This window comes from Malania oleifera, chromosome 2, assembly GCF_029873635.1.
Source record: "Malania oleifera isolate guangnan ecotype guangnan chromosome 2, ASM2987363v1, whole genome shotgun sequence".
NCBI classification, from domain to species: domain Eukaryota; kingdom Viridiplantae; phylum Streptophyta; class Magnoliopsida; order Santalales; family Ximeniaceae; genus Malania; species Malania oleifera.
The window spans coordinates 45066074-45138162 of NC_080418.1; the positions used below are offsets into that span (position 1 = coordinate 45066074).

Below are 72089 nucleotides of genomic sequence, written 5' to 3' on the forward strand. Positions count from 1 at the left end.
TATGTTAAAGCTCAGCTCAACTCAACTTGATTGCAACTTCCAACCCCATTTAGAGGTTATAGACTTGGCTATATACATAGCGTGTGCGTGTGTGTGTGTTTGTGTGTGCTTTTGCCTATTTCTTGTCATTTTGTAAGATATCCACAATTAGTTAGTGGCATCGTTTGAACTAAAGGTATGTAAATTGTACCTCACATGTTGTATTTAAGGCACAAAATATCTATTCTTAAAAAATGATTACAATATCTTATTTGATAGCTTTAAGAATGTATTTTCATCATAAAATAATTGACAATGCAATATTTTTTATTAATTCACAACATAGAATAGATAAAGTATGACTATCCCTAAATTTAATCATGAAAATAACTACTCCTATCCTATTTCATGAATGAAAGGTTTTGACAACATCAGGGATTGAATTGCCCAAATTTGAGATCAAAACCATCAAATACTTTTAAGTTCCTAGTTAGTCTATTTAAGTCCAATCTGGTCTTTGATCATTCAAATCCCACTTTAGGGGCTTTGCTCAAAAGTCATCAAACATCAATAGGGCTATTGGTAGGTTAGGCTTCATTCAAATTTCCAACTGAAAAAATTAGGTCGGTTTAGAAAAAAATAAAAAATAAAAACTGAAGTCAAATTGTATTAGATAAGGTTTGAATCAACTTGGTATATGGAGGATTGGATTAGGTTGATGGTTTAACTCTTTTTTTTTTTTAAGAAACAAATAACATGGGAGAATATTGGTAAACTGGCATTCCAAAGCATATGCAAGATCAATGAAAAATAAAAACTAAAATTCAACCTATAAATATGATTCAAACTAAAGAAGCATTAGGGTAATCATCAAAATTAATGGTGGAAGGAGTACAATCCGTATTATTTTCTAACCAATCCCATCCAACTTAACAAACTATTATGACAAACAGAAGGTCTATTTTGTTAGAATTGCAAACAAACCAAATCGCTTATGAGCAATTTGGGAGCTCAACTTGATAAGAGCTCGTTCAAGCTCAGAATCATGCATTATATAAATGATTGATTCTTAAGTTTAATTTTTAGGCTTATTTAATAAACAAGTTGAATCCAACATGAATGTACTTGACTCATTTCAACTCATGAGTGGCCCAGTTATAATAAGCTTGGTTGGGTTTGTTTTATATACTCGAATTAGTCTTATTTAAAGGGCTCATTTAATAAGGTCAAATTAGGATTGATGAATTACAGTGCATTCGAAAATTAGGAGTGTCTGGGCATACTAAAGCTCCATAACCTTTAAGTAATCAATCCCCCAAGACCATTCATAAGGATCTTAGTATTTTGATTCAATAAGGGCTCACCAACTTTGTTCATTTGCATAAATGAACAAGCTTGAATCAAAATTCCAAGATGCTCATGAATGGTTGAGTAAGTATGTTCAAGCTTGGTTTGATTTCAACTTGAACTTGAGTACATGTTGACCTTATAAGTCAGACCCTGTTTTGATTATGACAAATACTAAGGGATTTAATGTCTATCAGGTTTGTGTGCAGGTTCATATCAGTAAGATCACTTGATGGCATATGAAGACTTAAAGACTAAAGACCCAGAAGATTCATTTTTATTGTAATTTATATTATGCTTTATTCGGGTCTGTAATAGTAATATAGGAAAAAGTCTGTAATAATTACTGCATATCATCCATATAGAAGTAATAAACTAAAAAGACCTTAGAAAGACTTTAGGTCCTTGCACTTACACGTAAGATTGTCCCCAATATCACATATAATATCAGGGGAATCAACTGAATTAAATCAGGATTTAAAGGGCTAAATCACAAGGGTTTCGAGCGACCAAACTAGGCAAGTTAAATTGCCTCAGGCGACCAAACCGTTGAAAAATCAAACAGTTGACCAGACTTCGGGCGACCTAACTGAAAAGGGCACCACCGCCCTCGGTCAACCAAGCATCCATTCTTACTTTTTCCACCAACTCGGCAGCCCGAACTCTCACGTTCAAAACTGCCTCGGGCTACCTAATGTTCAAGTTCGATAAATCGAACTTGATACCGGGTGAACGAACCGCGATCTTTTGGGAAATCACCTCGGTTTAGCAGACCGTCTTTTTATTCAGGCACCTGAACCTTGAAAAGACACTTTCCTCTTGTGTCTGTTTGGGCGATTGAACCACAAGTTAGGCACCCAAAACTCTTAGGTTATTTTAATTTTTACCGTGGTTATTTTAAGTTAAACAGGATTAATTTTCTTAAATGTTGTTAAAACAAATGTAATAATACCCTACATATCCCTAATGGTTATAATTTTAACCTAGTCTATATATAGGGGCTCATTTGCTCTAATTAGCAGATAATTAGCAAATAGATTAAGCAAAAATCCTCTGAAATTTCCTAAGCCCTATTTCCTTTCACAAACCCCAAACACTCATATACTACCATTCTTTTGAGAAATCAAAGCTTTGTGAGTGTTCTTGCTCTATTGAACTAAGAACCCTCGTTTGTGTATCGCATAATTGATTTTCAGTCGAGGGTAAAGCAAGAATTTTTTCCCTTAATTTCATCTAATAAATCTTTGGTTGGGAAAAATCTTATAGCTAAGTCTTTGCATTATTATTGCAAGACTCATTGGGCTTGTATTTTTGTGTGTGCAAAAATATTTTTACAAGCTCATATTTGAATATCTCCTTGTGCTTTGATATTGAGAATTTTCTTTTTTTTTAGATATTCTAAATTTCTATTGATACAAATCTTTGAATCCCTAAATTGTGATTGAGATTTTATCTTTACATAATTTCAAAGATAAGCTCGATTAATACACTCTTGTGTTTGATTTGAGATAATCATTATTCTGAGTGTTGATTGCACATATACACCATTGAGCTTATTGTTCTTACATTATTGGTGTGTGCTAATTATTATTGGTGCAAATCTGTTAGATTAAGAGGCATTATATTTGTACACATCATGTATTGAAATACTATTGTATTCCAGGCGTAATCTGAGGGGCGGTAATCCAGCCTAGAAGGATTAGTTGTAAAAGTTGAGGTCAACCCTATGCTAATTGACCTAATTGTATTTAGGTGCTGCTCCACCCGTGAAGTGAGCCTTAGTGTAATCCTTTTGCTTGTGAGTCAAGGCGGGGACGTAGGCAGTTTGTCGAACCTCGATAACATATTTGGTGTCGCCTCTCTTTACTGCTTTATTGTGCATGCTTATCTAGATTACTTGTGCAATTTAATTTTTGCGGAATATATATTGATTTATTTTATCAGTACTAGATTGACCTTAGGTTTGTGTAATATTGCTTCTAGTTTAGTGACATAGGGAAGAAATTTTTTAAAATACCAATTCAAACCCCTTCCCCTCTTGGGATTACAGAAAAACTAACAATTTGTATTAGAGCCTAGTTGCTTAGACTTAATAGTTATTTTGCAAAAGATCTAGATGGCTCCTAGTACTGTAACCCCTTTCCTTGAGGGACCCTCTTCCACACGTCCTCCGATTTTCAATGGTGTCAATTACACCCTTTGGAAACATAGGATGTGCATCTATCTTCAGAATATTGACTGGAAGGTGTGGAGAGTTGTCTCTAAGGGAAACTATGTTCCTATGAAAACTGAAGATACAACTAGAGTTCCTAAGACTGAAGAGGAATATACTGATGATGATATGAAAGTTATTAGTTTAAATGCTACATCCATGAATAATCTTTACTGTGGACTTGATGTAAATAAATTTAATAGAGTTATGGCATGTTCTTCTGCTAAAGAAATATGGGATAAGTTAGAGGTCACCTATGAGGGTACTAGAGATGTTAAAGACAGTAGGATTGATATGTTGACCAGTGAGTATGAAGTATTTAGGATGAACACTGGTGAGTTCATACAGAGCATATCATTAATTCACTGCATGCATTAGGTAAGACCTATCCTACATATGAGATGATTAGGAAAGTCTTTAGGGTTTGCCTCCTGTTGGATAGACAAGAAAACAACGATTCAGATTCAGATTGCAGTGACTCTGAGATAGCAAACTTGTGCCTGATGGCACGGGATGATGAGGTGTGCTTCAGATCGTCCTCCTCCAAGGACAAGTGGTACCTAGATAGAGGGTGCTCACGGCATATGACTGGCGACAAGGCTAAGTTCGCATCCATCACTCCCAAGGATGGAAGATACGTGACATTCGGCAACAATGCAAAAGGGCAAATCATCGACGTAGGTAAGGTTGGTAAGGAACCTTCCTTGGTTATTGATAATGTACTGCTTGTTGATGATTTGAAACATAATTTGTTGAGTATTAGCCAATTATGTGATAAAGGGTATAGTATCTTTTGAAAATGATAAATACATTGTTGAGAGCAAATTTGATAACAAAGTACTTTTTAGCGCTGAACGTCATGAAAATGTATATACAACTAGCTTTGATAACTTAGCATCTCGACAGGTTACGTGTCTTTCTACAATAAATGAAGCTAGCTGGTTATAGCATAAATGTTTAGGACATACTATTATGGATTTGTTATCAAAACTTGTGAAAAATGATTTGGTTAAAGGGTTACCTAAAACACGTTTTGTAAAAGATAAAATTTGTGATGCATGTCAAATAGGTGAGCAAACAAAATCAAGCTTTAAGAAAAAGAAATTCATATCTACCACTAGACCACTGAAATGTTACACCTAGATTTATTTGGTCCTAATCAAGTTCAAAGTCTAGGTGGAAAATTGTATGCTTTTGTTATCGTGGATGATTATTCTAGGTTCACATGGGTGCTATTTCTTTCTTATAAGGATGAATCATGTGAACAATTCACTAAATTATGTAGAAGAATTCAGAATGAAAAAGGCTATAAAATCACACACATAAGAAGTGATAGGGGAACTGAATTCAAAAATGATAGCATAGAAAACTATTATGACTTAGAGGGCATTTCATATAATTTTTCTGCACCTAGGACCCCACAACAAAACGGAGTTGTAGAAAGAAAGAATAGAGCCTTGCAAGAAATGGTAGGACAATGCTAAATGAACATAAATTACTCAAATATTTTTGGGTAGAAGCTGTGAATACTGCATGTTATGTCATGAATAGGGTGTTAATCAGGCCTTCACTTAATAAGACTCCATATGAATTGTGGAACAACCATAGACCTAATATTTCTTATTTTTATGTTCTTGGTTGTAAGTGATTTGTACTCAGAGATAATAAGCACCTAGGAAAATTTGACTCTAAATCTAATGATGGTATTTTCCTAGGTTATTCACTTAACAGTAAAGCATATAGAGTTTTTAATAAAAGAACATTAACCGTTATTGAATCTATTCACCTTGTGTTTGATGAATCTAATCTATTTTCTAAAAGAGATGATGAAGATGATATTGATATAAAAAAAAAAAAAGGATTAGATAAGCTATCTATTGAAAATAATGTGGATATCAACTCAGAAGCAAATGATAAATAAATTGAAAATGATAAAGTTGAAAGTGAGGTTCAAGAACTGCGTAGGGATTGGAAATTCATTAGGAACCATCCTTTAGATCAGATTATAGGTGAACCTTCATGTGGTGTAGCCACCCAGTCTTCCTTAAGAAACCTAGTTAGTCATTTTGCTTTCTTATCTCAGGAAGAGCCCAAAAATATTAAGGAAGCCATTGAAGATGAGTCTTGGGTAATGTCTATGCAGGAAGAGTTCAACCAATTTGAAAGAATCAAAGTATGGACCCTAGTTCCTAGGCCAAATGATCATACTATTATTTGAACTAAATGGGTGTATAGAAACAAGAAGGATGAGAATGGGGTAGTAACCAGAAATAAAGTTAGACTAATTGCCCAGGGAGTATCTTACTTGCCTATGCCGCTTCTAAGAACTTTAAATTGTATCAAATGGATGTTAAAAGTGTCTTCTTAAATAGCTATATAAATGAAGAGGTATATGTAGAACAACCACCCGATTTTGAAAATTATAAATATCCTGATCATGTATACTGGTTGTCCAAAGCCTTGTATGGATTCAAACAAGCTCCTAGAGCTTGGTATGAGAGGCTTAGTGATTTTCTGCTCGAGAATAGGTTTAGCCGTGGCAAAATTGATACTACACTTTTCATCAAATCTAAAATTGATGATATGCTCCTTGTTCGATTTATATTGATATTATTTTTGGAGCAACTATTGATGACTTGTGTAATGAGTTTTTCAAATGCATGCAAAGTAAATTTGAAATGAGCATGATGGGTGAACTGAGTTTCTTCCTAGGTCTTCAAATCAAACAAGTTAAGCATGTAACCTTTATATGCCAATCTAAATATGTTAGGGATTTGCTCAAAAAATTTAATATGGAAGGTGGTAAATTTCTTGGTACCCCTATGAGTTCTTCCACAAAACTTGATAAATATGAGCAAGGCATCCCTGTTGATGTGAAGTTATATCGTAGCATGATAGGCAGCCTCCTATACCTCACTACTAGTCGGCCTGATATCTTGTTTAGCAAGTGCATGTGTGTTAGGTTTAAAGTTGCTCCTAAGGAATCTCATCTATTAGCAGTCAAATGAATTTTTAGGTACCTTGTTGGAACTGTTGAATTAGGCTTACGATACCTTAAGCATACCACATTTGAGATTGTTAATTATACTAATGCGGACTTTGCCGATAGTAAGATTAATAGGAAGAGTATTAGCGGCACTTGTCATTGTTTAGGACAATCTCTGTTTCTCCAAGAAACAAAACTCTATTGCCTTATCCACAGCCGAAGCAGAATATATTGTAGCTGGGAGTTGCTATGCTCAAACGCTCTATATGAAACAACAACTTGTGAATTTGGATTGCACTATGATATGGTTCCAATTAAATGTGATAATACTAGTGCAATTAATATATCTAAAAATCCTATCTCACATTCATGAACCAAACATATTAAGATTAGACATCATTTCATTCGTGATAATGTACAGAAAGGGGATGTGGCACTTGAGTTTGTGTGTACAAATGAGCAGTGGGCCGATATCTTCACCAAACCACTTCAGGAAGATAGGTTCATACAGATTAAACGTCAGCTTGGTCTAATACATAGTAGAGATGCCTCCTAGATTTTTGATAGAGTGCACAAACTTAAGGGGAGCTTCTTAACATAGAAAACATACAGTTCTAAACTTTAATTATATCATTGCTTTATACTTTATGAGTTTGTATGTGTTTTTGGAAAATCTTGCATGCTGATGGTTATATTAATGTTTTCTGTCCTGATCATACTGAACTATTTAAGTTGGTAGTTGTGGATAAATTGTTAATTTAAAACTCAATCGGATCCTTTCTATACAGGTATTTTTGGAAAAATTCCTATTTTCAAACGGCATGCAACCAAAATTTCTAAAAACCTTTCCCAACCATATCTTATATTCAAATGATTCATACTCAATGTCTATGTCTATGCACTTTATGTTTATCATAGCCCTTTTTGTTGTTACCAAAAGGGGGAGAAGAGGCACAAAATTGGGTACTGTTGAAAAATATTTGATCTTATAAATCTTTAAAAATTCTCATTGTGCATATTGTCAGGGGGAGCCTTTCTAGGTTATACCCACTTTTGCATGATATATTTGTCATCATCAAAAAGGGCAAGAATGTTGACCTTAGAGATCATACCATGTTTTGATTATGACAAATACTCAGGCATTTAATATCTATCAAGTTTGTGTGCACGTTCATATCAACAAGATCACTTGATGGCATATGAAGACTTAAAGACTAAAGACCCGGAAGATTCATTTTTGTTGCAATTTATATTATGTCTTATTCAGGTCTGTAGTAGTAATATAAGAAAAGGTCTGTAATAATTACTGCATATCATCCATGTAGAAGCAATAAGCTCAAAAGACCATAGAAAGACCTTAGGTCCTTGCACTTACACGTAAAATTTTCCCCAACATCACATATAATATCAGGGGAATCAACTAAATTAAATCAGAACTTAAAGGACTAAATCACAAGGGTTTCGGGCGACCAATCTAGGCAAATTAAATTGCCTCAGGCAACAGAATCGTTGAAAGGTCAAACAATTAACCAGACTTCGAGCGACCGAACCGAAAAGGGCATCACCGTTCTCGGTCAACCGAACATTCATATTCTTACTTTTTCCACCAACTCGGCAGCCCGAACTCTAACGTTCAAAACTACCTCAAGCTACCGAACTTGATAGCGAGCGACCGAACTTCGGTCTCTTGGAAAATTGCCTCGGTTCAGTAGATCATCTTTTTATTCAGGCACCCGAACCTTGAAAAGTCACTTTTCCTATTGTGTCTGTTCGAGCAACCGAACCACAAGTCAAGCGCCCGAAGCTCTCGGGTTGTTTTAATTTTTACCATGGTTATTTTAAGTTAAACAAGGTTAATTTTCTTAAATGGTTTTAAAACAAATTTAATAATACCCTAAATATCCTCATCAGTTATAGTTTTAACCTAGTCTATATATAGGGGCTCATTTGCTCTAATTAGTAGGTAATTAGCAAATAGATTAGGCAAAAATCCTCTAAAATTTTCTAAGCCCTATTTCCTTATACAAACCCCGTACACTCATATACTATCATTCTTTTGAGAAATCAAAGTTATGTGAGTGTTTATTCATTGCTCTATTGTACTAAGAACCCTTGTTTGTGTATCACATAATTGATTTTTGATCGAGGGTTAAGCAAAGATTTTTCCCCTTGATTTCATCTAATAAATCTTTAGTTAGGAAAAATCTTATAGTTAAGTGATTCTTTGCATTATTATTGCAAGACTCATTGGGCTTGTATTTTTGTGTGTGCAAAAATATTTTTACAAGCTCATATTTGAATATCTCCTTGTGCTTTGAAATTGAGAAAATTATTCTTTTTGAGATATTCTAAATTTCTATTTGTACCAATCTTTGAAATCCTAAACTATGATTGAGATTTTATCTTTACATAGTTTCAAAGATAAGCTTGATTGATATACTCTTGTGCTTGATTTGAGATAATCATTATTCTGAGTGTTGATTGCACACATGCGCCATTAAGTTTATTGTTCTTACATTATTGGTGTGTGCTGATTATTACTGGTGCAAATCTGCTTTTGATTAAGAAGTATTATATTTGTACGCATCTTGTATTGAAATACTACTGTATTTCAGGCGTGACCTAAGGGGGCGGTAATCCAACCCGGAAGGATTGGTTGTAAAGGTTAAGGTCATCCCTGTGCTAATTGGCCTGGTTGTATTTAGGTGCCGCTCCACCCGTGAAGTGAGCCTTAGTGTAATCCTTATGCTTGTGAGTTAAGGCCCACATAGGCAATTTGTCGAACCTCGATAACATTTATAGCGTCGTCTCTCTTTACTACTTTATTGTACATGCTTAATTAGATTATTTATGCAGTTTAATTTCTACTAAATATATAATGATTTATTTTGTCCGCACTAGATTGACCCTAAGTTTGTGCAATACTGCTACTAGTTTAGTGACCTAGGGAAGAAATTTTTTTAAATACCAATTCACCCCCTCCCCCTCTTGGGATTACAACAAAACTAACAGTACACTAAAAAATTTAATTATATAAACTTGAGCATAGTAAAACTCAACTCATTTGCAGCCTATGTTTGGTATCATTTGTCATTCTATTTTTATTTTTATATAATAAAAAAATAAACTATGACAATATATTTGTTTACATTTACCAATTTCTATTTCTATCGCCAGATTCCAGTTGTTCTCAAACAAACTAAAAAACCATATTCTGTTGTTTCGGTTGTTTTGGCATTTTACTAGAATACTTTAATATGCAAAATTACCTTTTGTGCATTAAATCATTCATTTTATACATATTTTTTAATTAAAATTTATTACTTTAAATTTAAAAAATAATTAAAATAAAAATTTTCATGAATTATTTTAAAATTTGGAAAGAAAAAATAAAAGTCACTTAATAAATATTTCTGAATTTTTGCCCTTTTATAATTTAAATCGTATTTTTATTTGATAATTGATTCCATTGAAATACCTTGTATGCTTGCCAGTTTGTTTTTATGATTTCCAACACACTAGTTTTAATATTAAATTATCTTGAGAGCCTTTGTTATTCAAATGATTTTTAGTTGAGTTTGCTTGAAAAGATCATTCTATCTTTTGAATATATTTAGGAATTGAGTCTATATCTTTTAGTTGCATCATTTGTTTAAGAAATTAAATTTGCATAAAAGTATTTTGAGAAGCATTTGTAAGTAGTTTCATGAGAAGCGGCGTTAGAAATTTCATAAGTAATGTCTATAGAAGCATTCTCACCCGACTTCTTTTGTATTTACTGCAGGAAAACTTAGAAAATAAATTAATTTTTGTTTATATTCAAATTACTATAGTTTATTTACTAAAAAATGATTTTTAAAGATTATGTGTTGAATTTTATGATTGAATGATTTTTAAATTATGTTGACTTTGTATTTCTTTGTATTTAATGCTTTTTTGTAACTAATCTTCTTTGAATAATTTCTCTTTTATGTTCCCATAGGCTGCAAGTTCAAATATAAATTGTATTTTGCATCAAATATGGTTTTAGCTCTTAGAAATAATTTTTCTCGTATTGTCCGGATGCATTTGTACTGGCAAAAGTTTTCAATACTTAAAATTTAAATTTAAAGTTGTCTAATGTTTTAATCAAGTTGAAAGCAAATATGACTTGGTTTTATTATACTAAATTTATATTTGTCATTATATTGAATTGATTCTAATTGTTGGAAGCTAAACATTAACTCTTGGTTATTGGAAGCAACCTTTGTGTTGTCTATAAATAAGTTACGTTTCGCGATCCACCAGCAAAAACAAAACCAGGAGAGAATGAAGCAATGCTGAAGAATGAACTTGGGAACGTAAATCCAGCAGTCAACGCAAAATACTAATAATCACAAGAATCTACATATCAGATGTGTTACAATGTGAGCTTTGGACAGACAGTCCTATGCACAAAAAGACAATGTGCCAAAAAAACAAGTGTAACAAAATCCGAACCTAAAATCTTTGACATGATAATTTTGGGGAGAAAAGCTAGCTCACATTGATCAACAGAAGTCATACTAGACATTGTACAAGAAACAAGACCCACCATCTTGATTAGACTCCTAAAATCAATATTTGCTGCTGATTGAGAAGGGAATTACTGTAAGATGTCCTGGAGATTTTCTGGGAAAGGCAATAAGAGAGAAGAATTCCTTAAAATGCAAACTTTTTACTTGCAAGCATTCCAGGAGGAAGAATTTTCTGAGAAGACCATTAAGACAGCAAATGAAGTATAGAACAAGGTACATTCCTGCGTCCATGTCAGCAACTTTATGTGCAGGTATGCTTTACATCCAGCATTATCTCTAAAGAGGTGCAAATTTCAAGAACATGTGTCTTTTGCAGGAGGGATTACATTTACTGGATCCACTGCCCGTGAATCTGAATTTTCTAGATCTGTTGCCAAATCTATTCGATCTCTTGCCAATGAGGGGCCATCTGCCTGATCTTCCACTGGCAGGCTGGAGTCCTTTTGATCTGTTGCTGGTAGGTTAGAGTCCATTTGATCCGTTGCAGGTCGGGATGACGGTGGTGGGTCAGTTTTGTTATCTAGATTAGTTTCTATGCACTCATATTCAGACAGGAGATCCATGAACTCATTGAGCAGCCGCTGGACTTTCCTATTTGATGCCATGGCTGGAAGAATATCTTCACGCAGGAGTTTGTGCTTCTTCATTCCCTGCAGAGTGCAGACCCCATTAGGGTTTTAAAAATTATAGAACGAAAAGCAAATAAGAAAACCTGAAACACAAAAAGATCAAGACTTTGTCCCAACTATAGAGGTGATTCTGGCCTCAGAATCACAAGTCGGCATGCTATTCTCTCATGCCTCTCCTTGCCTATGGTTCCATCTTTTGGTGTCCTTGTCAAGAGTCAGCACCATAAATGGCTTCTAAAGTTCATGCCCATGCACCTAGGTTTGAGGGTGTTATTTTTATTAAATTACATTTTATTTGTTCTTGCTTATTTTTCACTACCTATACCCTCCCTCCCAGCCACTTCATTTCAGCAACATTCATCCACTGAAAATGCATTTTCTTAATGGCCAAAGTCACAGACCCACATGCTTGCACATAAAAAAGTATGTCTTGAGTTTTCCTCTCAACTCATTAGGTATTCTACAACTGTGTTACAAATCAAAAGCACTTATCCATTTTATCTTATGTGCAGTATCACCCATAAATAGTGACATTTTATATATCTCCTATCCACAAGAACCAACTATTACCCACTTATAATTACTAATTTTACATTCCATACACTATATATTCCATCCAATGAAGCATGGACACGGACAAGGGAAGCATGACATAAATATGAGTACATGGAAAATCTTAGATGACACAGCAAGTTCGTAATTAAGGAACATAGAATAATACAAGTAAATAAATAATTTATGACAAGCATTAAGTTTGTAACATTTACAAAACACTACATATTAAAAAAAAATCCCAATATAGAGGCATATGTTTATTCCTTTTTGTACATAAAATGGAAATTCTATATTCCATAGTAGATGCTGACAAAGTCTTCATATTTTTGTTAACATTGTGATTATTGTTTCTCTAGAATTATAATTTTTCAAGAATAGAATAAAAGTACTATTGCTGTGTCTAAAGCATGCTGAAGATAATAAGGAACACAAAAAGTCTCCAAAATCAAAAATATATTTATAACCATGTACATGTTTTTGGTGTCGGATACATGCATGACAACTCTTATCAAAGTGGGTGTGATATATGGATTTGACCAATTCAAAAGCCTTTTCTAAGTCAAGATCACATAAAAGTCTTTATTTATACCTTTCCATTAATCACCCAAATTAATAAACCTTCATCGTAGACCACTAGGAATAAGCAAAATTTATTATTATTATTGAAAAAGGTAAACTATATCAAATAGCAGAGGGAGAAAAAGATACAGAAAAGAAAGAATAGTCCTCTTCCACAAGAAAACAGAAAATAAAACATCATCTTAATAAAGCACTCCAATCTCTGGCGGTATCCTGAAAACAGCAACCCTTAAAACATCAAGCACTTAAGACCAATGAGAAACCTACTGAAAAACTCTTCCCTGAAAAACTTCTAGCATCTCTTTCCAACCAAATTCCCCACAACACAGTACATAGAACAAATCTCCACAACCTCATAGCATCCTTCCCTTCCCCAAAACCAGCGAAGAAATAACCAACAGATCTTCCACAGATTTTGGAGACACCCACATTTCTCCAAGCACCCAAAAAAAGAGAATTCCACAAAATCCAAGATAAAGAAGAATGAATAAACAAGCGAGACACATCCTCTGAACTGTTTCCACACATGAGACACATATCCAGCGACGGAGGTAGAGGGCCTCATACTCTGCAGCAGATTGTTGGTGTCAAACCTATTAAGGACCACCAACCAAACAAAATCCTTGATCTCGGGAGGAACTTTGACATACCAAAGACCCTGCTATAGAGGAAAGGTTTTATCAGTCCTAGCAAAACGAGAAAAAGAATCATTTACAAGAATAGTCCCCCGAACAGTCCAAAGACCAGAAGATCAGACCTACTGGAGAAATGACAGACCTCCACTAAAACAAGTAAAGAAGACAGCTCCTCCACCACTCTATAATTCAAAGCCCTTCTAAAATGAAGGTCTCAAGAAAAAGCATCCCTCACAACAGCAAGAAATGAGGATATCACATCATTATGAAAAGATGATATCAGCAAAGCAAAGAAGATAACCACTACCACACGCCCTTGCACCCTCCACCCCCCAAAACAAAAAAAAACACCACCCAAACATCTTCCCAAAACCCAACACGACTACCTCTCTGTAATTGAATTTTTGTTGAAGAAAAAGAAGATACTTGAGAATGCCACCAAGGACTTTCAAAAGCACTTCAGATGTAGGACAGTAAAGAAACACAGAGGAGGAGAGAATTGAAAGAGAGAAGCAAAAAGGAGGAGGGGGAGGAGGAGGAGGAGAAAGAAACGGGAGAAGAAAAAAGGACTGCAACTAGCAAAAGAGACAGAGGGACAGAACTTAGAGCAGAACTTAGATAAGAAAGGCGAGAGAGAGAGAGAGAGAGCAGCAGCAGCAGCAGCAAATCAAAACAGAACAGAAGGGAGGAGGTAGAAGGAAGGAGGGGAGAGGCTGCATGAGAGAGAGGGGGAGGGGGGGAACCAGGCTTGAAATCTGAATTCAAATTGATAACTGACCACTAAAATACAAAAGACATTATTTGTACACCCAACATTACAAATAACACCAAATAACTCCAAAGTACTTAAAATACACAAAATAACCCTAAATTAACTAAAATTCTAAATAGCCAAAATTTTACCAAATTAAAATAAAAACTCTAGCTTCTAAATCTATAGCAATATAAGCATCTATAGTTCTCCACTGGTGGTCCTCCATCAGCTTCTAACACCCCAATTAGCAACCCACCCATAATTTTGCAAGCCAAATTTATTTTTTATTGCTACATGCCAAAGATAATTCACCTCCAAGAGAAACCTCCACAACCAATTAACCAGCAAGAAGTGTTTTTCGACACCAAATTACCAAGACCCAATCCAATTTCTTCCTCGGACCTACACAACCACCTTCCACCTAACCAAATGATCTCTCCTCTAATCTATACCTGATCAAAGAAATCCCTCATAATACTCTCCATCTTTTGATGTACATCTCCGGGATCCTTAAAAAAGGAGAGAAATAATACAGTAGAATGGTAGAAAAGGTGCTTTCAATGAGAGCAATTCTACCACCTATAGAAAACAAAGCTCCTTACAAACCACTGAACCACTTTGCAACCTTAGACATCACTGGATCCCAAAAGGCTAATAAGTGAGGCTTAGCACCAAAAGAAACTCCTAAGTAGATCATAGGGCACTCTAAAACACCATGCACAGCTATGGAAGTCAGCTCCAAAATCCTTTCAGGACTAACATTAGTACACCACTCTTCCCCAGATTAATTCCAAGACCCAAGACTTCAACAATCAGCATAATAATGATAACATTCACAATAGAATCAACATGATCATCTAAGAAACTAATGGTATCATCTGCAAGCTGAAACTGACACTACAACCTCATCAGTCCTTACCCACCTTAATACCTATTGCAACCCCACTATTTACAGCCAGAGGGATAACGTATCCCCTTGCCTAACTCCCCTAGAAGACTAGAACCAATTTCTAGGCTGCCCAGTTATAATAACCGAAAAATAAACATTATACAGGCATCTCTTAACCAAACTTTGCCATCTAACTCCAAAACATTTACACCTAAGCACCCTATCCAGGAAATCCCAACTAACCCTATCATAAGCCTTCTCGAAGTCAATTTAAACACAATGCCACTCTTTATCCTATAATGAACATCTTCTGCTACGTCTTAGGAACCAAGATAGCGTTCACAATCTGCCTCCCTCACACAAAAGCACTTTGAGCAAGAGAGATAGTATCACTAAAGATAGAAAACCTATTAGCAAGCACCTTAGCAATCATCTTATACACACTAGATACTAAACTAATTGGCCTAAAATCAGAAACATCAATTGACCTATTCCTTTGACACTAAATACACAAAAGTATAATTCACACTCCCAATTTACACATATAAAAACCTTCATTAAGTCCCCACCACCCCTCCGCCCAAAAAATAAATAAATAAATAAAATCACATCCCAACACCTCAAAAAAAAAATTATATTAAATACATCAGGCCTAGGAGCCATTCCCCCTCAAGAATAGAAACTACAGTCTTAACGTCCTCAAAACGGCCTCCCCAACCAAGACTTTCAAATGTCCGAAACAGGATTGCACTCCAACCCCTCAATTATAGATCTTTCTAAATCTTCCTCAGTAAACAAATTTCCAAAAGGTTCTGCTATTATCCTCTCATCAAAGACTATTAACCCATTCCTTAACTCCTTTTCACTTATAGAATTATGCCTGATTTGCCATTTTCCACCTAATGACAAAAATTTAGAATTTCATTCTTCCTCCCTAACCCATTTAAATTTAGTGTTTTGCCTCCAACTCTTTAGCTCCTCTAAAAAACACTCTCTAACTCATTCTTCAAACGATCCTCAATCTCTCCTCTTCAAAAAGCCCATCAATCTCTCCCCTCTCAAAACACACTTAGCTCACTCAAAATGCTCCCTTCTAAAACTTTAACATCTCCAATCACACCTTTAGATTCCACTTTTTTAGCTCCTCTTTCATCCCTTTTAGCTTCTTCATAAATTTAAATCCTTCCCAACCAAAATCACAACTACTCCATAACCTCAACATTTTCTCAAAATAAAATGTAGGGCCCCATCCTTTCAAAACTCCAACCAAACAGGAAAATGATCCTAATCAGACCTAGATAGAATCTATCGAGTGAGATCAAGAAATTCATCATCCCACTCCTCAGTAAGTAGAAATCAATCTAACCTACTAGCTGTCACTCTTACTGACCACGTAAATGAAGCATTTTGAAATTGAATCTCTCTTAAACCACACTCTTTAACAAAGCTATCAGAAGACTGCATGCTAGCTGAAAACTGCCCCCCCAGCCTTCTTCTCCCGACAAGAATCCCTCACAACATTAAAGTAACCTCCAATTGCCCCTTTCGGATAACCACACACAACACCCAATTCCTCCCAAGTTGAGATATAAAAGTAGTTCTTGAACGTCCATAAACCAAAGTAATCCATACTACCCCCTATCCTCCACTTTTAACAAAATTAACAAGGACCAAAAGAAAAAACCTCAATGCAGCCCACAAATTTAGCCACCGGAGTGCCCCAAATGAGCATGAATACCATCAAAACAATAGCCCAAGTTTTACCTCTATCTGGTCAAATTTCCTTAATATTACCCCCCATCTACACATCCTAGCTTTGTTTCCTATAACATTAGGACCTCAAGAGAATATCTAGCCCATGCTTCCTCAACCAAGCCCCTTCTCTTAAAATCTCCTAACCCTCTTAATGTCCCTTCTTCTAAGTTTTTCAAGATTTTCTCAACTCTCTTCATTCTATCACAGATCTTTGGCAAAACAGCCAAACAAAGCTCCTTACCTAAAGGACTCATTAATTTAAAACCCTAACAATGCCCCCATCTACACATGCTAACTTTGTTTCCTATAACATTAGGACCTCAGGAGAATAACTATACCCATTTTCTTAAAAATTCCTAAACCTCTAAAATTCCAACTCATTAAAATCGTATTTTAACAATCGTACTCCCTCTAACAAACCATCTCCCCCCACCCCCCTCCAAAAAAAAAAAACACCCCATAATCGGTTGAAGATTCTAAATTTTTCAAAACTTTCTCAACTCTGTTCTTCTTCTCTCATGGGGTCTTTGGTAAACAACCACTTTAAGCTCCTTAATTAAAGGACTCATCAATTTAAAACCCATCTCCTCTGAAGGGCCTTGTGAATCTCAAATGTTTCACACCTTGAAGGGGGCAAATGATAATATTCTTTTCCCCTTTAGTTACCTTTCTTTGGCACATAGATAAAATCAATAAATTAAGCCCACTACATGAAATGGGAAGAATAACTTTCACAATGCTAGAATCCCCTTGAGCGGTTATAAGAGACATCACTAGCAACATATCCAAACACCTCCCCACTCTACCCTTAGTAACATCAAGAGTTGAATGTGAATTCAAAAGAACAATGACCAGAGAACCTTCCTCAACCACAACATTTTGATGGTCAGCAGCTTCCCTCAACTAGCGAACACCATCCTATCCATTCTCATATATTCCCCCTGAGAGTCCACTGTCAACCCCTCTCACTTTAAGAAAATCACATTATCCTACAATTCCAAAACATCAGAGCTTGACGCCTCATTAATTTTAAAAGCTTCCTTATTCCCAAATTCATCTCCAAAACCATGGTTTTCAATTAAATGATCCAGTAACAAACCTTTTTCTGATCCCCTCATGATGTCAAACCCATCATCGTCCTCCTCACTAAACTCTCAAGGCGATGTAGAATTAAAACCATCATCCCTCATACTCACCTCCTTCCCCTTTGCTTTCACAGCCTCCCTCTCTTTCAACTCAAATGCTCGTCTTCACTTCTTTTAGTTTGACAATATTATGACATAGTAGTTTCTCATCAAGAAGAAATCTTGCTTTACTCCCACCAACCCTATTCAAATCACCTTTGAAATCTGGGCACTCCTCCTCATAACTCTTCAACCTACCCATGAACCACTTCAAAGACCCTTCCATATACCACTACTTCTTCAATTAGAGTTTTTTTTTTTTTTTCCCAAAAATTCGACAAGTTCTATACCAAAATGGCATTATTTGGAATTTAAACTACTAAAATAAGGGTGATTTGAAACTATTTACAAATTTTGGCCAATATGCATCTTGAAGATGAGGACAGGCTCAGGACAACACACGCCATTCACCTCCACAACCTTCAAGAATGAAATGCAGCACCCACCGAATAGCATCCCATTGTGGAGGACTGCTCTATCCTCCACACCATGCTCCAGTTTTCCAAAGAACACGACATCTCGGTCTGCAGCCACAACATTTTTTGGGACAACCCTTGATGAAATGTCTCTCACCTGCGCATCTCACCCTCAATCTCCATCTCCTACAATCACTCTCTTATAACAACTCCCTCCTAAAAAGTATTTAACTAAACTCGTCTTCTGCATGCTTCAATTTCCATGCACAATCGTCTATCACCAACTCTTAAAAGTCCAGAGCTGCCATTCTCAAAAAGCCCATCACATCGTCACTTAACCAGCCATGCCAAGCAAGCTCAGGAACTCAATCAGCACTGTGAAAGAACAAACTAGCATCAGCCTAGCCAAGGTCTCTTCCATCAACACAACTCCTCCATCTCAGGTGTCATCATCCTCAAGCCACCACCCTCGACAAAGTCCTCAACTCCCCACTGACAACTGCTACGTTTACGAAGTCCTTGACCTTGTTCCCTCCACCAAGATCAATGCCACCACCTGCACCCAGATAATTGGCAATCACATCAGCCGCACAAAATGCCATATCAAGATCTTCAACCTCTCCAACTTCCACAATGGCTCCAGCTCCAGCCTCTGGGACTACACTTCTTCCATTCGCACCTTCACTCTTTAACAAGTGTTTGGATTGCCTCCTCATGGGCAAAGCTTGAGTGCCAGTTTGACCACCCTTAAAACATTTTAATGTAGATTTCACCCACTCTTGACTTGCACCAAGAGTTGCCCCAAAAGATATTGTGGCCGCAGACCAAGACATTTTCTGGCAACCCCAAGTATGGCGTCAAGGACAGAGTAGTCCTCCAAGCGTTTGTGGGTGGGCTCTTCATTTTGTTATCAAAAATCATGAACTAGAAAGTGAACCAGTTCTAGGACAGGTAGGTCTGGAGCTGTTAGCATTTCACACTGCATATTGCCCAAATTTTGTAGTTGTTTCAAATCAACCCTATTTTAATAATTTAAATTCCAAATAACGCTATTTTGGTGTATATATATACTCCAATCGCCAAAATGGGTTCTGAATCTTTGGTCTGTGGCTTCTATTTAACAGCCCAATCATACTTCTGTTTGACTCCAACCCAATTCCTCATATCCATTTGCGCTAGCCTTACAATCCTACTAACGGGCCCAAGAATGACCAGTCCAAAAACCCTCATCGCTATAAAACCGTGGGCCAACTTCTTTAGCACTGACAGGCCCAATACGAGAAGGCCCATCAGTATGATTTTGCAGCCCCAGAAACACTTAAATCATTATCCCTTATTTCCAGCAAAACTCGGGATAATTTAAAATTGGAATTCCTCCAAGACAACAAATCTCTCCTTCCAACTGACTTCTCCGCCAACATTCTCATCCACCATCATCAGACTGCAGCCAAAGCTCCCAGCTAAGGCTCCTTCCATATCCAATTGATTCCCAACATTGAAGGTATCCACAAATGATAGTTTATTTTCTAGTCTCTGGAACACTACTGATTTTGAACTCCATGGTATCAAATGAACCACATTTCCTACACTTCAATTGCGCCCCTGGCAGATTATTCCTTGACCTTTTGAGATTTCAAGCAATTTGCTGAAGAATTTCCATCATCCGGACACCTCACATCCATCTGGAACTCTCAGCAAAAATATTTTGCTCTCAAAAAACTTTTCAATAGCAATTAATTTTCCCAAATTATTTTCTGAACCTCATCAAAATAACTTTCTTCCACTTGAAATCTCAATTTCTTAACCCATAGGTAAACAGATTTTTAAGACCAGAATTCCCAAAGCTGACCCTAACCCAACGAAGCTCTTTCACCCCTAGCTAAAACCAAAAGAAATTATTTACCCCCAGATTTTTCCAAAATAATCTCTGCATCAGACCCAAATGCATCTCTCGAAATGGAATATCATCCTATCTGCCTTGATGAATTGCGAGGACCTGAAAAAAAAAGTCTACCATCAGAATCAATGGGGATTTAGATTTCCAGTTAACTTGATGGCAAATTGCTCCATGGAGAACACCAGCTCAGCCCTGTAATATCAGACTAACCACAGAAATGAATATCGGAAAAACAAAACCGTATCAACTCAATGGCAAGTTGCTCACCAGAGGACCTTCACCAGTTTACAAAATTTTGATTACACCCCTTGTTGTTGATGCTGTTTTTGTTGTTGTTGTCATTGTTATATGGATAAAATCTCAAATTAATTTCAATATTCTCATTTTACATCATGCCCTTCAAGAAATCAATTTTTCAAATTTTCATTCTACTCAGGTTTGGTTCCACAAGAATATATACAACTATGAATGTCATTTGTCCATGCAAGTACGAAATGATTTTTCCTTAAACCACCAGACATCAGTCATTTTCTAATCATCGTTTTTCCTTTTATGGTAAAATAGTGTTTCAAGATTTTTTAAATAACTTACTAACCCCAACATCTTAATATATAAACACTTTGAGAGAAATGTCATTAGTTCCTACAGTCTTCAAATTTTCATTATATCTTCACATGCTCATATTTTTTGGCGATACATCAAACTACTCCAAAAGTAAGTTACTAAAATAGTTCTTCAGCTTTTCTTTAATCTCATCTTACTTTACCAAAACTATTTGATCTTCATTCCACTGCATCAAATATTACCACCATCCCTATTTTCTTTCCCTTCCTGAAAGCTTATATATCTCTCACCATCATTCATACGTAAGTTGCTATGCAAATTGTCATTTGCCTTAAATATTGCTTCATTGACCATTATTTTTTATTTATTTCTGACGATTTTTTTCAAAGTTCACATTCTTACATTTTTACAAAGCTCAATATACTATTACACTTATATTTCGACCTTCAGGAAAAAAAATAAAAAAATAAGCCACGCCCTGCGCAGATTTCCATGCCACATTGGTGAGGCTCTTTCCAAGACTTGAACCAGTGACATTCAGGTTTTGTTACAATACAGTTTCCATTGGGTCCACACCTGCTCTAAGTCTAAAAGGAGTGAAAAAAAGGTTAACAAAAACACAAAATCGAGTTTTAAATAGTTTCAGGTTTAAACAGCATTCCATCCTCTAAACTCATTAAAAGAACATCATGAGTAATAGAAATAAACTAACCAAACCTTAGGGCAAATTTTAATGATTTTTCTGTGTTTTATAGTCATTGTGGACAGCTACGGTGTTTATCATATCCCATGTTTGATAATCTATAAGGGATAGGATAAGGACATGAGTGCCATTTTCATTTTTCTTTTTCTTTTTTCCGTTGCTTTTTATGCCTTTGTCTGCCTTAGCCTAAGCTGTCCAGTGGGTGGGGGGAACCAAACCAGCTAGCTCTAGTCCACATGCATGGGCTAAGAGGCCCTATCAGCTAAGAAGCCTCCTGTAGCCTATCATTACTTTTGCTGCATTAAACATGGGCAAAAGCCAAGCCACACTTTAGCACATAAAACAATCACAACTTTATAGGATTCTTAATGAAGAAATATCTCTTTTATATCCAGGAAATAAATATAGGTAAGAATAGCCTTACAAGAACACAAGGTTCCCATGCTGGGTTCTTTGGATCTGAAGATGGGGATTCTGCCATCCCAGTCGGAGGTCCAAGAAAGCTCTCACAAACTTCTCTTAATCGTGACTCATCCGCTTCTCTGCAATCAAATAAGAAAGAATAAGAAAGATTATAGTTTGTTGGATATTCCTCAAAAAATAATTCACTATTTATTCTGCACTGAAATATAGAGTTCCTCAAGTTAGAGAAGATTATAATCAAGCTCTTAAATTTCGATTTCAACTCAAATTTCGAAGCTCCAAAAGTACAGAAATTTCGGCAGAAATTTCGATTTTGATGTCAATTTCGATTTTGATTTGAAAAAATAACAGAAATTAGTAGTAAAGCATGGAATTCTTTGTGAAACTTCAGAAATGGTTAACAAACATAATAATATGAGTTTTAGGACTAATATATCACAAATTAAATACATCTATATTTTGTATGAGTGGAAAAGTTGTAAAATAGTATGTGTATCAAACATATTTGTAAGATAATGCACATTAAACATATTCAGTTAATACAAATGAAATTCATAAATCATTTAAATATTATTTATTATACAAATAATGATAATGTAGACATGAATGGTTAAATAAAATGTTACTGTAAGTTTTCTTTTCATATAATTTCAAAAGCACTTATAATAATCTTTTGTTTTGATAAAAATAAATAAAATAAACTAAAAGAGAAATTTCACTTCACTCCAAAATCTCCCGTTTGAATTCCGACAACATTTCATTGTATAGTTAAAATTTCAACAAGTTTCGCTAAAATTTCGATATTTTGATAAATTTCAGATGATTCTTTGAGATTTTGACTGAAATTATGCAAGACAAAAATCGACTGCCATTTCGATTTCGAGGGTGATCGAAATCGGAAATTTCAACAATTTTTTGGGAATTTAAGACCATGATTATAACCACAACATGTTCATATATTGGCAAAATAGCTACTACAAAAAATTCAGCACCAGTCTTTTGACAAGGATTGAAAAACAGAGATTATCACCAAACGAAGCAGGTCTACCCATTGCACAACGTTCTACAACCTCAAAAGCTAATGACAAAATCCATAGGAGTTTTGTTGAAGCCATTTACACTACTTTAATGGCTGTGCTTGTGCCTATGTATGTACTATGAAGGACATACATTGACAGAACTTGATACATGGATCCAAAATATTTGAAGCAACAATGAATGAGGAAAGAGAATGAAAAGGAAAAATAAAGAGAATGCATTGGGTAATTTCTGCAGGATGCAACAGACAGAACAGTTCACAAATATTTATCCCTTCACAAAATTGGAAAACTCCTTTTCCCCTTCCAACAATAACAACTAAACGTTTCTGTTTCAGAAAATCAATTAACAACAGGAAAGCCGAAGTACACTGCCAGAAATGGCAATGGATAACCCCAAAAATCAACTGGAAAAAAATAACTGAAAAGGGGGGCCTCTTAAGTCAATTGACAAAAAGAAAATTAAAATTTAACTAACACATTTCCAAAAGGACAATGTGCCAAACAGCAGTATGGTGAAGTCCATCACTTGGGTATATTGCTAGTACAAGCTAAAGACAGTTCACATCTAAACACAGGAATCATACAATTGATCCAACTCAAGAGGTTAAGCAGAATCCCAATATAATTAAAATTGACACTTCCATAATGCATGGGAGCAGGAATTAGCTGTCTGATACAGGTAACCACCATGATGGGCAGCTACACAATTTATTAAAATTCCTGCTTACTTTTGGCTCTGCCTGACATGGTGCAAAAGAGGAGTTGCAAGAAAGAAATCACACCTACCTTGCTAGAAAGCGTATGTAGGACAGGAGGCATTGGCGATATTCACTGGCAGACTCCAATGCCAGTGAGGATGCCAACTGAGCCTCCAAATGAGCACGTGTCTGCACTCCATCATCAGTCACCCTGTAACAAGCATAAGTTGAACTTCATAAACACTCTTAAATATCAGAGATTTCCAAATATATTGATAGGACAAGACATTAAAAGATGCATACATTTGGCAATTTTGGAATACGAACCAAAAAAAACAAAGGAATTGATCAAGAAAAGTACATCATAAATCGTGAAATCAAAGAGAAAAATTAAGATAATTGCATTCCAGGCAGGCATTTAAAATAATTACTAACAATCACATATTCAATAAGTATCCTAGCCCTTTGGCAACACAAGTTAGCACTTGACATGCAGAACCTCACTCTAACCGTGATTGAAGCTCACTACCATCACATTAAAACCTCACACCCACAAGCCTCATCCTCAGCACTACTTTCATCCCCAACTTAGCTTCTGCCTCTTAAGACCCAAACACCAGACTCTTCTAAAGAGCAAGCACAAAGGTGGCCTTTCAAGTGCACAAACAGAAAGTAAAAAAAGTGCTAATATTTGGTAATGAGAAGAACCTTTTCAAATTAGGTATGAAGTTCAATTGTATCTTACAATATGAGAATCTGAACGCACTTTATTTTGATATTGACTTTGGCTATTGAGTATTGATGGAATTAAAGCTTTTATTGATGTTAGGCATCATAACGTTTGAAGTTTTAGCTTCTTTGAATGGGGAATGATTTCATTTTTAAATGTTAATTACTCTTTGGATTCTACTGAAATGTAGTGAAATTTCTAAGATGCCCTGAGCCTTGAACTTTTTAACTAAAATACCAGCTGGATCCACCCCCACCTCCCATCCCTACTCTTGCTTTATGCTTAACTACAACACAGTGCCCACAAAACATTTTTCCCATCAAAAGAATTTTATGTTTGAAATCTGGTTATGACAAGCTTAGCAAACTTTTCAAGTACATATGACTATTTTTAAACACAAAATTTGTGCAACAAATACAGACCTGCTCCAACCTGGCTTTCTGGCCAAAAATTTTCTTACATCCACCTGTAATGCTGCAAGCTCGCCACTCTGCATGGATCCCAAATTCCAGGAGCTTGCAAAATTTGATGCCGGAAAACAGTCATCAGCAACCCTCAGCCAACACATGAGGCTCATATCAAAGAGGAAGGCATGACGAGTGGCAAGGACCACAAGAGGAGAACCCGATTTTGATAACTTTGCAGATATAACTTTGATTGTGCCTGAAAATAAAGTGATGAAAAAATCCATAATTAGCCCGTATAAAGTCCAATTGCAAGGAAAGTCCAAACCCAAATGCACAGGAGAAATCAAGAATGATGACCAATATCTGCAGATACCAAGTTCAATTTCTGTAAAATACCTGCATCTTTGGCAGATGGGTTCAGATCCAGAGTAACAAGAGAAGCCACAGAGTCATGCAGGAGACAGTTCCTGTTGAATAAATCCCACACATACAACGATCCCTTTCTTGTGACGAGCAATAACTTCCAGCACTCATCGCAGTCTATGAATATTGCTGCAGATCCCATCATCATTGTTGGCACGGCACGCCTCCCACACTTCGTGTAAATCTTCTCAAGTGCAAGCAGAAAAAAGAATATGGCATAATTAATTTTGTCAATTAGTCAGCTTTTAAAAACCAGTGTTTATGCATAAAATGCTCCAACTGAAATTTATATTGAACTTTGATATTTTGAGAAAACATTATCTGAATAAATATTGAAATTTCAACACCAGCCTAGACTGGTTATTTCAGATGTATAAATAACTTTTCATTGTGTGGCAACAAATTAGGTGTCTTGGCAAGGCAAAATAATGCTCTCCTTTTGCATAAATTTTGTGGATTACTTTCATTTCCATAGCGTGTAAAACATTTCCCATACCTCCTTTTTTCTGGGACGAAATTAAATTGGTCATAGATGTAGGACAAGATTCAGTGTATGGCTTCTTTATGGTGTGTCCTTTGGAATTTTTAAGGAAGCTAGTTTTCAGGAGGAACTAGTTGGCTTGATTTTTGAAGTTTCAGTGCCTTTTTTTTTTTTTACTGTGGTTTGAACCAGATTTTATTCAGGAGATATCTTATTCTCCCTCCTTGTAAATTCTTTCCGTAATAATGAAAATTTTCTTTTGCTAGCAAAAAGAAAAGACATTTAGACATTTCTCATACCTCCTTTCATTGGCATTGAACCACTGCCCACCAAAAAAAAAAAAAAAAACACACATACGCACACGTGCGTGCACAGAGAGAAAGTTATTCCTTTGCTGATTTAAGAGAGAGAGAAAGAATGCTGCCCTTAGCTCTAAATATGGTCTTAAATCTCCATGAAATGGGCAAAATTTGCTTTAAAATCTCCACTTTCCACCACTCAAAATTGAAATGGCAGTAAATTCCTGTCTTAGAAAAATTCCATCAAAATTTTCACGAATCATCCAAAATTTATTGAAATCTCAAAATCTCTGAAAATTTTGGTGAAATTTTAACTATAACATAATTTCTGTCTTAATTAAAATTCCCTCAAAATTAAAATTCGAAGAAACCCAAATAGAAATTTCTATCTTAATTTTTTGTTTCTATTGAAACTAACGATTCCAGCAAGAAGGTACATTAGATTGAGAAAGAGAAGTTACAACCTAAGGGGACAAGTTCACCCAAACAAAACTAAAAGAAAAGTTAAAATTAAAAATTTAAAAAAAAAAAAAAACAACAACAAAAATGTACAATCAACGAAGAAAAACCCTTTTCATTCCCTTTCCACTGTAACTCACCGAGCAGGCGAGCACTTTGTACTTACCCCCATCAAAGTGCACTTCAATTCCTCCAGCATCACACATATTTAATCCAGTTTATCCATTATATCTTGAATTTCTAAATCCTTCCAAGGAATCGCCTCCGCTGGGGTATGTAAATTTCTATCCTTGCACTGCAGTTTATTATCCAACTCATTGTTCTCAAAATAGAAACCCCCTCCAATCCTTTAACAAGGCTGGATGTGCATCTGATAAGTCCCAAGAACATCACAGGAGTCAAAAACAGTTCCAAAATCTCATCCAACAGCATACCCCCATCACAATCAAACTCACTAATGTCATCATTATCATTATCTAAAAGATCTCCCCATTTCTTAGCCTCCTTCCCTTTGCTAATTCCATCACTTGCCGTATCCTTCATCTTAGCAAGCGTATCTTCCATGATACTCAACTCTCCTTCAGAATCTCTCCTTAAAATATTTGGCCCTATCTCAACGGGATACCCTTTATTCGCTTCGTATAGTTTCCTCATTTCTCCACCCATCAAAGCAGCCTTCCAATTAGATTTTTCAGATTTAAAACCTAAAACATCAGGTTTCCTACCCAAACCAGCTGCTTCTTTTTTATTATTCTTGGAGACACCAGCCTCAACTCCCTCTGCAAAACCAGAATCAGCAACCAATCTGACACTTTCATTATTATCATCATTTTTGTCACAAACTGTTCTCGAAACCAAGCTAAAATTACCTCATTACGCTTTGAATGTTTATCCACTCTATGCTTGTCCTGGAGAACTGGAGAAAAGGGTTTGGATTTCGTTAGCAAATGACTGAATACCCATCTTCCCTGTATCTTGCTTATGTGAATTTTGACTAGAATATCGGACTTGCTCTGTAATAGAGTCGAACAAGGAATGGGCCTGATCGCCCATATCCTTGCAATGGGCCTATTTAGAAACGAAGCCCATATTTGAGAGCCCCAGCAGAGAAGAGCCTCGTGAAAGTTCGGCTATACAACATAGAGTCTTAGTATTAAATATACATATTAAAAAATGGAAGAAAAGGAGTAGCATAAATCAATGCAACAGAACTAGATAGTGGAACTTGATCGGAGATAATATAGTAAAATTTAAAGATAAAGTGATCAAAGAGTGTGATTGGACAATAGGGGATAAGGTTGATGTATATATACTGTTTGGAATAGAATAGCAAATTTTATCGTAAGGATAGCAAAAGAGGTTTTAGGTGAGTCCAAAGGAAGATACTTAAGTAGTAAAGAAAGTTTGTGGTGGGATCAAGAAGTCCAAAAAATCGTTAAGACTGAGAGAAATTGGTATAAAATATAGAAAAATTTTAGAAATATAGAAAATCTTGAAAATTATAAAGTGAGAAAAAATGCAAAAAAGACTATCAATGAAGCTAAAAATATAACTTATGATACTTTATATACTAAACTAGATACAAAAGAAGGAGAAAAAGACATTAATAAACTGCTAGAGCTAGAGAAAGAAAATGCAAAGATTTAGGTGACATAAAATGTATAAAGGATGAGAATGATAATGTCTTAATTGGAGAAGAAGACATAAAGAGAGGTGGCAAAGATACTTTGATAAGTTGTTTAATGAAAATCAAAATGAAATATTGAACTTGGAAGTAACAAATGAAGAGAAGGTTAAAAATAGAAGATTCATTTGCAGAATTAGAGTCCTTGAAGTAAAGATGGCATTAAAAAAGATGAACAGTGGGGAATCTATAGGACCAAATAAAATACCAATTGAAGTTTGGAAATGTTTAGCAGATAAAGGAATTATTTGGTTAACTACTCTATTCAATAATATTATAAAAACCAAGAAAATGCCAAAAGAATGGAGGAAAAGTACGTAAGTACCTTTGTATAAAAACAAAGGCGATATTCAAACTGTAATAACTATCGTTGAATTAAGATTATAAATCGTACTATAAAATTATGGGAGAGGGTAATTGAACATAGAATAAGATTAGAAACAAAGATTTCAGAAAATCAATTTGGTTTTACGCCTGGGAGATCAACAATATAAGCTATTTATTTTTTAAGAAGTTTAATGGAAAAGTTTAGGGTAAAGAAGAAGGACTTGTATATGGTTTTTATTGACCTAGAGAAAGCTTATGATGGACTACCTAAGGAAGTGCTTTGGTGGGTATTAGAAAAGAAGGGAGTTTGTAGTAGATATACGAAGGTCAACAAGGATATATATGATAAAGTAGTGACTAACGTTAGGACTATAGGAGAATATTATAGAGAATTTCCAATCACAATAGGTGTACATCAAGGTTCTACTTTGAGTTCTTATCTTTTTACTTTAGTAACTGATTAAATTACAAGGAATATCCAAAATGAGATCCCTTGGTGTATGTTGTTTGTAGACGATATCATGTTTATTGATGATAATAGGAGCGGAGTGAAATCTAAGCTAGAACTCTGGAGAGCCACATTAGAGTCTAAAGGGTTTAGGATAAGTAAGAATATGACAGAATATATGGAATGTAATTTCAGTAATGTAAGGAGTAGCAACACTGCAACAGAGAGAACGTTAAACTGGATAATCAAGAGATTAATACCACTGCTAGATTTAGATATCTTGGATCTATTATGCAAGGTGAATAGGAAATTGAAGAAGATGTAGCACATAAAATTAAGATAGGTTAGGTAAAATGGAGGAGTGTGTTAGGTGTGTTGTGTGATCATAGAATACCCTTAAAATTAAAAGGAAAATTTTACAAGACAGCTATAAGGTCAGTTATGCTTTATGGTTCAAAATGTTGACCAACTAAGAAACAACATGTACAAAAAATGAAAGTTGTTGAGATGTGTATGTTGCGGTGGATGAGTGGTTTGACATTAAAAGATAAGTAAAAAATGAACATATACGCAATAATTTAGGCATAGAACCGGTTGAAAACAAGATAAGGGAGGGGCAACTTAGATGGTTTGGGCATTTAAAACACAGACCGAATAGAGCACATGAGAGGAGGAGTGAGCTAGTAATAGTTTATGGCATGAAAAGGGGTAGGGGTAGGCCTAAAATAACTTAGAATGTGGTAGTGAGGAAGGATTTAATAACCTTTAATCTAACAGAAGAAAATGTTCTAGATCGGGTGAATTGGCGGAAAAGGATTCATGTAGTCAACCCCACCTAGTGGGACATGAGGCTTTTTGTTGTTGTTTTGGAAAATGCTTTCCACAACTAAACAAGCCCTAACATTTTCCATGATCAACATGTCTATTGTTACTACTTACTGTAGTTACTTAGTGTTACCGCTATGTGTTATTGCTGTGTTAGCATAGCATGAGTTAGCAAGAGTGATACGGTCACAATTATGTGCTTGCCATTTATTATAAAAAGAGGGAGAGACTTATCATTGTGATTAAGTATTCCAATTTACCCAATTCTTCAACATGGTATCAAAGCATGTTCTGAGACCTAAACCCTAATTGCCACAACTACCATCAAATCCAAGCCAAAAAACCACGTCTACCATCATAGGAGAATTGCCAGCAGCAACATAGGCCTGAAAAGCAGCCAGCAGCCGCCAGAAGCCACAGAAGTCGCCAAAAATTCCCTGGACGCTGCCAGTTCAAGAACACAAAGACCCCTTTAGATTTTGCAAAATCAATACCATAGCCACCCACGCCCCTTGCCGATCTGCCCACCACTGAAATCATATTTTCCAAAGCTGCTCCCACACGCCCTCACATGTTATCGAAGGCAGGCAGAGCCAACCTCACGCACCAGCACGCGAAGCTTCATGCAAGCATGTTACTATTCAAATGCCTGTATAAAAATTTTATTGAGTTTTTTATCATGGCTTTTTGTCCAAAGATCTCATCTTTTTAGTTGTTCATGTGCAGCTTCCTGGGAACAATAGTTTGGTACTGTCTGCCTGCCAATGTCTACTAAGCTCATTGGACCCTGAAGTAGTGGTATTTGCTGTGTTTTTTACTCATTCAGTTGTTTATCTGGTTTTTCATGTGTTTTGATTTGCTCTGATTGTCAACAGTTGTGTGTTGGGCTGGAGTCCATCCACGAATCACATTAAGTATATTGTTCGCTGTACCAATAGTTTGGTACTGTCTGTCAATGTCTACTGAGTTCATTGGACCCTGAAGTAGTAGTATTTGCTGTGTTTGCGATTTGTTCAGTTGTTTACCTTGTTCTTTGTGTGTTTTGATTTTCTCCAATTGTCAAAGGTTCCGGATTGGGATGGAGTCTGTCCACGAATCAGTAAGTACATTGTTGGCCATATATTTTTTATTTGCAGCCACACCCCCCCCCCCCCCCCCCAAAAAAAAAGTCACTTGTTACTATAATTGTCTAAGAGGAGGAGCATTCAACTTTCCTGCAACATCAGGCATCCAAACAAGAATCTCATCACTTTACATTTTTTGCTCAGAATGGTTAAGGGAATAGAAATGATAAATCCTACTTCCTAAAATCTCTCTTTCTTCTATTTTGTACATTACTAAATCCTCCTGATTCTATTGTTATTCAGGATCTGAAGACAAGGAAGATGATTGGCAATTGGGAAAGCATCATAATGATCCCTTTACTTCCAAAACCAATAAACAGACGGTCAACCCTTTCAAGTTAGTCCATTCCGAAGTTTGGGGTCCTAGTCATGTCACGTCAAAATCGGCGCTCCAATACTTTGTTACATTTGTCAATGACCACTCTAGGATGACTTGTTTGTAGTTAATAAAAGATCAATTAATATCCTTCACATGTTATTCAAATCACAATTTGGATCGTAAAATCATAGGATTCTACAATCCAGATTCGCCCAAACAATCAAAGTCGCAACAAAAATTGGAATCAAGTAGAATTGTGGTAGAATCTTAAAAGAATCAGTAGAATCATAGAATCGAAATTGTAGAATCATATGGATCCTACCTTATTACCTGGATTAGTTTTACTTTTCCCCTTTTTGGGCTTAATAATATAGCCTAATACATGTTTTTGATGGCCCAAAGGCCCCAAAAGGTTTATGTGGAGTCCAAAATCTTCAAAAACTGGGGCAACATAGCTCCCAACCTTCCATTGATGAACAGATTCAGCAGAATCTGCACCTGACTGCCATGGAATTTGACGCTTCAGCCCTCTACACCTCTTTGAAGTTCAGCAAACCAGCACCTGAATTTCTCTCCAGTTTGACGACCAGAGAGTCATCCATCTGGTCACTGGTGCTTGATCAGCAGCAGCCAGCAGTCTTTCTATTTGATCAGCAGTTCTTTGGTATTCGACAACCATAGTTCTTGGTGTTTGACAAGAACTCAGTTCTCAGTCTTCTTCCTTCTCTGGTGTTCGACAAGAACACCTCAGAGCTCTTCAACACAGGGTTCTTGTTGTTTGATCAGCAGCAGCCAAGAAAAGAGCCAAGCCAGCAGGCCCAGTGAGCACTACTTTCCTCCTTCTTCTCCTTCTTTTCCTGCTCTTCTTCTTTTTCTTCTTTTTTATTGTTTGAACTTTTTTATTGTATTTCTAATTTCTTATACTTACTAAGTTACTAACCAAGATTTTATTCTTAAGACTTGTCATAAAGTTCCACATATATAATTTTTTAATACTTATTTTACATTGAAAGTAGAATCTTACGATTCTCGATCCTGCAAACTCCTCCAATGATCCCAGTTAGAATCCTAATTCTAACAACCTTGATCCATCATGCCATTTTTGTTCTTAAATAAGGACTCGGTTTGATGTACCAATGCTAAGGAGTATTTTAGTTAATTCACTACCTATAAAACTTTGGCAGGATCCATGAATCATCTTGGGCCCATATTCCACGACAAAGGAGTTGCAGTGTGAAAAGACAAAAACAGGCATATTTTCAAAGTCACTCATACACTGTTGTATCAAATGAATGATCCAAAAGTTTTTTGGAGTGATGCTAAGCTCACTGCTTGCTTTATCATCAATAAAATGACATCCTTTGTCCTTGGTGGTGAAATCACATATTCAATTTTCTTACCAAAGTCTTCTTGTTCTCACTTTCTCGAATATTTGGCTGCATGTCCTTTGTCCAGCAGTTAAGTCTAGGAAAGGATAAGTTGGATCATCATGCTATCAAATGCATTTTTGTAAGCTACTCCTGTAATTAAATGGATATAAATATTATAGCCCTACTTTGCATTGAGATGCACCTTCTTCGAGTCTACACCATACTATTATGATTCCTTGAGTCCTGTTTATGCCTAGTCCTCTGCATCTTCATCCAATTGAAGTCCTTCTCATCACTTGGATCACCCTAGTTCGAAGGTGCACACATGACAAGGATTCAAGGAAGAAGAGTCTCCTCCAGCTTCCACTTCTACACCTCTAGTTACCTGTTTTGATCTTCGAAAAGGTAAAGCATGTGTACCCAGCATCAAATCTCTAATTTTGTTTTCTATGATTTCTTGTCACCCTCATATTACTGTTTTGTTAGTACTCTGTTTTTTGTTGCTCTTCTAGAATCATTTTCTAAAGCCCTATTCCATGTTGGAGGACTACAATGGTTCAAGAGAGGCGTGTGTCATACGATAATAGTACTTGGGAAATGGTACCTCCTCCTCTTGACAAGTTTGTAGTTGGTTGTCGCTGGATGTATACCATAAAAGTCAATCCAAATGGTTTTGTGGCCCATTTAAGGCTCGTACTATTGCTAAAGGATACACTCAAGTGTACGGTTTGGATTATTCTGACACAATATCCTGAATCACCAAACTTGCTCAATTTGTTCATCTCCTTAGGCACCACATGAGATTGGCCTCGACATTAGCTAGATGTGAAGAATGCCTTAATGAGGTCTATATGGAGCAATCACCTAGGTTTATTGCTCAAAGAGAGTCACAATTAGTGTGTCAGCTCAAGGAATCTTTGTATGGTTAAAGCACTCTCCCAGAGCATGATTTGGTCAATTTAGTGTCATAACACTTGAGTTTGGTCTTCAGGGGTGCACGGTAGATCACTCCATATTTTACCATCACACTCTAGGATTCTGCTCATCATGTATGATGATATTGTGATTACCGATGATGATGATGATGAATAAGGTATCCAGCCCTTGAAGCTTTTTCTAAAAACTTAATTTCTAATCAAAGATTTAGGACCATTGAAATACTTCTTGAGTATGGAAGTATCGTGATCTTAATCTCGTATGGCACCGGCTCCGTCACAATGGGAGCATGTTCTAGACCTTTTAAATGAGACCAAGTTGTTGGATCCAAACCTATACACATGGCCCCTAACAAGAAGTTACTGCCAAATGTGTGTGATTTGTCAGCTGAACCTAGAAGATAACAAACTCTTGTTGGAAATTTGAACTCACACCCTCTCAACACAATATATCTTTCGCAACAAACATTGTGAGTTGATTCCTTGAGAACGAGTCACTAAGAAGCAGTCATTCGTATGATACCTTAGAATGCATCTCGGAGAGGTCCCTTATATCATGATCAGGGTCACATTTATCTTCAGGATATACAGATGAAGATTGGAATGGATCAACTTCAAACAAAAGATCCACAATGGAGTATTGTGCTTTTGTTGGTGGTAACTTGGTACCCTAGAAAAGTAAGAAACAAACTATGCGGCCAAATTGAGTGTTGAACCAAAGTATCAACCATGGCCCACACTATGTGTGAGCTTATTTGGCTAAAGAGCGTGTTAGGAGGACTAAGTTTTCCACATTCGTTGCCTATGGAGTTGATGTGTGAAAATCACATTGCTATTCATATTGCCTCCAACCCAGTATTCCATCAGCATTGAAGTCGATTGTCACTTTGTTTAAGAGAAACTTGTGCAATCTCACTACAAAGATTCATGTGAATTTCAACTTAAAGATTCATGTGAATTTCAACTTACACTAAACCCTTGGGAGGCACTCAGGTTAAATGCAATATCTGTGCTCCAACTTCAGGGACAGTAATATATTGATGTTGATTGTAATTTTGTTCAAGAGAAACCTATGCCAGCTCATCACAATGACTCGTGAATTCCAACCTAGCCTAAAGCCTTGGGAGGTGTTCAGGTTAAATCCATTTGTACCAAGCTAGAGGAATATATATATATATATATATCTGTGTGTGTGTGTGTGTGTGTGTGTGTGTGCACGCTCCAGCTTCAAAGGGAGCATTACTAGTTACTACTGTGTGCTATTGTTATGTCAATAAAGCAGGAGTTAAGTGTGTGGGTTAGTAAGACTAATATAGCCATTGTTATGCACTTGGCATATATTTTAAATAGAGGGACAGACCTAATCATTGCGACTTAAGTCTTCCAATTTACCCAATTCTTCAACCCAACTTGGTTTGGGAGAGAATCATATTTTATGCATCAATAAGGTTTTCTCTTCTAGTTGTTTGACTTGCTACATGTGTTTAGGTTTCTCTTATTTTCAGTAATGATAGGTTGGCGGGTTAGTTCGATTTTTTGATTTTTTTTTTCTCTGTTTTTTTCCCCTGCTATTCTTAGGTGGATTTCTTGTCCTCCTTGTATATTCTAAGTTCTCTCAACTAAGTTTCTTTTTTCATCCAGAAAAAGTGAAACTCCTGGCCTTGTGAGATTCTAATATTCTCCTCCATTTTGTTCCTTTTTTAATTATTTCCAGCACTATCATGCATCTTCTAAATCTTTTCAGTTCAATCCCGAAACTTCCTCCATCATTCTAACATTAAAATTTCCTTGCTCCAGTTAACTTCTCTCTTATAGTATACTCCAAAAATCATCTAACACTCCTACCAATCATCCTATAATTCACCAAATAAATACCTGAACCAGCTATTCCTAAACCCAAGAGAAAAAAATCCTAATTCACATATTTGTCATGCAAGGCAGCCATATGCTTTATTTTAATGCTTGTACTAAGATAGATACTCAAATCAGTCATAGCCTAACATCAGACTAGAAAGTGTTAAATCACACAGACCTCCTGTTGAAGTTAGTTACATCATGATCATAAATAGTATGATATGTCATCATGCTTTTTATTTATGACAATTGCATACTTCTTGAAGCTTTATACATTTATTATTTTTTTTCATTTAATTTTCAGAAATTTTGGAAAAAGGTACAGAAATTTTGGAAGCATGTCTCTAGTGGTTCAAGCTATTTAATATATGCAGTGGATTCTTGAGGACAAAAACAAAATAAAAAGGTGCCGGTAGAGAAGTTTGAACAGATTCTTTAAAATTTATGTACCTGCAGGCATCCATCTTCACAACCAACAGCCCAGAAGTTTGCATTTCCAGCCAAAACAGAAACTTTTCCAGTTATTCTATCTGACCAAAGGATTTGGGACCCCCTTGTGCAAACAAGTTCCGTCTCTTTCATCATAAATGTATTTCCCATACCAACTATGTCATTCACAGCATGCTCCCTAGGACGAGCTTCCAAGCAAACAGGTGTATCACCTCCCTCTTTCTTATCAAACACCCTAATTGAAAGAGAAGTATTGCATGCAGCCAGAGAACCAGAAGCCTTTGCAATGCGTGACTGTTCCGCATTGATGATTCCATCTCTGCCCACAGAGACTGGGACCTTCTCAATAACAAGGCTCTCAGTAATGGTAGCCCTAGCAGTAACGCCTAAACGTTCCTTCGACTCAGAGCCTCCACCAAATGTTCTCTTGACACAACCTTCTCTGATGCTACCATCAGTGAGAAACACCCCATTATCATCTTTCCTCTGATCGGAAGGCATAAGAGGGAGGTCAAGTGCTTGAGACAGGGCCCCACCAGAGATACCTTCCTGTTGAATGGGCACTCCAACTGCTTCTGGAATAATCCTCTTTCTGCCATCAGGGCGCCTATACTCCCTTTGCTTCACAGGACTAGATACCCTTGTAGAAGTTGCTGCTTTATTCAACCCATCACCAATAGCTCCCCCACTCTTCTTGCCATCATTGACTGGGGTGTCAGAAGCCTTGGCTGCAACCCCCAATTCAACAGAGGATCTTATAGGTATCTGGTTTTGCTGGACATCTGAAACAACTTTTTTGCTCGTAGTTTGCTTAGCTGATGCTGCTTCAAGCAACAATTGTGCTGGGCTTTCTGCCAAGTTTGCTTGTCGCCCTCTAACATCCCCATAACGGTTTATCTTCAGCTCATCTAATTCAGCATCAGTTAGTCTATGGCCAAGTTCTTTCACCTCAAAATGGAAAGTAGCCACTGTCCCATCTAAGGAACAAGCAAAAAGTGAATACCCATCAGGACTCCTGTTTCAAGAAGAAATGGAGAAAAAATAAGAAGAGGAGGAATAGAGAAAAGGCATAAAGGAAACCCAGATTAGATGGTGCCATCAATAACCTAAACATTCTAAAATCCAGAACAATATTGCAACAGTTGAACAGTCATTTACCAAGATAAATCCACAACACTTTGAGTAAAGAAATGCTTAGCCACAAAGAGAGGTCGAGCACTTGCAGTTGTCCACACAGTTATGGTGCGGTCCTGACTCCCAATTGCAATAACATTGTATGGCTGTGACTCTTTCCCTGCAGTCTTAGCAGCACCATTCGTCCACCCAGACGACACAGCTTTTACTTCCTGAGAACTAGAATGATTTCTCCTGAACATTGAATGGTTGAACTTGACCACAATAACTGGCGCATTATGTCCTAAAAAGTCAAAAGTAGCAGACCATTCCCCTCTCTCTAGAACAGGTGCAGAATGCCTAGGCTTCTGGAAACCATGAGTAGTGGTGATAAAATGGCCACAAGGTGACCATCCAAGCCTCCTAAAAAAGGTAGATCCAAGCTGAAAGAATACTGTTTAATTAGAAGAAAGACAGGAAAAAGTAAGGGAAAGTGAAGCTATCATCCATAATGAAGAAACATACTGATTTGGTCCAGTGTCCATCTGTCCTATGAACAAGACTCCAGTCATTTGTTCGCCAAATAATAACAGTCTTATCATCAGATTGACTTGCTATGAAGGAGCCAATGGGATCCCAAGTAACTCCTTTAACAAGACTAGAGTGGCCCCTCAGTACAGCAGTGCAAATGCCATTGCTCATATTCCATACATGAACGGTGTTATCCAAACTCCCGCTAGCCAATATTGAGTCATCTGGAGACCAATTAAGATCCACCTACTTTAAGCATAGAAAAACAACTCCACAGTTAGGCAACACCCACGACAATCAATCAAACAATAAAGGAAATATGTGGGTATTAGGACCTCAAACCATTCCATTTAATAATTTTGAAGGGGGAAAATCCATATTACAGCAAGGATACATCTTGGATTAAAAAGAAAGAGAAAAGAGAGCATTTTTAATAACTTATAAAACAGTACAGAAGGATTATTTAATACAAAAAAATAAACCCTATGCAACCAACATGTTTGACTCGTTGCAAATTCCTTATGGCATGAATTGTTTCATTTTCAGTGTCAAAATGTCCGAAGTGAAAGTTTTTTCCATTACCACATCTGCTGTATGCCCTCTCAAAGTCATGACAACTTTCCAATTCTCAACATCAGGGGGCTCTCCACTGCCAAACTCGGTGGTTCCTGATCCAGGCTTCCTTTCATGAATCAGAATCACCTGATCATCGGACCCCGATGCAACATTCCGACCATGCTTAGCCCACCTAACACAATTAACTGAACCAAAATGATCGCGGAGTGTTGCAAGAAGCCTTTGTGATGATTCAGTGTTTTCTAAGTTTCGATCAACAGATTTCAAGTTCCATATCCGAACCTGTATGCAAGCATAAGATAGTATAAACATTTAATATCCTATTAAAATACAACAACAACAACAGAAGTACCACAGCAATGTTAGGAATGTATGCATATAAATACAGTAGGGCCTGCTGCACAATTTTCACATCCTCTGGTAAGTTAACGATACATTTCCTTGTATTATAAACATAAAACTTGAAGCTGCAATCCCTAAGACTCGTGCAATGACAATTATCGATTATGATGAACAAACTAAAGAAGGGAATGAGAAATACTTCAATATTTCAATGCATAGAAATGCTATACTAAAGGGCATGGGAAAAAGTGTCAGTGATGCAGAGGAGATTAAGGAGATTAAATATGATAATTGTAACATGAATAAACCTTTGTCTATGTCAACTCAATCCAATAATTTCAGGAAAAATAACAGTGACCAAAATTACAAAGTTGTCAATTTTCATTGAGGAAATTCATAATTGAAGATGTGGGTGTGTCAAGAATGTTATTATCACCAGTCCTAACCCTAACCAGAGTGTCAGGAAGTCTTTTTTGGGTCTATCACCCAATAACCAATTTACAGCTAAATCTGCTCTCTGTATTACTACCGATAATGATAAGTTGATGATAAACATTACATTGCAAAATTGGTGAGTAGAATCTGGTAATTTGACCTAATCACAAAAGTAAAACCATTCCATAGTTTTTTTTTTATAATTTACAGAAGAGAGATTAAGACTTCTTCCGAGAAAAACTGAGACAATCCAGAAATAAAAAAAATAAAAACAACACAGTGAGATGATAACATCAAGTCAATGCGTTCCTCCAATCTCTTTGAAACTCCTGAAAGCTTGCCCCTCCAAAACATCCATAACCCACACACCAGAGCGTTGCCAAGTACTGAATTTTTTCCCAAAAAATATCTGTGCATTACTTTCCATCCATATTCCCCATTTAACAGGGGGGGGAGGGGGGAGGGGGGGGAACACACACACACACACAGTTCAATAAAGTTGCCCTTTCCTTCCTTCTGCCAAAACCTACGAATGAGATGGCTAACAAGTCTTCCACCAAAGAAGGGCGTACCCAGCTCTCTCCCATAATACCAAAAAGCATTCCTAATCCTCCAAGCAAATTCACATTGCAAAAGAAGATGAGAAGCTGTCTCGGAATTCTTGTAACAGAGTAAACATACATCAGGAGAGATGGCCTCCAAAGGTCCCCTAATTTGCAGCAAGTTATTCGTATTTATCTTATTAAGCACAACCAGCCAAGTGAAAGCCTTTATTTTTGGAGGAACCTTGGCCTTCCAAATAGTATAGAGCAAGAAAGAAGAGTTGGAAAAGATCAAAAATTCAAAAATGGATTTGCAAGAACACACTCCCGACTAATCCAAAGACCAAGAACAAAAATCCCTCTCAAAAGAAAGGTTACTCCCATTCAATAAAGATTACGAAGATGACAATTCCACCATCTCCCTGCCATTAAGAGGTCTCATAAAGTAGAGATTCCAAGAAACCAAAGGACTACTCAAGTCACCAACAAAGAAAGATATGCCTCTATTTTGCTCAAAAATCATATGGTAGAGACAAAGGAATGAAGTAGAAAATGGAGCATATCTCAGCCAAGGGTCTCTCCAAAAAACTCATATGAGAGCCCCTTCCCACCTCAAGTTTAGTGTGAGAGGTGAAAGAAGGATAGATTTGAGAAATGGAGCTCCATGGGCTGCTCAAAGAACATCTTGAATTCACATTGGTATCCCACCCATTCTCATCCATTCCAGACTTCTTATAACTTTATACCAAAGGGATGATTCTTCTAAAGGAAAGTGCCATAACCATTAAGCTAAAAAAGCAATGTTTTTTATATGCTAGCTTACCAAGACTTAGCCCACCCCCCCCCCCCCCTTTTTTTTAAGACCTACAAACCTCATCCCAACTCACTAGGTAGTCCCTATGGCTCCCCACACCAAACCACAAAAAGCCTCTCATAATCCTCTCAATCTCACTAGCAATCCCCACCAAAGTCTTAAAAACAGACAAGAAGTATAACAAGATGCTAGCAAGACACCTTGATCAAAGTTATTCTATCTAGGGGTGAGCATAATTCAGTTAAAACCGAATTAACCGAGTAAGTTCGTTCGATTCGGTACGGTTTTCATTTTCGTTGAATTTTGATTTTCGATTTTATTCAGTTAACCAAGTTAACTAAATAGTATAAATTAATAATAAATAATTATACATATTATATATATTAAAATATTTTTTATATATCATATATACTAAAATTTTACATATTTTACATATTTATATATTTATATTACTATTTATATTTTATATATATTAAAATATTATATCAGTTAACCGATTTAACCAAAATTTGGTTCGATTAGTTTTGAGTTCGATTAATACGGTATTTCGATTCGGTTCAGTTAATGAGATTTTTTGACCAAAATTTATCAATTAGTTCGGTTAATTAACTGAACCGACCGAATGCTCACCCCTAAATTTCTACCCCTAAGAGAGACAAGGGGTCACTTCCAACCATCTAAGCTCTTTGTCACCCTTTCCACTATTGGATTCCAAAAATCTACAGCCCTAGGGTTACCCCCGAAGGGGACTCCTAAGTAAGTCAAAGTCTAATCTAGAATCCCCCACCCCACTTCAGTAGCTCACTCCCTAAGACACTTGACTAGCACAAAACCGCTATTCCACTCTTCCCCATATTAATTTCTAGCCCAAATACCCTCTTGATAATATGGAGAATACCCAAGATTCCCCTAAAAGATAAACCGTGATCGTCTAAAAAGAAAATGGTGTCATCAGCAAACTGGAGATGAAAGACCACTAGTTCCTCTTTCCCCACTTCTAATCCTCTAACCAAAGCCCTCTCCACTGCCCTATCCACCATCCTACTCAATACATTGGCTACAAGGACAAACAAAAAAGGGGATATAGGGTCTCCTTGTCTAATGCCCCTCTAAGCACTAAACTAGATTTAGGTTCACCATTCACAATCACCAAGAACCACACATTTGACCAACACCCCTAATCCAATAATGCCAACACTCACCAAAACACTTTCTCGCAAAAACTATCCAACAAACTCCAACTCATTCTATCATAGGCTATCTCAAAATCTAGTTTAAAGACAAAAAGACAAAACCCCTCTTCTTATTCCTACAAATATCCTCCACCACCTCATTAGCGACTAACAGAGAATCCGCTATCTGCCAGCTCCCCACAAATGCACTTTGAGCGCTAGAGATAGTATCAACAAGCATCACACTCAACCTATTAACTAAAACTTTAGAAATAATATTGTACACACTAGAAACAAGACTAATAGGTCTAAAATCCTCAACCTTAAAAGAATTGAATTTTTTAGGCACCAAGGCTATAAAAGAGGAGTTAATGCTCTTACTCAAAACTCCATTATCAAAGAACTCAATAAAAACTTATAACAAATCGTCCTTTAGTTCTACCCAACAATCTTGGAAGAAAACAATGTTAAATCCATCCAAACCTAGAGCCTTATCCCTCTCCATCCCAAAAACCACTCCCCTTACCTCATCCCTCATCAAAAGGTCTCTCTGACCAACACATCTAATCAATAGTTATAGGGTTCCAATCTAAACCCTCTATCATCAGTTTTGTTGTGATCCTCCTCCAAATACAAACACGGGAAAAAGTCATTAATAATGAAAGCAATTTTGCATGATTATTAGTAACTCTCCCACCCCCACATATAACTTCCTAATCAAATTTTTACCCCTTTTCCCACCAGCTAGCCTGTGAAAGAAGAGTTACAATCACCATCCTTTACCCATTTGAATTTGGTCTTTTGTCTCCCACTTTTCATTTCCTATAGGATCACCTATTCTAGTTCATTTTCCAAGGAAACTCTTCTAATCTCCTCACTCTCCATAAGGTTACACTCCTGCTCCTTCCTATCCAAAGAAGCTAGCCCAATATATTAGATTTTCTTATTCTAACATTGCCAAACACCTCCTTATTCCAAACTTTCAGCTTCTACTTCAACCATTTCAATTTTATCATGAATCTAAATGAAGGCTGCATGGTCTAACCACATATTATCAAACCTAAAAGGGGAAGGACCCCAAGACACCTTACTAGATTCCAATAAGATTGGAAAATTATTAGACGCAGTCTAGGGAGGATAATTTGCGTAAGGTTCAGGAATTCATCCTCCCGCTCACAGCAATAAAGAAATCTATCCAACCTACTAGCCATCTCTCAACACCACCACCCCCCCCCCCCCCCCCAAAACAAAAAAAAACACAAACCAAATAAAAGAAGTGTTCTCAAAAAGGAGATCTCTCAAACCACAACTCCTAATTAACAAATCAAAATTTTGCATGCTAGCTGTGACTCTACCTCCCCCTTTCTCCTCTCTGGGAAATCTAACTGCTTTAAAGTCCCCTTCACAATCCACCTAGAGGGGGGGCATCCATAAACATAAAGCTCATCCCAAAAGGAGCTCCTAAGGCTGGTCAAGTAGGCCCGTACACAAAGGAAACCCACCATTGACTCCTCTCTCTCACTTCAAATAACACAGAAAGGGAGAAGAAACCCAACACAGTATCCAATTTGGAGATCGACTAAGAATCTCACTTGACAAGGATACCGCCTGAAGCACCACACGAGGTGTCACGAGCTAAGCTTGTTCAGAGCATTATGCTTGCCTGTGACCGCTTATCTCGTGTGCTTGGGATGGGTTTCCATCATGTAAATACTAGTGTAGGGTTATTTTCTACTAGTAGAGTCTTTGTAAAGCCAAATAAGGCAGTATGACTCCTCGGTCACTTTGATGTTTCCTAGTGCCAGGATGATAATTACATAAAAACCTCTTTAGGGGAGGGTGAGTGTTCATCAGTCATTGTAAAACTCACTAGCAATTGTCAACGTGCTTAGCCTACTTGCCTCCCTCACTAAGTACACCATGTCAACGGAGGATTTGTTAATGAATTACGTTTGCTTCAATGTTTACTGCTTGCTTACCACGGCTTTCATGAATTGATTATTGTTTCCGCTGCTATCTGAATGAATGTTAATGAAAGTGCTTCGTGGATGAATGTTGGTAAACGATAGGCTGGCTAGTTAAGCAAGAGTGCTTTAGCTAGCGCCGCACGGCCCTTCACAAGGGTGTGAAAATAGTCGGACCGTGACATTTGGTATCAGAGCCAAGTCGGTGACACTTGGTGAGAGCCCAAGGTTGAGTTGCTATGTGAATTCGATAGCCTTCGTTGTTGGATTTGGGAAGCTTTGGTAAGTGACCATAGCACCCAACACTGCTGATAGGATCAGCGTGCTGGAAGCACAGGTTGAGACAACAACCAACACTATGGCCGCGGAGGTGGCCCAGGTGAGAGAACTTGTTGATGAGGTGATGGGATCACAAAAACATCAAACAGGTTTGATAGGAGACATGTCAGAGGACTTTCGCCACACAGTTGAAACTTTGCAGTCACGGATTGCTGATCTGGATGCAAAGGTGAATCTGATGGTTCTTGCTATGGGGAACTCCAACACTCCGGGAGTTAGCAAGACTAAGGTGCCAAAACCCAGGACGTATGGGGGTGCCCGAGATGCCAAGGAGTTAGAGAACTTCTTGTTTGATGTGGAGCAGTACTTTCGCGTTGTGAGGATGGCCTCAAAACAGGCAAAGGTGGATACTGCGACCATGTACTTGATTGGTGATGCCAAACTGTGGTGGCGTCCCAAGTATAGAGAAATTGAAAATGGAAACTGTGTAATTGATAGTTGGGCAGACTTGAAAAGAGAGCTCAAGGCTCAATTCTTTCCTGAAAATGTTGAGTATAATGCAAGGAGAAAACTGAGAGATCTCAAGCATACGGGGTCAATCAGCGAAAATGTGAAACAATTTTCTGCTTTGATGTTGGATATTCGGGATATGTCGGAGAAGGACAAGTTGTTCTATTTTCTAGAGGGGATGAAACTATAGGCAAGAACTGAACTTCATAGGCAAAGGGTTCAAGACTTGTCAACTGCACAAGCGGCTGCAGAACGCTTGACGGACTACGCTGGTGATGAGACCGCTTCATCCAAACGGTTTGGCGAAGAGGGAAACAGTGGAAAGTCTTTCAAGAATGGCAAACCCAAGAGTGGGGGAGCCAACTCTAAATCATCAACCTCAAAGGAAGCTTCATCGTCTCAAGGGTTCAACACACCCAATGGAAAGGGGAAGAGTAAAATTTCGTGCTACTTGTCTAGTGGGCCTCATGGAGTTTTTAAGTGCCCTCACAAAACCTCACTTAATGCTTTACAAGCTTCCATTGCAGAACAGGCAGTGGAAGACGGTGAGGAAGAGGATGATGCCCCGAGGGTGGGTTTAGTGCGGCTGGTGAGCGCATTGGAAAAGCAGGAAAAACACCAAAAGTTACATGAGACAAAGGGTTAATGTTTGTGGACTTGAGGATAAATGGGAAGAGTACTCACGCTATGGTGGATACGAGGGCTACTCATAATTTTGTTTCGCAGTTGGAAGCATGGAGACTCAACTTATCCTTAGAGAAGGATACAGGATGCATGAAAGCAGTTAACTCTGTAGCCCAGCCTACTCTGGGAGTAGCCAAGCAAGTTACTGTGAAGCTTGGACAGTGGGAAGGTCATGCGAATTTCACAGTGGTGCCATTGGATGACTTTCCAGTCATTCTAGGAATAGAGTTCCTAAGGGGAACAAGGGCAGTGCTAATGCCTTCAGCTGGTTCCCTGTGTCTGATGGGAGATCACTCGTGCATGGTGCAAGTTGTTGCAACGAAAGGAGACGACGGGAAGTCCCTTTTAGCCATACAACTCAATGAGGGATTGGGTCAGGGTGAGCAAACACGTCTAGCCACGATGGTGGTAGACAAAGAAGTAGGCCAAGAACTGGAGCCTACGACCATCTAAGCAGTGTTGGATGAGTATAAGGAGGTGTTTCCGGATAAGCAGCCTCACAATTTGCCTTCACGACGGACTGTGGAGGATGAGATCGAGTTGTTATCAGGAGTGAAACCACCTGCTAAAGGGCCATGTCGGATTGCGCCTCTTTAATAGTAGAGTTGGGGAAACTTGATGATTTGGAAGCGGGATGTGTTTGCCCTTCCAAAACACCGTTGGGAGCATCGGTGTTGTTTCATAGGAAACATGAAGAGCATCTACGGAAGGTGTTCGACAGGTTGAGGGGAAACAGTCTGGATGTGAAGAAGGAGAATTTCTCTTTCGCTCGGCAAAGTAACAAATTCCTTGGTCAAGTAGTTGAACAAGGTCGTATCCGGAGCAGTATGGAGAAGGTAAGGATGATTCAAGAACGGAAGATTCCCACAACAGTGAAGGAGTTGCGTTTCTTTTTTTGGCCTTACTAAATACTACAGGAAGTTCGTTGAGGGGTATTCGCAGAGAATGACTCCAATGACAGGATTACTGGGAAGGTATTATTGGCCGCACACGCGGGATGATGTGGTTGATTATACCAAAACTTGTCTCACTTGCCAACAAGACAAGAGGGAGCGGAAGAAGTATGGTACTTTCATGGCCGCACCAAAGTACTATTCGGCAGAGGAGACGACACAATTGTTCCTTGTGACTGTTGTGAAACATTGGGGTGTTCCCCAAGTTATTATTTGTGACCGAGACTTAATGTTCACTGACAACTTCTTGACAGAATTTTTCAGGATATTCAGGTCACATATTGACATCTCTTCGAGTTCTCACCGACAGATAGACGAACAGATGAAGAGATTCAAAGAGCTACTAGATGAGTACTTGTGTCATTGTGTCAATGACGACCAGAAAAATGGCGTGCAACTACTTGATGTGGCTCCATTCTGTGGCAACACCCAAAGGCGCTCAACAACCAACAAGAGCCCTTTTGAGCTTGTTACAGGCCAGCTTCCACTGTTACCTCACACAGTGGGTGAGCCATACAGACGAAAGAGTCCCAGGGCGTAAATCTTCACCAGTGAAGGGAGACAGAATGCAGAGTTTGCCCAAGCCTATCTGGAGAAAGCATCTGAGCAGATGAAGAAGTGGGGAGATAAGGGGAGAAGACCGCAGTTTCATATTAGCTGCCTCAAGCCATTCAACGCCAACACCAATGACCTGAGCAAAAGTCAGTCCAATAGAGTAGAGTTGAAGACAGTGCAACCTGACAGACATGACGTTGAAGAGATCCTTGCAGACAGAAAGTTCATATCCTCAAGGAAGAAGCGGCAGAAGTTCCTAGTGAAATGGAAATGCCTCGATGACAAAGAAATCAGCTGAATTTCTGCGGAAGATATTCAACCGTTCGTGGACAAATTTGAAGTGTACCTACTGCTAAAAGTCTACGAGGACGTCGACCGCATAAGTGAGGGAGAATGTCACGAGCTAAGCTTGTTCAGGGCATTATGGAATGTCACGAGCTAAGCTTGTTCAGGGCATTATGCTTGCCTGTGACCGCTTATCTCGTGTGCTTGGGATGGGTTTCCATCATGTAAATACTAGTGTAGGGTTATTTTCTGCTAGAGTCTTTGTAAGCCAAATAAGGCAGTATGACTCCTCGGTCACTTTGATGTTTCCTAGTGCCAGGATGATAATTACATAAAAATCTCTTTAGGGGAGAGTGAGTGTTCATCAGTCATTGTAAAACTCACTAGCAATTGTCAACGTGCTTAGCCTACTTGCCTCCCTTGCTAAGTACACCATGTCAACAGAGGATTTGTTAATGAATTACGTTTGCTTCAATGTTTACTACTTACTTACCACGGCTTTCATGAATTGATTATTGTTTCTGCTGCTATCTGAATGAATGTTAATGAAAGTACTTCGTGGATGAATGTTGGTAAACGATAGGCTGGCTAGTTAAACAAGAGTGCTTTAGCTAGCGCCGCACGGCCCTTCACAAGGGTGTGAAAATAGTCGGACCGTGACACGGGGGTAAGAAGTCCAAATCCCTGCAACAACCACAAATACTCCTAAGTCCTAACAATACCCCCCACCCCATCAACCGCTTCTTATAGTCTCCTGGATAAGGACAAATATCCAGAGAGTGTTTGTCCAGAACTTCCTTTATCAAGTTCCTCTTCCTAAGCCCCCCCTAACCCTCTTAACTTCCCAGCTAACTAGCTTCATAATTTCACCGGCTTACCCCCTTCCCAACCCCTTTACCACACCTGTAATTGATCAATGAAACCAGATTTTCCATTTCATGGTTTCACTATGATAGCTGCCTTTGGCTCTACTGTAACTGATTCCTCGGGCAATGAGACAATTTGATTCCTACACCTATGGGTTTAGGTTCCTTCCTCCTCTATTCCAAATCAAGAAGGCTCCTCTCAATCTTGTGATGCCTTCAACCCAATTCTCAAGAGTTTTTTGCTCCTTTGTAATAGTAAAGGGCGCACTTATGAACGGTTCTAAAATGACACGCTATTCCGTCTCATCACCCCAGATAGTAGGAAGAAAGGAGGAGTTTTGGTACTTCAACCGAGGAAAACTCGGACTCACCTCTTTGTTTGGATCGCTGTTGAAGCTTCATTATGGTCATCCTATTAAAGCTTTATTATATTCTAGAGGAATTAATTTTCAATTCAGATGCCAGCAATGTTTGGGTGAGCTATAAACTAAACAACCATAATCTCAAGGCTTGTTTGTTTAGGATCAGTATTTGGATGCAAATGAAGGACAGCAGTCCATCTCCAGTTGAATGGGCATGGATCCCACCACAACAACAACTAAAGTCCTTCTCCCAACCATTAATTACAGTCACAAACAAAATAAATAAAAATTAAACATATCCCTGGAAACTTTATTATTAGAGAAACTATGTGATCTTTAACAAAACAATACCAATATACTTGCATGTGACTGAAAAATGCTACCAGAATTTGAATCTACATAATAATAGGATGATTCTTCTAATGCTTGGGCAGGTTCAAATGATCGTCTTAAAAATATTAATGATCCAATTCAGATTTAGATGATCATCCGAAGAAGATTAATTATCCAATTCAAATTAAAAGGTACCCACCAGCAGAGTGTGTTTTTAAGCTACGTTCTAATGACCCAAAGAAGATAGAAATATGGCTGCCACATGAGGGGGAATGCAAAAGGGCAAGGATTTCATAAGAATCCAAGTCACATTAAAAGGTCTCCTCTACCCAAAAAGTGTTTGCGAGCAAATTTTTAAATTTTTAGGAACTTAAAGATGATGAAAGAAGGGCACCATAGGAAGTATTGCACAAAAGAGTAATGGGGTTCTCTCTTGAAATTAGCTAATAAGATATTAGCTGAGTGTCAGTCTTCACTAATCAAAACAAGAACCACAAGAAGAATTGAAGTTGATGGCAAGAAACAAAATGGCAGGCATTGCAATTAGGTGATCCAGAATCGCATATTTGCTGTTGAAGGAGTGGCAGAAGCTCATTGAAGATTCAAGCATAAAACATTTGAAACGTGTTCAAAGAAACTAATAATAGTCCCATATGGTGTACCTAATACTTGTCATTAACTTAGTGAGGAGAAATTTGTAACTAAATTAAGAATTTGAATTCAGACTAGTTCAAAGATGCTGTACTCCGAAGATTCACTATGCCTCTTATAGACAAAACTATCTTTTGTCAAATGATTTATTATTTTATTTTTTATTTTTTTTTGGCAACTTAAACAGTGATTTAATTTCAAATCTGCAGAATACAAGATGATAACAAAAAGTTTGAACTTAAATACTTGCTTACGCATAATCAGAAAATAGAAATTTTCCTCCAGAGTAAACTGACTTGTGTCCTGATTTAAGGACAATTTTTTGTTGTCAAAAGAAAATCTAAGAATTCTATTGGCTAAAAGTCCAGATGGATGCATTTTCCAAGAACATTTTTTTTATTTCTAACAGCCCAGCCTCAGAAATTTACATTTAGAGGCAAGCAAGTTTCCAATAACAACAAAAAAAAATTCAGAAGGGGATAAAAACACTTCATCAAGTCAAAAAATTTAAAAAATAAAATAAATAGAATAAGCCTTCAAGAGAAATGAATGCATATAATTTCAAGCCAAAGTGTGACTCCAAGCTTGTCCAAGGCCCCATTTTTGCCTATGGCCACTTGTCTCATGCCCATTCACCTTGCATCCGACATGCAAATAGCAGAGTAGGATTTACATTTGGGTCATCATCCATCCCTCTTTAGGAGAGGGTGAATGTCCATTAATCTTCAATAACTCACTAGCATTGTATCCATGTTTTGGCTACTTCCCTCCCCATTAAACTCACATTGATTATGAAATCACTTGCTTTACTTTCCACCATGTGATTCATTTAACTTCTTCATGCTTGCTTAATGGTTGCTACTTACTTTGTATTCGATGCTTGTGAATATTTATATTCATGTGATTGGACTTTCAATTGGCTAGTTCTATCTTTTGTGCCACAAATAGTGTCCCATGGTCCTCACTCTATGGAAATTGTTCAATTGTGAGAGCTCGTATTAGAACTTGGTTCACTGCTTTGTGATTCAATTGCCTTCTGATTGTGTGATTGGTTGAAGCATCAAGGGGGCATTTGGTTCGCGGTATCAAAAATATTCCCATGGTCAATTCCAAGAAATGACTTCATGGGAATGGGATGCCTACCTCATGCGAATATTTTTGTTTGGTTCACACTGTACAATTCCAAGAATGATCAACAGAATGCCCAAGTCAATGTTTGGTTCTATATAGAAATCCTAGCAGACATTTCAAGAAGATGAGCATTATACCCTTGACCAAGGTCTTAAATTTTGATTTCGACTAAAATTTCAAAACTCCAAAAGTACGGAAATTTCAATGGAAAAGAATGATGAAAATTAGTAATAAAGCATAAAATTCTTCTATGAAACTTTAGAAATGATTAATAGACATAACAATGTAAGTTCTAGGGCTAACATATTACAAATTAAATACATTTATGTTGTGTATAAGGTGGCATTGCGGTAATGTAATATGTGTATTAAACATATTCGTAATATAATGTGTATTAAACATATTCGTAATACAATATGTGCATTAAACATATTAGGTAGTATAAAAGAAATTCATAAATCAATTAAATATCATTTATTATAAAAATAAAGATAATTTAGACATGAATGTTTCAATAAAATGTTGTTGTAAGTTTAATTTTTCATGTAATTTAAGAATTCCTTGTAATAATCTTTTGTTTCAATAAATAAAAATAAAAATAAAAAAAGATAAATTAAGAAATGAATTTCACTTGGTATCAAAATCTCACATTTGACTTCTAAGGAAATCATATCCTATACTTAAAATTTTGACAAGTTTCACTAAAATTTTGAGATTTCGATAAATTTCGGGCGATTTTTTGAAATTTCGATGTAAATTACGCAAGATGGAAATCAACTGCCATGTTGATTTCGAGGGTAGCAAAAAGTGGATATTTTGATGGAAATTTTGATAATTTCATGGAAATTTAAGACCATGCCCTTGACCTGCGTATAAATAATAAGGGAAGAATAACTATACTCAACACACACATAAAAACTACTAATAATTGCCTCGAATTTAACTTGTATCCTAAAACTTTCAGCAATCATAAACTTAAAAAATTCAATACTTGACAATCCAATTAACCAAAATAATTGGGGGCAATACAATCTCCAAATTTTAATCATTACATTATATTTATTATAGCATATGTAGTAATACTAATAATAACGACAACAACATTTCCATTTTTATTAATAATTTATTATTTTAAATATAATAATATTAACATGTAATGATGTTATATTATGAGGGCATTGATATCCAACAAGCCAAAATAGGGAAGGCAATTTGGTCCCAAAAATCGGACTCCCATGAAAATTAGATTCCCATGAAGCTTACCTAGAAGGAGGGTGGGAATAGATGCCCATGTTTTGTAGGGGTCTTCGTTGTATGAATGTTAAGATAATAGCCATCTCATATTCAGATTCCCAAACAAACATGTGAACGAGATGCCATAGACCTCACATTCCTAGGAATGTTGAAAGATGCCACAAACCACACAACCCCCAAGAATCATCGCACTAATAAAAAGCGGCTCAATGAGCTCGAGTCACAAGTCACCCATGTCTACGAGGTGGCCAAATTTATTGACTACACTATTGTGCTCAAAGGGCCTCAAAAGCAACAACTAGGCTCATTCTTGATCTCTTGGAGGGCTTCCATGGTACGCTTGAAGCCCTAGGGGAGCTAACAACCAATGGGCCCTACATCATGAGATAAGGGGAGCTAACCACCAACATGAACCTTTTAATTTGAGACAATGAGAATAACAATTCTATTGGGATGAAATATGTTAGGGTTGAGGTGCCAAAACCTAAAGCATTAAATGGCACCTACAATGCACAATCATAGAGTTAAATTTGAGTAATTTGGCCAATTCTTTTGTCAAAATTTTAGATTTTGGCAAGTTTTTGAAACAAAATTGAGTTTCGATTTTCTTTGCAAGATTTTGATCAAAACTCCAAAATTTTGGTCTTTGTGACCAAAACTCCAAAAATTGAAAATTTAAAAAAATAAAATAAATAATAAAGAAGAGAAAAAAATTATTCACAATCATCTATTTTATTACTTCCCAAAGTTTGATCTAATTTCCATAATTTATTATAAGTTTCCTAAATTTTTTAAAGATCAAAATTTATGTGAATTGAGCCCTTCAAAATTTCCATCGAAATCAAAAGTTTAGCTGTTAAAGGGAGCTGTAAAACTTCCTCTTTGAAAAGGATCAATACTTCTATGTAGATAGGGACAAATAGGATAAAGCTAAAGCATGTATGGCTACAATGTACTAATGTGGAGATGATAAACTATGGTGGGGGAACCAAGTACAATGAAATTCAACATATGCACAGTCAACCCTTGGGGAGAGTTGGAACTTGGATGAAAGAGCTCAAGACTCAATCATTTTAAAAGAATTTTGATGCGGCTTCCGAATCTTAAACACACTAGGACAATCAAGGAGAATATGCAACGCTTATGTTGGACATGCAATACATGTTGTAGAAGGATAAATTATTCTACTTCCATGAACGGTTGAAACCATGGGCAGGGAGCTTAACCCAATCAAAAAAGGATTGGGACTTGGCTACAGCCAAGCGACAACTAAGCACTTGACTAACAACATTGAAGAAAAATTTTCACTTCTCCTAAAATGGGTGCTTAAAGGGCAGCAAAAGTTTCAAGCCCAAGGGGAGAGTTGATACCGAGCCAACATCTTCAAAGGAGTCATCCTCACCTCAACCTTCCACTAACGATGCACATTTCCTATAGCAAGGCGATTATCACACTGTTAATTGCCATTACAAGTCTTCACTCAATGCCTTACAAGCTTCCATTGTTGGGGATCACAACTCACAGGATAGGAGGAGAATGAGGAGGAAGACTTAAGCATAGATGCTAGATGGTTGATTAATACATTCAAATGGTCAAGGAAAGAACCAAATGGGTACCCAAGCAAAGGTCTTGATATTCAGGGACTTAAAGATCAACAAGATGAGCTTTCATGACATGATATACACGAAGGCCACACCACCCACAGCTCTATCTTGTAAGGTGAAGCGTAGAGACATAGCTTGAATCTTGAAAAAGATCCAAATCACATAAAAACAATGAATTACTTGACCCAATCAAACTTGGAGAGGGCAAGCATGCGTCTACAAAGCTAGTTCCTTGGGAGAAACAAGCCAATCTCACAAGGGTGACTTCCAAATGACACTAAGGATGGAATTCTTTGCAGTGACTAAGGTCATCCCCATGCCTTTTGCTAGATCTCTCTTGGGTGATAACCCTTAGATGGTTCAAGCCATATGAAAGAAAATAGGTGAGGAAAAGTTCCTATCTTCCATACAACTTACGATGGTCCCTATACGTCTTAAAGCTAGGTCATTTTGCTTGATCTCTCTATTTGATGGGTGATAACCCTTACATGGCTCAGTTCAAATCAAAGAAAATGGATAAGGGGAAGTTCCTCTCTTCACTACAACTCAAGAAGGGTCTAGAAGAGGGAGAACCAACTTACATCATCTTCAAGGAGGTGGATGAAGAAGTGGTGAAAGTTGACATTTGCTGCCATCCAAAATGTGTTAAGAGTTAGTCCCAAGTTGTAACGCCAGATAAGCTACCCAAGACCTTACCTCCACGACAAGGTGTTGACCATGAAATTGAGTTGCTAGTTGGGCCTCTACTAAGGGGTCATACTATATAGCATCCCCTAATTCAAAACTACAAAAGCAACTCAATGAACTACTGGAAGCAGGTTTTATAGGACCCTCTAAAGCACAATCAGAGCACCAATACTATTTCACATAAGGATATAAATTGATTTGGGTTGGCGGATGTCCCACCCTAATGTGCCTTTATAGAAGCAGATTTGGTAGCTTTTGAAACAAATTATGGACAATAGTTACAATGAATTTTGTAATTTGAGGCAAATTCGGGACAATAAGTGGGAAACAAAATCTGCCCCACCCTGAATGCTGCCAGCTTACCAAAACCCACCTCAATTTCACCTGAATATAAATAAATTAACAAACAAATATATGCAAAGACATATGCATGTGTCTATGCATATGAGTATAAACTAGTATTTTTAGTCAAGTTTATAGCTATCTAATTTATTACCGTCATTTTATTATATATTATTCTACTAGTAAGGTTATGTTCCATCATTGATATACTTGTATTAAATTAAGATAAGTTATTTAATTTTAATAATGCAAAGACATAAGGATTGTTTTTGTTTTAGTTCAAAATTTCGTACGTTCTTCTATAGTTGGCAGACAGATAAGGATCCCCGATAGGAGGCGATTCCCTAATGAGGCAGGGATGGGGATATATATAATGCTCCAAATCAGATTTGGAGCAGTAGGAATGACAGGATTCAAGTTCTCTCCCCCTTTGCCCAATTTCCCTAATTTCAAAACAAACATGACTGTAGCCAACAAATGTGAGTGAAAAGCGCTTAACAAATTCACTCTGCACAAAAGGTGCCCCATCCCTTTATAATTACGAATTTATTTTACCAACTCTGTCATGCCAAGTTCTTCACCAGCCTTACTATCAAGTGCAATAGCAGGGCAGCAAACTTCTTGTGCAACTCGCTCAAAGAATATTTCATGACTACTTGGGCAACTCACTAAGAGAATGTTTCATGACAACCTCAACAAGTGTAGTGATATAACTTGATGATATTGTTGCCTAGAGATCTACTCTAGAAGAACATAACTACAAGTTTGGTACATGGGAATGGAATAGGATCAGGTGGAAAAGAATCAAACTTATCACTTGATGTCATCACGCTCTCCCCATTCAAATTTTTTTCCATTCCTACCCCATTCCATTCCGCAAACCAAACATGACACAAAGGCATTTGCAGAAGGTATTCCATAGGCTAAAAGAGAATAGCCTATATGTTAAGAAAAAGAAATGCTCCTTTGCTTAAAGGCATATCAAGTTCCCTGGCCACGTGCTTCAGCAAGATTAAATCTAGCTCAACAAGGAGAAAGTAAGAGCTATCCAAAATTACAACAATAATGAAAAAACTTTATTCCTTTCTTTGTATCACCAATTTTTATTGAAAATTCTTGGAGAGGTACTCCAAGAGATCCGCCTAAATTAGGGTCAATAAGTGGATGAAGGAGTGTTATGAAACCTTTGACAACTTGAAGGGAACCACGATGAATGATCATTTCCCTTGCTCTTCTTCACATCATGAAACCTTTTGACATATAGACTTATGCACCACTTTGTACTCAGTGGGGTCTTAAGGTCATCCCTATCGCCAACAAGTAGAGAAGCCAAATGTAAGAGTGAAAGAATTGTTGGCAGTTATCCATCACATTGAGGGTGGCAGCGGCCCAATGTGCTTAGGACAAAGCTCATTGTGAAGATGGATGACTCGGCTTGGCCACTTATTTACATAACCCAAGTTATCCCCATTCAAGATTGTTGGCAAAAAAATTTTATCAAAGTTTGAATCAAAATGTATATTCTATGAGTTGAAAGGCCAAGCATGTGGCCATCCAAATGGTAGCTCACTTGATAGCCCGTAACAAGGCCACAACAATGAAGAAGCGAATCAAAGAGGACCTTGCCAAAGATCCAATAGCCCAAACCATCATAAATCTAATGGATGAGGGAAAAGCTCACCAATTTATTGGCAAATGATGAGTTATTATGGAAACAAAAATTGAGTTTGTTCCCCAAGCTCATGACCCAACGAAGGTGCTACTACAAAAGTGCTATGATGCCTTGTGGGCAAGCCACTCAGCATGGCAATGGACTTTGGCATCATAGCAATAGGTGTACTACCAGCAAATGTGGGGGAGGAAGTGGTATGCAAACATGTATCTCATGTCATCAAACAAAGTTGAGTTGCTCGGAGAAAGATTGCAGGGCTAGTTGGTAACATAGGAAAGTGTCTCACATAATTTCATAATTTAAAGGCACAAGGACATTGCTTCTTTACTTATGACTATGAACAAGCTTTCAAAGCACAAAACTTTCATCCCAACACCAAAGTATTGCTCGATAAGAAGAACCATACTATAAACATATTGTGAAAGACATTATAAGACGAAATTTTTTGTGAGAACTCTTTAGAATCCTTGGATTACATATGGATGTCTCCCTTAAGCAATCTACCTTAGACGCATAGCCAAACAAAGAGATTAAGCAGGCTAATCAAGTATTTGCACTATTTTGCTTACACCAACAAAAGGAACTAAGTGCAATTACTTGACATCACTCAGTTCTATTTCAATGCCCGTAAGAGTTACCATCACCAACAAAAGCCTATTTGAGCTTTTCACAGACCAATGGTCATTGTTTTCCCCACATAATGGATGAGACACACACAAGGAAGAATCACATGCCTGAATTTTCACCAAAGAATGACAATAGAATACAAGCCTACATCTTCACCAAAGAATGAAGATAAAATAGAAATTGCCCAAGCCTACCTAGACACAGCCATCAAGAAAATAAAGACATGGGCAAATCACAAGAGGAGACCGTTATACATCAAGATGGGTGACTTGGTGCTCATTAAGCCTCTTCCAAAACAACTCAAGTCTCTCCCAACCCAAGATAGGAGACTACTTTGCAAATATTAAAGCCTAGTCCTTGGTCTAGCCAAAGCTAGAAGGTCTCTTACAAAAGTAATCCTCTAGCTTAAATGACAATGCACCTAATGATTCATTTCATGCGCCTCAAGCCATTCGACACCAACAACTGAGATCCATCCCGCAATTAGTCAACCAAGGGACTATTGAAGATCGAGCAACTTAGTAGAAAAGTAGTTGAAAAGATCCTTGCACAAAGTTTGGATCATAAAAGGCATCAACGACCAATGGTCTTAGTTAAGCTTGTCCAAGGCCTTCATTCTTGCCTATGGCCCCTTGTCTCACACCCATTCACCTTAGATTCATCAAGTAATAGTAGTGTAGGATTTAGATTTTGGAGTCATTATGTAAATATGTAAAAGCTTAGGGGAGAAAAGTATCCTCAAGCCAGTTGAGATTTGCATAGAAAGCTCTTTAAGGGAGGTGGGTGTTTATCAATTTTGTATAACTCACTAGCACTGTAATCTTGTTTAGCCTACTTGCCTCCATGCTAAACACTACAAATGCATAATGAAATCATTGAAATGAACCACCTTGCTTTACTTTGCACCTAAAGATTCACTTTTTCTCCTCATGCTTACTTTGCTAGCTCCTTACTTTGTATTCAATGCTTGCTTCATGTTCATGAGATGGACCCACAATACTCTTTCCAATAGGCTAGTTTAAGTTGCATGCCACAACAAATGCCGCACAGTTCTCACACTAAGGGGAGTGTTTAGCTTGTGTGTGGGGATCACACCATAGCAACATTACCTCTATTTCCACCGCCCCCCACTTACTCTGCTCTTCACACTTACTCTGCTCTTCATACCACCATCATCAATTTTACCAATTAAACTTTTTTCAGGGGTTACTAAAAAGTGATGTGGGCAGTGGCTACCAAATGAAAAAACGGCGCAAAAAGTGACAATATTTTTAAATAAGAAATGGATAGCAGAGAATGCAAAATGCAACTATAAGGTCCTTGGTGGTTTACAACAACGCTAGTCAATGCCAGGAAGCTGCACAATACTCTTAAACGCTAGTCAATGCCAGGAAGCTGCACAATACTCTATCTGCCAAAATTTAACTAAGAAATTACTGAAGCCCAGTATTTACATGTTCAAAGCTAAAAAATCTATATCAACTTAACCATCATAAAGTGACAGCGACTGAAAAAGTGAAATCTAGAAACAAAACCAGATGAACCCAATGGTGAAAAAAACAAGACTATAAATGACCTAAAACCCTAACACATACAAAGTAAAAATACTCGAAAAGACCAAGAATTTCAAAAACGAGGAAGGCCATACCTTGTGGTCGCCCCCGCCAGTAGCAAACCTGAGGCCACCTGGTTGAATATCAATGGAGAAAATTTGCATACCCTCATGCATAACCCAACTGGGTTTCTCTGCAATCATCTCTGCTACGTGTTTCTGAGACCCACACAGTTTTTCTCACCTCGTCCTTACAAACCTACCAACCCGGTTGGCAAATTTATGGTTTTGAGACCAAACAAAACCCTAGAGAGGTACATCAGAAAAATCCCAAATCATGAAAGGAAGGAAAAACTAGCTGCGGGCTTAGTGAGCAACCAGCCTTTCGAAAATGGTGAAAGAAAAGCCCTAGTGAGCTCTAGAGAAGATCGAGCAAGCAACTTCTAACGGTCAAATATTCTGGAGTGTTGTGGGTATTTGGACAGGCGAAAGGCAAAAGACGGAGTCGTCAAAAGTGACCAACGGAATAACAAAGAATTAAGGTGGATTGCAATGGCCGGAAGTGTAAAGTGCAGAGGACTTTCAGAAACAAGGGCGCGAGTCTGCCACTTTACAATTCTTTTAGATTTACACTTTGTCCCCAACAGTTAGGAACATTTTTTCTTTCCCCCATGAATGATCAAAGTTTATATGGTCCAACATAGGGTGGCAAAACGGTTCACGGACCGAGTTTGGACGAGGTAAATGACTCGGATCTTAAACGGGTCGCGATAATGCAAACCTTAATCCGCCCATTTATTAAAGTTGCCCATTTAAAAAATAATTATATATTTTAATTTTTTAAAATTTATTTTTTAGAGAAAAGTACTCATTTTATTTATTAAATCTTTAAAAATAAACATAAAATGCAAAAAAAAAAAGTGTACATCCACGCCGAGATAGAGATTAAGGCCTAACCCATGGAGATAGAGATGGAAATTCAGAGACTCATGAGACTAAGAGTGAGAGGGAGGTGAAGATCGTGAAAACCTAGAGGGGCTGAGGGAGAATAAGAGTGAGAAGGAGGGGGACGGCGTGCGGGACGGCGACGACGACGACGTGCTGGTGTGCGGCGTGCAGTGCTGGGAAGGTGTGGGTAAGTCGTAACCATTTGACAAGGGAACGGGAAGATAAGATGGTGTTCTTTGAAGGGAGCAAGGGTTTTGGCGACGTCAACTCTTTGTTGACGGCGTCGACGGAGATGTTGGGGAAGGAGGCATTGGCGGAGATGCTGGATTGCTGGGAAAGTAAGACTAAGAGAATATATTACAGTTTCTTTTAAATAGGTATTAGGTATATATAGGAAAAAAAAATGGGTCACCCGTCCCGACCCAAACTCGGTTTAACCCGTTTATAAACGGGTGGGTCATTGACTTTTATAGACTCGAACCCGCCTTAACTGGGCAGATCACAGATGACCTATGGGGTCATGACCCGTTTTGCCAGGCCTAATCCCATCGTACATCCGTCTCCGCTCAAAGACGAAGTAATAAGGACCTAGTCTCAAATTTGGTAGAGAAAGAATATGCTATTGCTAAGCATTTTGTTTCTTAATTCTCAAATTTGTTACTAGCCTACTCATTTAAGAGAGAGTTTTGTGAGTATCTATATGACCTCCCTTATGATGGATTTAAACTTAGCATCTTTAAAGTTGAAATAGAGTAAATAATAGTTTTAAAATACTTTGATATGTACATGACTTCTTAGATATAGGAAAATCAATATGCATGATTAACAAAAGTAAACATTTAAAATCTTAATCTACCCTACATTTCAATGTTATGCCATTGCATGAATGCATGGATGACGAATTTCCTAGATATTTTTATTATTTTAACATCTATGAAACTATATTTGATGTTACACTAAAAATATTATGAATTTTTTGGAATGAAAAGTCAAACACAAATTATGACAAGTGTCATATTCTATCCAATTCAACTTTATTGAGTCTACTCTAGTGTTACAGAGTCTAATCTACAAAACAAATGCACCATGAAAGTCTAAGCCCATATGTTCAATGTTGTTATGGCAAGTATTATCAAAGCAATAAATTTAGTTCTTGAATCTCCTTATCTAAAAGGTGTCTCAATTCTCATTCTATTAGTCTTTTTGTAATTTCCTCTACAAAACCATTTCTATGGTTATCATCAATTGTTTGAATCCAATCATTTATCAGAGGTCATCATCAACCATTTAAAGCCAACCATTCATGAAGGACTATCCAATACAAATCTATTCAATATAGTCAATACTACAAAGCTCAATCTATAAAACAAATGCACCTTAAAACTAGCCAAAATTGTACATCTATTGTTTTTTATCATACTTGCTGGGATATTGTTAATGCAAGTATCATTGAAGCAATCTCCTCTTTCTTTATAGTGGTTTTTTAGAAAAGTTAAAGTGTACTAAATTATGTTAGTTCTTAAGTCTCGTTAGCTAGAAGGTCTCTTAGATTCTCATCTTGTTAATCTTCTTGTGATGTCATGTGCAAAATCATGTCTAAGTCGTCATCAATTTTTTTAAAACCAGTTCTTGGTCATGTTATTCCTCCTTATCAAAAGGCATTTGTGAGAGGTAGGAACATTTCTAATAATTTACTCCTCACCCATGGAATTCATCTATTCGATTTAGGAGGCAAGGTTGTGTTTCATTTTACTCATCAAAGAATACAATAGGGGTTGTCCTTTTTATAAGGTTGTGGGATGGTTACATGTAGCTTGTCAACTTTGGACATTACAAAATACACAAATTGTCATATCTTGAATAGTAGTTGTTCTTTCGTGTTTTTTTTTTTAACATCTTTCTAGTAAATAAGCTCCATTAATTAAAGGAGCATTAGGGCCTAAATCATTCCATGTACAACTGAACCATTTTCTAGATTAAAACAAAAGCATAGCAATAAGAAAGGAACAAGACAACCCACAAATTAAGCTATATAATTCTTTAAAAATAAAACTACATCTTCATCTTGCTTGTTTTTTAAATATGTTAAACAAATCTTGTGCATTTGGTTCAATGCCAAAATTTTAAAATAAAAAAATATTGTCCTAAATTATCCTAAAGAATCCACTAGCCACTACACCAAATGAAGTTGGATCCGCAATCCTCTTCCTCTAGCTTCTTTGATCTACAAAATATAAAGAATAAAATGAATACAAAAAACTACTACAAATTTATGTATGTGCGTGCATGCGTATATAAATGAGAAAACAATAAAAAAGATGCAAAACTTTAATAGAAATCACCATTATAAAAATCTAAAGCAAATGAACTAGGAGTTTTAGGCATAAATTTCCCATATTGCCACTACATATAATTTTGTATTGGGAATAATTATAGCTTGCACCCTTACACACACATGAAATTGTTATGTATAAAACTCAAACCTATAAACGTTATGTATAATTAATTGTTGTATTATTAGACCATCAAATGCATTTTGATTATATATCTTTGCTTGATAAACTCGTGGCTCAATATCATTACCAAATATTTGACAAAATGGGAGCATATCACCTTGAATATTGAAAATTGAGCTACATTGTGCTTGTTGTCACATAAAATTTGTTAAATACCCATAAAGATATAAGTATATATATAAGTAAAATAAATAAAGCAAAGCAAAGTATGCATACCTTTGTTTTCAATGGTGATGGAATTTTCTAGTTGGTTTTTCAAGGATTTCTCTTGCAAGCCTATTCAAATATATATACATACATACATACACACACACACACACACACACATATATATATGTATGATGAAAGAATTATAGAAGACGAGAAATGATTCACTATAGTACTTTCTTTTTTTATGGCGTTGACTATATTTTCCATTCTAGATATCTTTCCTTTTGAAGGCAAACGATCCTTATGCCTAGTTCTTAAAGGGCTAAGCAATCTATCTGATACTACATTTTTTACTCCCATCAACCCACAAAGTAAGACAAGCTCCTACACTTTCACTAGTTGGAAATTCAAGAAGGATTTTCTCAATGATTTCATCAATAGACTTCTTTATGCCTTTAACTCTCTCACTAGATTCTAACCCATTATCTGCAAGTAAACAAAAGTAAGCAAAAAAATTATTTTCATGCTTCTGTTAGGGATCGGGGATTGTTAGCCATGGTAGCTACACTATCATGGTTTATATGTTTTGATGATATTAACTTATATGTTGTTTCTAGTACTTCCATTTTTGCATATTATGTTTAGTACAGGTTCAAGGGACGAATACATAAAGTATTGGTCATAAGGCAAAGATCGGACTGAGTAGAAGTTCGAATAGGAAAGATCAAATAGACACTCACTTGGAAATGATTCAAGCACACCCAAGGAAGCTTAATGTACAATTGTTTATTTGTAATATGGGTTGTGTGAGGTAGGAACATTTTGTAACTCTTGCGGTTTTCATTCTCGCATGATTTTTGAGCAAAGAGTTGAGCAAAATGCATGTATATTAGGACACATGAGTTTATAAGATTTCATCTAAAGTCAACAAACTCAACATTCATGGTTTTCAAAGTTAACTCAAAGAGTTTATCAAAAGAATCCTATACTCAAAGTTGTTTTACAAAGGGCCTAGTTTTCAACATCTTGATTTTTTAAACATTTTCATACTTGGTCCCCCTTTTGACAAAACATGGTTTATGTCCTAAAATTTCAAGAAAGACAAGTATACTTTTATAAAAGACATACTTAGCATATAAGATATCGAAATAAGCTTTCAAATGTGTTTTATTAATCAAGATATCTTATATTCAAAGGGAAACTCATTTGGACAAGTATTAAACTTTATTAGCCTTAATATATTTCATATACTTTTGTCAAGGAATGTTTTAAGTCATTAAAAGGCTTTTTGATAAGGAAAAAACAGAGCACTCGTCGACTAGAATAACTAGTAGCTATTGTCTCGCAACCTAGGTGACTAGTCGACTAGTGCAGGGCACTTGTCGACTAGTGGACGGGGCTAGTAGACTAGTGAGTGGGACTAGTCGACTTGTAACGCCCCAAACCTGCCACGCGGGGGCCCAGTGCATTAAGAGACCGACACGTGTCTCTGATACCATTTACACAGCGAAAATAATAAATATCTTCAACAGCAAATACCAGAGAGCTATATTTACATGCATTGATCCATAATAATTACAACCTAATCCTTCATATTAAAAATCTAGAATTAATACATATTAAACATAAACTAAATACATATCCGATCTACTATATTTAACTCACAAAACTACCCCGCCCTAGAGCTATCTAAGCTCGATCACCTGGGTAACCTAAAAAGATTTAGCATATGACGGGGTGAGACACCTCTCAGTAAGGAAGAAATAATTTCTAATAGTGTGTGGTTGAAGTGTTTATAATATAATTAAATATTCATCTAAAGTGTACACACAGTTCACAAGAAGTCCAAATAACATGCCCATAATCACACAAGATCAACGTCTTTATCTTCCAACCACATACCCATAATGTCACGCCCTAAACCCAGAAATGGGACCTAGGGGTGAATTTAGTAACCTAACTTGTCTCTGTATCAATTAAAACATATATGATACCACATACAAAAAGGGTCCGACCCCATGGGGTGAACAGATGCCCTATATACATACATACATATGTCCATACTCATCAAAATACACAGCAGAATACGGTCTTTTATACATAACCAATATCATATCAGAGTCTATACTATACATGCTAGGATACACCTTCCCATAATACATACATAACCCAGGTGTCTACAAAAACATCTCGACAACCTGGATACCAAGACTCGTACCTAGAAGGTACTAGCAGTAACTACGACACCCTTGTGTCCCGACGCTAGGATGCTACTTACCGCTACCCGAAGGCTCTGAAAAATATTGTACATACATTTGGGGTGAGACACCTCTCAGTAAAGAAGAAAACAGTTTATATCAGTGTGTGGCATACCAGTGTCATTTTTCATACTTCATAACACTATACATACGATATAGTTTGAAACAATTCGTACATTTTCATACAAATACATATAGTTCCAGTATTTTCAGAAAACCATTCCAGTTCATACGATACCCAACATACATACATACATACATACATACATACATACATACGGTCAGTGTCATCACACTAGTTCGCAACTACACCAGGTCACCTCATCTCACAGCGATTACATTGCTACATACGCAACTACGCTGCGACGATCCAGGCCCAATGGTGAATCCATTGCTTCATACGCAACTACACAAGGTCACATAGTCTCACAGCGATTATGTTTCTACACATGCAACTATGAAGATCTACGACTCAGGCCCAATAGTGAATCCATTGCTACATATGCAACTACACAAGGTCACCTAGTCTCACCCCAATTACATTGCCATGTGCCAACTACACTACGACGACCTAGGCCCACAGTGAATCCATTGCATCATACGATGTAACATATAGCTCACACCACTTTGGTGACCAATCGGAATTAGGCCAGTGATATTTCACACCCTCGAATATAGAGCCGGTCACTCTCGGCGTACGGTAATTAGCCGCCCCTAGCTAATTTCACAAAACCTGAAATCATTTTGGAACTCACATTCCTATACATTTCAGCGTACGGTAATTAGCCGCCACATAACTGTTTTACAAATACCTGGAACAAATATATACATCCATACATACCACACTTATATGGTTTACGACAAATCATATCATTTACAATTTCAAGTGTACAGTTTATGTAAATATGGATTACGGTCACCTCAATAATACAGTTTAAACAAGACAAGCGATTTTCCAAATAAAGTAGAGATAATACCCAAAATCCCCAATTTTCTCGAAAATTGTAACCCAAAAATCCTGTATATTTTACCCGATAGATTTCCCCAAATAAGTAGTCAAAACATACATACGATCATAGCCTACAAGCTTACCGATCCTGATTTCAAAAATGGATTGATATAAACAGAATCCCCTTACCTTAACCCGAATTCCAACTACGAACTTTACTGTCCTCAAAACTATGAACCGAGACTCCAAAACCTACAAACCATAGTACAAAACATACTTACAATCCGTACTACAATACATATATCGAATCAGAAATGACAACCGAGCCTTACCTCGATTTTGGCCAGAAACCCGAAATCCTTCGAAACGAGTGTTGAGTTTTTGAGTCCAATCCCTGTTTTGATAATGACAAACCATAGTATCCCACTTGTGTAACTGAGTGTGAACAAGTTTATATTTCTGTAAGCACAAGTGATGAATGCAAAATGGAAGTCATAAAGAGCACTGAGAAGAACACTAATCGGCATATTCCATGGAGCATTGAGGAGCAGAAGACACGAAGACTTATTTATTTTATGGGTTGTAATAGTAATTAGGGTTGAATGTGCATGCATTTTACATGATTTAAAATTGAAGCTCTACCTGACCTTAGATTGACCATAGGACCTCCAAATAACATGGAAAATTCTTTTCATAAAATGCCTAACTTATACAAAGGTTTTTAAATGGTTTTAAAGTTAAAAGAAGGAAAAAACTAAATTTTTTCAAAGGGGTCGGTCAACCGGCCAGTCGACCGAATGTTAGAAATAAGCAATTTTCTCACTTAATTCGATCTCATATCAAACCATGTTCAACATGAAAATTAAGAAATTTTCCCATAGCTTGAGTTTGATACCAAGAACGTCTAAATTGGAGTTACACATAAAAAGTTATGGCTAAAACATTGAAACGTGTTCGTAAGAGAAAAACTCCCTTCATGTTTCTTCCGTCTCATTGATGGACATGTTTCTCAAATCAAACATCATTATCTTAAAATGTGTTCAACATGAAAGTTGGGGAGTTTCTCTTACCTTTCTATTGGTATCAAGAACATCCAATTTAGAGTTGTATAGGAAAAATTATGGCTAAAACACTGAATAGTGTCTGTGCAGAAAAGTAGAGGCCGGTCGACCGAGCCTTCATTATGGTCGACCAAAACTCGTTGATTTCAAGCCCCGGTCAACTGTACCTTGAGCCTGATCGACCGACCTTCTCGGGAAAGTGTCCCAACGGCCAAAAAACTGTTAGTTTTCAAAATAAAAATATATTTTAAGGACCCAACGACTATATAACGGTCACAAGAGGTTTTTGCCTATAAATACAACCCCAAAACACTTGAAAATGTTGGAGAATCCCTTTGTTAATTTAGTTTGTCATTCTTTGATTCTCCCACACTTCTATACCCCATTTGTTCTTTAAATTCTCATTTTTTCCCTACTCTCCTTTTATTTGAAAATCATTTTTGGAGAAAATATTCTTGAGGGTTTTATGTGAAGAGGATTGAGCATATATCATATACATATATATTGCTTGATGGCCTTCTTCTTTCATTTGTGATATATTTTCAAAGATTAAAATGTCTCCTATTCTCTTCTTTTGAAAACCATTTTTGGGGTTATATTTGAAGAGGCTTGAGCATATAACATTCTATATATGTATATTGCTTGAAGGCCTTTCTATTTTTCATTTTTTTCAAAGATTAAATTTCTCCTATATTCTTTTAATTGGAAAAATATTTTTTGGAGAAATTTATTGTGAAAAATGTCTTAAAGGCTTGGGCTAATATTCTGGTTCATATATTTTGCTTGAATGCCTTCTTGGGATTAATTTTACTAAGGTCAATCATTTTGAAGAAAACCCTAATATTCTCCTACTCTTATCTTGACATACATTTGTTGGAGAATTTCTTTGGGTTATACAAGAGGGAGCCTTGAGCATATATCAATTTAATATATACTTGCTTGAGAGGCTTCTCCTTCTATTTTATAAAGGTGAATCATTTTAGAAAAGAAAATCATTTTCCAAACTCTCAAGTTTTACTTGAAAAATATTTTGAGAGAAAACTCATACTCTACATGAGCTTCATTTCAAAATCATATGAGAATGCATATTAGATTTTAATATTGTACATCTCTGCTTGTATTTCAGAAGCATATTTTATGTACAAAATGATTTTATTGTAATGGTTTGGTTCAGCCCATTAATTGAACTGGGGAGTCTCAGCCCCACAAGTGAGACCGGTTCGGTTCAGCCTGGAATTGAGCAGGAGAGTCTCAGCTCCGCAAGTGAGACTAGTTTGGCTCAGCCTAGTAATTGAGCTGTGGTTTTCCTCGCCCCGTAAGGAGTGGATGTAAAAGGCTTTTGCTCCGCCCGGTTAAGTGAGTAGGTATAGTAGAATCCTTGGGGGTAAGCCCAAGGCGGGGATGTAGGCTGGTTTGGTCAAACCTCGATAACAAATTTGGTGTCGCTTTTTCTATTTTATTTAAATTCCTGCACTTTAATTTCAGCATGTGTATGAATGTTTATTTAATGTCAAAATTATTCTCATGCACACATTTGATTTAAATAAGATACTGCACATGTGTATGTTTGCTTTTATTGTTAAACTCGCTTTACATACACGTATACATGTTGAATGGGATATGATACTGTAATGAATAGGCGAATTGTTTAAATTAGTCAAAAAGTTATTAAAACCCAATTCACCCCCCCTCTTGGGATCACACCAATTGAAACAACGAGATTCCGATCCAGTAGAAATGTAGAGAATCCTTCACTGATCCTCGCAGTAACTTTGGATTTTTGAATCCAGCGACAAATGGCGAAGGAATCGAAGAGAGAGAGAGAGAGAGCTTCGAAATCTAGAGAGAGAGAAACCAAACTTAGGAGCTAAGCAAACCCAAAAAATATCCTTTTATAGACCTTTGACTCGAGGGATTTCATCGACGAAAAGGTGCCTTCGTCAACAAAAATTCAGGGATTTCGTCGAGCAATAGGAGATTTCGTGGACGATGCCTGATATTTCAAAATTTTCGCCTCTCGGCTTTCCTTTGTCAACGAACCTCTGAATTTCGTTGATGAAAATCCTTCTACCTTCATTGACGAAGCCTACAAAATTTCCATTTTACCCCTCTTTTACAATATGAATCCACATCTCACGGTTCGGGTTCTTACACATAACCATCAATATTTTTAAGGTTAGTTGCCGAGAATAAGGAAATTTACCTGCCCATACAAGTAGGTTTCCTCTGCTATAGTGCTTACACTAGGGCACTTACCTTTCTCAGTAAGCCCTCGGGTTGTGTATTTAGGTAAAGCGACCGAGAATAGGGAAGATAACTTGCCCATACAAGTGACTTCCCTCTACTCTGGTACCCAAAATTAATTGCCAGCATACTCGCCTTTCTCAGCAAGCCCTCGGGTGGAGCAATCTACTTTACCCTAAATACTTAATTAATTAACATTCGTACATAGCAAACACAATCACTTTGTAGAATTTCACGCATATGCTCATATCATAATCAATCCACACAAGATCAAATCACGCAACATCCATGTCCACATAGGACTGGTCCATACAGGACTAATCAAGCATAGTATAAATGTCCACACAGGACTGCTCAACTACAACATCAACATCCACACAAGACTGGTCCACACAGGACTAATCAAGCATAGTATAAATGTCCACACAGGACTGCTCAGCTACAACATCAATGTCCACATAGGACTGGTCCACACAGGACTAATCAAGCACAGTATAACTGTCCACACAGGACTGCTCAAACCATACAGATTACAAAACAAGCACCCCATTCATGATAAATAGGTAAACAACCTCCTCATACCACTGCTAATGTTTACCTCCTAGTATAAACATCCATATAACGACCTCCTCATAACACTGCCAACATTATATGGCGGTTATACCAGGTACGATATAATGACCTCCTTATACCACTGCCAACGTTATATCGTCATTTACATGAACCACACCACAAATCAATCACAAACCTGACCAATCAACCATGTCCATGCAAATACCACAGTATACTCAATCATCCAGTATTTTCAACCAAACAATGTTCACAATCCAATCAATGTATTCAACCAGACACGAATTTCAGTCAATGACATTCACAATCTCAACAATTTCCTCATTCCACTAAGCTCAACAATCATTTAATGATCAAAGTGGTTTCAACCACACAATTTTTCCCAATTTAATACTTATACAATTAATACAGTTTTTTTCAATATCAGTTTGGTTCAGAAAAATTATGCTTGTATATGTAGGATTTTTACCCAAAATTTGTCATTTTTATAATTACTAAAAAGCTATTATAAAATATTTCCCCTTACCTAATTTCTGAAAAACCTCCTAAAATAACCAGTCCAGCACCCGTAGGGCTCTCCATTCAACGCCCTGAAAACCACATCTCCCAGAACTAAACTTCAGTATTTCTTCGTATATAATATTTCCTACAACTAGGGTAAAGCCAAATTTTATATAAAAAGTCTTACCTTAAATCTGGGATGAATTCCTAACTAATCCCACCGATGATCCACTACAGCAGATTTGTAGAGAACTCTTCCAAGAGTGTCGTGGTGGCCTCTGATTGTCAAACCGGCGAAAATCCAACCCGAAATCGAAGAGAGAAGGTGGTAGTGCTGAGTTTTAGTGAGAGAGAGAGAGAGAGAGAGAGAGAGAGAGAGAGAGAGAGAGAGAGAAAACATCCAAAGAATTCTCGCATAAATGAAAGAAATCCACTATTTATACGCAGGGACTCTTCGACGAGACACGTCGATTCGTTGACGAGTCCTAGTGTACAGTTCGTCGACAAGACAACCAACTCGTCGACGAATTCCAATCATGCGAAAAACACCCCTCGGTACTTCCTCGTCAACGAGACACATACCCTCGTTGATGAGTTAAGAAGAACATTCGTTGACGAAACTAGTCTATTCGTCGACGAATGCTTGCTACCACCTTTCGAATTTATTCCTTCTTCTCCTTCCATCTTCCTTGTTATTTTAAATTGTTTAAAATTTCCCGAGTTGTTACACGACTAGTGACCTCGAGCCCAACACAAATTGTTTAAAATTTCTCAGGTTGTTACATTCTCCCCCCCTTAAAAGAATTTCATCCCCAAAATTCGTTAGTCACCCATTTATATACCAAAAAGTTAACTAACCTATTGGCCTAACAAGGCTTACAATTATTATTATTATTATTATTATTATTATTATTATTATTATTATTTACATTGTTATTATTACTTCATTTTTATTTTTATTTTTATTTTTTGCTATAATTATTATTATTATTATTTTATTATTGTCATTTTTACTATTACTATTAGTATTATTATTATTACTAGTCTTATTATTATTATTTTATTGATAGTATCTTTATTATTTTTACTTTTACTACAATTATTTATTATTATTATTATTATTATTACCTTATTGATTTTATTATTATTATTATAATAATTATTATTACTATTACTATTTTCATTATTACCATAATAGTAAAAGCAAAAAAAAGAAAAGAAAAAGAAAAATAAAATCAAAAAGGAAGTTTTTTTTAGGGTTTACAGAATTTTTTTTAATAAAAGGGGGGCATAGCCAAGCCAAAGGGGAGGAGGCACAGACCAAAGAAAGAAAAACCTTACCTTGCAGTCTCGTGCGGCGGCAATGGAGTCGTTGGCGTTTGCGCAGTCAACTAGATGAAACCAATCGAGCAACGATTTCTTATCCGATTAATGCGAAACTTTATGAGCTCTTTCCTAACCCTTTCATCTTACTTTTCACCGTTCAGATTCTTCTTTTGCGTTTTCTCCCTTTGTGTTAATTTCTTGCAAAGTCGTATCACCGCCGCAGCAGTGGAGTTATCGGCGTCTGCGCATTCAACTAGACGAAGGCAATCGAGTGGCGATTTCTTATCCGATCAATGCAAAATTTTATCAAGTTGTTTCTGACCCTTTTATCTTAATTCTCACCATTCAGATTATTATTTTGAGTTTTAAAATTTCATTTTAATTTATTACACAGCTGTCTCACCGCCGCAGCAGTGGAATCGTCAGTGTATGCGCATTCAACTAGATGAAGCCAATCGAGTGGCGATTTCTTATCTGATCAATCTGAAACCTTACTCGGTTATTTCTAACTCTCCCTTGTTAATATTTACTGATTTGATTAATTTCTTTGAGTTTCATTTCTTGTACAACTTGTCCACACACACACAAACACACACATGCACGTGTGATGTTTTTGTAATTTGTTTATATATATTTTTTTCTTCTTAATGTTATTTTGTATATATATTGTATTATTATTGTTTTATTTGTTCTAATATCTAATGTTTGGGGTTCTTTTTTTTTTTTTTTTTGTAATCATTGTAATATACTTATTTTTATTGTTACATATTATTTAGGGTGTTTGTTTTATTGTGTAGACATTATTTAGGCTTTTTGATGTATTTAGGATATTTGTCATATTTATTGTTCATATGATATTTAGGGATTTTGTTTATTATTTAGGATTGTAATATTTATGCACATCTAGGATTCTTGATTATTTACATCATTTTCATAATACGACCATTTAGGGTTTTGGGTTATTGTTTCATTTTAGGGTTTTGGCTATTTCACGTTATTAGGGTTTTGAGCAGTGTTTTATTTAATTTACTTTACATTGTTATTGCGTATATATTGATGTTCATTATTGTTTATTATTTATTTATTTCTTGTATATAATTGTATTATTATTTTGTTGTGTTCATAACATTGTTGTGAAATTTTTAATGCTATAATATTTATTTGAATAAGTGATATTTATATTTAGCAACTTAGAATTTTAAGTAACATATACATTTAATTCAATATTTTAGGCGACCGTGTACATTTAGTAACATAGCATTTTAGGTAATATTATATATTATTATTATATTTTTAGCATGTTAATATACAAGGTATTATTTTGGTAAGTTTAATATTTTAGGTAATATAATATTTTTGGTGTTTTGGTATCATGCTATTATATGGTATGTTTAGTATATATAGTATTATAGTAATTTATTATGTATTATATTATTTGTGGATATTTATTATTGTTATCATCGTGATTATGTTTATTATGGTAGGTTTGAGTATTTTTGTTTATAACGCACATGTAGTATTTTAATATTATGATATGCTCATTATCTTAGTCTATGTTATATGTTTATATTCTACTATTATTGGTATGTTAGATATTTTAGCTTCTATTATATATGTTGATTAGTACGTATTGTGGTATCCTAATATTCTAGTTTATTACTATTTTATTTATTTACTTATTTATTAGGTTTAAATTATTATATCTATTATTAAAACCTCCCATACCAGTATTTTCCTATAAAAATTTTACTTACAATTTTAAAATTTGGGAGTGTATTTTCTTAAATATTTTTG

The 72089-nt window shown here is 36.7% G+C and overlaps 1 protein-coding gene across 2 annotated transcripts; it reads right to left on the minus strand.

The window, feature by feature from the left end:
• Nucleotides 1-10865: 10865 nt before the first annotated feature.
• On the minus strand, nucleotides 10866-58438 carry LOC131149445 (protein HIRA). 2 transcript variants are annotated; one of them, XM_058099888.1, is made up of 10 exons: nucleotides 57869-58438; nucleotides 38163-38438; nucleotides 37575-37826; nucleotides 37095-37492; nucleotides 35937-36951; nucleotides 25335-25545; nucleotides 24954-25194; nucleotides 23890-24012; nucleotides 22065-22182; nucleotides 10866-11730 (listed from the first exon to the last, which is right to left on the minus strand). In XM_058099888.1, the coding sequence occupies exons 1-10, from the start codon at nucleotides 57974-57976 to the stop codon at nucleotides 11374-11376; spliced, it is 3099 nt and encodes a 1032-aa protein (XP_057955871.1). In that variant the 5' UTR covers nucleotides 57977-58438; the 3' UTR covers nucleotides 10866-11373. The 2 variants fall into 2 exon arrangements, with proteins under 2 accessions (XP_057955871.1, XP_057955872.1); XM_058099889.1 differs by lacking the exon at nucleotides 57869-58438 and having other exon boundaries at nucleotides 37575-37829; nucleotides 38163-38289.
• Nucleotides 58439-72089: the final 13651 nt, after the last annotated feature.

Excerpts from the sequence above, each read along its gene's own strand:
- LOC131149445 (XM_058099888.1), bottom strand. The coding sequence starts at position 57,976 with ATGATTGCAGAGAAACCCAGTTGGGTTATGCATGAGGGTATGCAAATT. Across the intron at positions 37,827-38,162 it reads GAGGGCATACAGCAGATGTG|GTGGATCTTAATTGGTCTCC; the intron begins GTAATGGAAAAA and ends TGCTTAAAGTAG. Across the intron at positions 11,731-22,064 it reads CATGGGAACCTTGTGTTCTT|GGAATGAAGAAGCACAAACT; the intron begins GTAAGGCTATTC and ends TGCACTCTGCAG.